Source organism: Schistocerca serialis, chromosome 3 (genome assembly GCF_023864345.2).
Source record: "Schistocerca serialis cubense isolate TAMUIC-IGC-003099 chromosome 3, iqSchSeri2.2, whole genome shotgun sequence".
Lineage (NCBI taxonomy): Eukaryota > Metazoa > Arthropoda > Insecta > Orthoptera > Acrididae > Schistocerca > Schistocerca serialis.
The window spans coordinates 621,650,220-621,722,308 of NC_064640.1; positions in this window are offsets into that span (position 1 = coordinate 621,650,220).

The following is a 72,089-nucleotide window of genomic DNA, read 5'->3' on the forward strand; positions in this document are numbered from 1 at the left end:
TATCCTTGCTTTGCATCTGATTTAATTTGACTACAGTCCATCTTATATCCTCCTTTGAAGGCACTGTCCATGCCGTTCAGCTACTCTTCCAGGTCCTTTAGCTACTCTTCCATGTCCTTTGCTGTCTCTGACAGAATTAAAATGTCGTCGGCAAACATCAAAGTTTTTATTTCTTCTCCATGGATTTTATATCTTACTCCAAATTTTTCTTTTGTTTCCTTTACTACTTGCTCAATATACATATTGAATAACATCGGGGACAAGCTACAACCCTCTCTCACTCCCTTCTCAACCACTGCTTCCCTTCCATGCCCCTCGACTCTTATCACTGGCATCTGTTCTCTGTAGAAATTGCAAATAGCCTTTCGCTTCCTGTATTATACCCCTACCATCTTCAGAATCTGAAAGAGAGTATTCCAATCAACATTGTCAAAAGCTTTCTCTAAGTCTACAAATTCTAGAAATGTAGATTTACCTGTCTTCTAAGATAAGTCTACGGAATCCAAACGGATCTTGCCCGAGGTCAGCTTCTACTAGTTCTTCCATTCGTCTGTAAAGAATTCGTGTTAGTATTTTGCAACCGTGATTTATTAAACTGATAGTTCGGTATTTTTCACATCTGTCAACACCTGCTTTCTTTGGGATTGGAATTATTATATTCTTCTTGAAGTCTGAAGGTGTTCCACCTGTCTCGTACATTTTGCTCGCCAGATGTAAGAGTTTTGTCATAACTGACTCTCCCAAGGCTGTCAGTAGTTGTAATGGAATGTTGTCTACTTCCGGGGTCTTGTTTCGACTTAGGTCTTTCAATGCTGTGTCAAATTCTTCACGCAGTATCGTATCTCCCGTTTCATCTTCATTTTCGTCCTCTTCCATTTCCATAATATTGTTCTCAAGAACCTCGCCCTTGTATAGACCCTCTATATACTCCTTCCACCTTTCTGCTTTCCCTCCTTTGCTGAGGACGGGATTTCTATCTGAGTTCTTGATATTCATACAGGTCGTTCCCTTTTCTTCAAAAGTCCTTGCATTATATATCTTACCTTTAGTGACACATGCTTCTATATCCTTACATTTATCCTCTAGCCATCCCCGCTTAGCCATTTTGCACTTCCTGTCGATCTCATTTTTGAGACTTTTGTGTTCCTTTTCGCCTGCTTCATTTACTGCATTTTTATATTTTCTCCTTGCATCAATTAAATTCAATATCTCTTCTGTTACCCAAGGATTTCTACTAGCTCTCTTCTTTTTACCTACTTAATCCTCTGTTGCCTTCACTTTTTCATCTCTCAAAGCTACCCATTCTTCTTCTACTGTATTTCTCTTCCCCGTTCTTGCCAATCGTTCCCTAATACTCTCTCTGAAACACTCTATAACCTCTTGTTCTTTCAGTTTATCCAAGTCACATCTTCTTAAATTCCTACCTTTTTGCAGTTTCTTCACCTTCGATATACAGTTCATAACTAATAAGTTGTGGTCAGAGTCCACATCTGCACCTGGAAATGTCTTACAATTTAAAACCTGGTTCCTAAATGTTGTGACTAATCACGACAGCCAAGTCACAACGAGAGGAAGCCGAAAGGCACGCGTTAAGCTCTCGCAGATTGGCGTGAGGTCTGGAACATTTAAAAGGAAATGAGAACTTAGAAAATGGACGCAGTTGCTGTAATACTTAACTTTAATCCACATTTGTAGAACATCGCTCTTGATGATACATTCTTCACAATATTACTTATCAAAGCTATGGCGCCTTGTTAGGTCGTAGCCAATGACTTAGCTGAAGGCTATGCTAACTATCGTCTCGGCAAATGAGAGCGTATTTGTCAGTGTGGCTTCGCTAGCAAAGTCTGCTGTCTAACTGGGGCGAGTGCCAGGACGTCTCTCTAGACCTGCCGTGTGGTGGCGCTCGGTCTGCTATCACTGACAGTGGCGACACGCGGGTCCGACGTATACTAACGGACCGCGGCCGATTTAAAGGCTACCACCTAGCAAGTGTGGTGTCTGGCGGTGACACCACACTAAATCTCTGTCTTACCATTATATAATGTATCCGAAACCCTCCAATGTCTCCAAACCTCTTCCATGTACCACAATCTTCTTTCATGATTCTTAAACCAAATGTTAGCTATGGTTAAATTATGCTCCGTGCAAAATTCTACCCTATCATTCATTTCGCCGAGCCTATATCCACCTACTACTTTTCCTTCTCTTCCTTTTCCTACAATCGCACTCTAGTCCCCAATGACTACTAAATTTTTGTCTCCCTTAACTATCTGAATAATTTCTTTCATGACATCATACATTTCTTCAATCTCTTCATCATCTGCGGAGCTAGTTGGCATAAAAACTTGTACTACTGTGATAGGCGTGGGCTTCGTGTCTATCTTGACTTCAATAATATGTTCAGTATACTGTACATAGTAGCTTATCCGCGTTCCTATTATTTTTATTCATTATTAAAACCACTCCTGTACTATCGTTATTTGATTTTGTATTTAAAACCCTGTATTCACCCGACCAGAAGTCTTGTTCCTCCTGCCACCGAACTTCACTAATTCTCACTATATCTAATTTTAACCTATCCATTTAAAAAAAAAAAAAGTGTGTGAAATCTTATGGGACTTAACTGTTAAGCTCATCAGTCCCTAAGCTTACACACTACTTAGCCTAAATTATCCTAAGGACAAACACGCACACCCATGCCCGAGGGAGGACTCGAACCTCCGTCTGGACCAGCCGCGCAGTCTATGACTGCAGCGGCTTCAGACCACTCGGCTAATCCCGCGCGGCTATCCATTTCCCTTTTTTTATTTTCTAACCTACCTGCCTCATTAAGGGATCTGACATTCCACTCTCCGATCCGCAGACGTATGGAGTATTACGGACAGAAAGTTCACCGTCAAGGAGAACACGGCAAGTGCCGTCACCAGACTTCCCAGGAACTTCACTCATTGGAAGAGGAGTCAAAAGAAGCGAACCAGTGTCTCAGGTTATCCCTAGACACTCGACTGTTTCTGAAAAAGCGGCAGTCAAAGTTTTGGAGGTACTTTATGTGCCTTTTACGGTGCGATATCATCAGACGAAATGGTGGCTCACTGGCTTTTTAATTTTGTGCCCCGTGTCGAAACTCGATAATTGTTTTTATTTTATTTTTCTTGTTTTCACTCATCTACTCAGTCCATGTAATGTTACTACACGAATGTTTCTAATCAAATTAGGGGATACAATGGCGTTATATTCATTGAAAAATTACAACTGAATTTCAAAGTAAGCGTCACACATTTATTATATTATATATGTATGTATGGTATGTTGAGGGGTTACAATCTCTTTAAATTCTCATGTTATGATATTTCATTCCCATATCAATTCTTACATTAATTATTATATTTTACTCGTATGTTTATTCTTCAGGAACATTTGGTGTATTCGCTTGGAGGATATCGATCGTAGAAACATTCGAAACACAGATACTCCGAACATTCGTATGAATCTCACTCGGAAAAGAAATGTTGTTAACACTGGTGAAGATTTATCGCGTTCGCAATAATTTCGCGACAAACCATGGCTACTGGATCACTTTTCCGAAACCTGGCACTTGCAACCGATTATGAATCACACTACAGTAATTTCACTGAAAACAATTTCAAATAATTTTCTCATTCTTTCTTTTTTATAATTCATTCACTCGACATACAGTTAGTAAACGAATAAGGACAACGTTATACCAATATGCACCGGAAAAAAATATCTCGAAAACTATGACCGCCGTTTTTTTCAGAAACGGTAGAGCATCTACGGACAAGAAAAGACACGTGTTGGCTTATTCTGACCCCTCTTCCACTGGACGAAGTTCCTGGGAAATCGGATTATGGCACTAGCTAAGTGAAATTTGTTTACATGTTACTCGAGAAGTGCTTCTGGAATTTGGATTCACCCTTACTAGATACGGACTTCGGATTGCTCTACAAACTGATATGACTGTACTCCTCATCGCTTTACCAACACATACAAACTTTCTGGTATTTGCCGGCCGCGGTGGCCGTGCGGTTCTGGCGCTGCAGTCCGGAACCGCGGGACTGCTGCGGTCGCAGGTTCGAATCCTGCCTCGGGCTTGGGTGAGTATGATGTCCTTAGGTTAGTTAGGTTTAAGTAGTTCTAAGTTCTAGGGGACTTATGACCTAAGATGTTGAGTCCCATAGTGCTCAGAGCCATTTTTTTTCTGGTATTCTTCTTCCACAGTACAGTTTGCTAGCTCACGCTGATTCAGCACGGTCAGGTTTTGTGATGTTTTACTGTGTTATGTGGTTGCTTTAATTTCGACGTTTATAAAGGTTGTGTATGTTGGTTCACAGAAACCTTCCTACCGGGTGCAAACCGGCGACCAGGACTCCGGCAACATTCCATGGTACAGGATTAAAATCCAGTGAACATTTAGTGAAGGAAAAGGTGGGCTCAGAGTTTCTCGAAATTGGGCAGCATTAACTAACACTGCAACAGCAACAGCAACATCAATTAAAAATGGTTCAAATGGCTCTGAGCACTATGGGTCTTAACATCTATGGTCATCAGTCCCCTAGAACTTAGAACTACTTAAACCTAACTAACCTAAGGACATCACACAACACTCAGTCACCCAGCAACATCAGCACCGCCATAATGAACAGCGACAGGACTGCTTGGAGCAGTGGATGGAGACGGAAACCAAGGTGACTCTGTAACTTCTGCTAGGAGCAGCGAGCCCAGTACGACTGCCACCGCCACTTCCGTCTTTACATCCACATGCAGAGAACAGGGACAGCTAAAACTGGCGCCTCGTCACTTCTTCCACTTCTAGGCATGTAGAATTTCTTACTTTCTTCGTATTGTGAACAAAAGTGCCGTACAGTGGCAGATAGACAGAAATTTTCTAAGGGGTACAGGATACATTTCTCGCCCCCCCCCCCCCCATAACTTTCATAATTTTTGTATGTTTCATGAATAATTATGGTACGATCTTGTTGCACTCCATTTTTTTGCTTATTTCAAACGTTTGCCAACATTTGAGGAAAGACTAAGAGAGGATGTGTTGCTTTATTTCATTCTTTACTTGAAACCACCAGTGCCTTCCCCATAGCCAGAGTAGTTTCCATTGCCATAAACATAGTTGTAGCAACCTTCGAATTCATGCCTTTTTCTTTTAGTTTGAGCTACAAAGAGGCTTGGTAAAAGTAACCTGTAGCGAATCATGGGCTTTCGCTGTTCTTCCTGTCTGTCAAAAAAGGAAACATGCAACGAATAGTACACTCGTCCGGTTTTTTTATCCCTCGCGATCGGTTGGTTGAGCCGATGGCGCCCCCTTTCTGTTAAAAGAGTCAGGCGCCATTCCTAACGGCAAGGAGAGGAGAACTCTAGTGGAGGAGTCGTGCAGCAGATCTTGAAGGGTTATTAAGCTGGTTCCTTGGGAACATGAAGTTAGACTGCGTCTAATGGTTTAGAGTTGTTCTTAACATAAAACTGTGAGCAGTGCTGTATCTTGTGAGCAAGCTTTGTCCGTTAATAATGATTGTGACGATATGGGGATTCCATGAAATACATTTTACTCATCACGCTTTTATTCAGCCTTTTTATCGCATTGCATTTAGGATGACGTAATGTGAACGTAGTTTTCAATTGGAAGTGAGACTTAGCTGCAAAGTAAAATCTGAAAGCGTAATGGCTGCCAGCTACACGTGTGTGTCTTTGTAATCTAGATTTCGCCCGTTTATTGTTTACCCATCCCCTTCAGCGAATCTTTTCTCATTAGTTCTAACTTCGATGGCCTCATTTTCTCCGTGTAACCGGTAAAGGTGTAACATCTCCTTGATAGTTCTGTCCGGATTGTTTTTGCTTTTCTTCCGAAGTGTTTGCTACTCTAGATTTCGCCCGTTTATTGTTTACCCATCCCCTTCAGCGAATCTTTTCTCATTAGTTCTAACTTCGATGGCCTCATTTTCTCCGTGTAACCGGTAAAGGTGTAACATCTCCTTGATAGTTCTGTCCGGATTGTTTTTGCTTTTCTTCCGAAGTGTTCGCTACTCTTTCACATGTTCTACTCAAAGACAATGCTGCTGGTTCAACCTTTTACACGTAATTTCATTATCCATGTGCTTACGTCGTATGAGAATTTATTTCCTATTTCAATCCATTTCCCCCAAATGATAAAGAATATAACAAAATTGTGTGAAAGATAATGTGGAGACAGACGAGTCTGGATATGCTAGGAAAATTATATCCTCCGTATTGTCACCGTGAATCGATGGCGTTTCCGTTTCGTTTTCTTTCTTTCGTTTTCATTCATTAAAGATCAATTGTTAGAGCTTAAAGTTTCATTCAGTTAAGGTGCGGTTCGGCTTCTGCACATGCGGCGAGCACCAAGCTTATACAAGGGCGTCAGGGCAGTAGATGCACGCTATTTATTACATTAAATTGTTTGGATTGTTTCTAAAATCCAATGTATGTGATGAGAAAGGAAGTGCTTCCATTAACAGGTTGCATTCAACTGTTATATTTGCAGAGACCTAATGCCAAAATGGTTCTCCAAACTCTAATGAAGAGGTATGGGGAATGGAGGGGGATAACTTTGAAATTTTCAATTAGAAACCCTGTTTTTTTATTGCACATTAAAATTCTACGGGAAAAATCTACATATGTTTTTTCTGAAGTATTTTCTTCGTTTCGCCATAGATGACTCTGTAATATGAGGAATAGAAATGGGTACACAACCATAATTTATGACTTGCTACTTAATGGCCCTAGAATATGCAGTAGCACGTGGGATCCCACCTCCATGCTGCGAGGATAGGACAGGCCAGTATTTTATAATGAAACCCCATTCGCAACGTTTTATTCCTCCGACATATCGTCGGCCGGTGTGGCCGTGCTGTTAAAGGCGCTTCAGTCTGGAACCGCGTGACCGCTACGGTCGCAGGTTCGAATCCTGCCTCGGGCATGGATGTGATGGATGTCCTTAGGTTAGTTAGGTTTAATTAGTTCTAAGTTCTAGGCGACTGATGACCTCAGAAGTTAAGTCGCATGGTGCTCAGAACCATTTTGAACCGACATATCGAATAGGAAACTACTGTGGCCGTGGCTCAAGGCGAACGCTACCCTACTCTACCAATTGGAGTACAGGTTCAAACGTAATACCGCCAACTGCAATACACTTAGTGGTCCGCTTTTCAAATGACCGTGCTTAGGACAGAAGTACACTCCTGGAAATTGAAATAAGAACACCGTGAATTCATTGTCCCAGGAAGGGGAAACTTTATTGACACATTCCTGGGGTCAGATACATCACATGATCACACTGACAGAACCACAGGCACATAGACACAGGCAACAGAGCATGCACAATGTCGGCACTAGTACAGTGTATATCCACCTTTCGCAGCAATGCAGGCTGCTATTCTCCCATGGAGACGATCGTAGAGATGCTGGATGTAGTCCTGTGGAACGGCTTGCCCTGCCATTTCCACCTGGCGCCTCAGTTGGACCAGCGTTCGTGCTGGACGTGCAGACCGCGTGAGACGACACTTCATCCAGTCCCAAACAAGCTCAATGGGGGACAGATCCGGAGATTTTGCTGGCCAGGGTAGTTGACTTACACCTTCTAGAGCACGTTGGGTGGCACGGGATACATGCGGACGTGCATTGTCCTGTTGGAACAGCAAGTTACCTTGCCGGTCTAGGAATGGTAGAACGATGGGTTCGATGACGGTTTGGATATACCGTGCACTATTCAGTGTCCCCTCGACGATCACCAGTGGTGTACGGCCAGTGTAGGAGATCGCTCCCCACACCATGATGCCGGGTGTTGGCCCTGTGTGCCTCGGTCGTATGCAGTCCTGATTGTGGCGCTCACCTGCACGGCGCCAAACACGCATACGACCATCATTGGCATCAAGGCACAAGCGACTCTCATCGCTGAAGACGACACGTCTCCATTCGTCCCTCCATTCACGCCTGTCGCGACACCACTGGAGGCGGGCTGCACGATATTGGGGCGTGAGCGGGAGACGGCCTAACGGTGTGCGGGACCGTAGCCCAGCTTCATCGAAACGGTTGCGAATGGTCCTCGCCGATACCCCAGGAGCAACAGTGTCCCTAATTTGCTGGGAAGTGGCGGTGCGGTCCCCTACGGCACTGCGTAGGATCCTACGGTCTTGGCGTGCATCCGTGCGTCGCTGCGGTCCGGTCCCAGGTCGACGGGCACGTGCACCTTCCGCCGACCACTGGCGACAACATCGATGTACTATGGAGACCTCACGCCCCACGTGTTGAGCAATTCGGCGGTACGTCCACCCGGCCTCCCGCATGCCCACTATACGCCCTCGCTCAAAGTCCGTCAGCTGCACATACGGTTCACGTTCACGCTGTCGCGGCATGCTACCAGTGTTAAAGACTGCGAAGGAGCTCCGTATGCCACGGCAAACTGGCTGACACTGACGGCGGCGGTGCACAAATGCTGCGCAGCTAGCGCCATTCGACGGCCAACAACGCGGTTCCTGGTGTGTCCGCTGTGCCGTGCGTGTGATCATTGCTTGTACAGCCCTCTCGCAGTGTCCGGAGCAAGTATGGTGGGTCTGACACACCGGTGTCAATGTGTTCTGTTTTCCATTTCCAGGAGTGTATATCTCCGGGAATTTCAGCACAGGCGTTTCTGATGCGGCCGACCATGTCTTCACGGGCGGTAGGCACTTGCTGGTACACCTTATCTTTTAAGTATTCCCACGGAAGGAAATCCCGCGACGTAAAATCTGGTGACCTAGAGGGCCAATTATTAGGGCCACCTCAGCCGATACACCGACCACTGTAAACACGGTCTAATACCTCCCGTGCTTCAACTGCATAATGCGCTGGGCAACTTCTTTTTCTGGCACATTATTTTGTGAAACACACCATGCATTAATTACAGCAATAGCAAATTCATCTCGAACATCCTTTGAGCGACGAAAAATTCTCCGTTCTCCATTTATCTGTCAGAGTGTATCCTATAAACGCCTAGTTCGAGACAGCCGGTATTTACAGGTTCTTTTATTGTTTGGTAAGCTCCTTCCTCTACAAGGACGCATTAAATTTTCAGATATACCACATGCTTCGTCTCCGACAATGACGCACGGCATCGGTACTTCCTTGTTTTCTCCGATATTTATGAATTTTTACTAACAAGATTTTCATGCAAAACTAATTCTATAAGAACAGTCACTATATTTTCCGTATGCTCCAACATCTAAGTAAGAGAATTTAGAATCCGCACGGCATAAAGCAAGTAAAACGACGGAAAAATGATTTTTATAGTTATAGTAAAGTACGTTTGTTATGAGAAAAAAATGTGTGTGACATCTTATGGGACTTAAATGCTAAGGTCATCAGTCCATAAGCTTACACAATAATTAACCTAAATTATCCTAAGGACAAACACACACACCCATGCCCGAGGGAGGACTCGAACCTCCGCCGGGACCAGCCGCACAGTCCATGACTGCAGCGCCTAAGACCGCTCGGCTAATCCCGCGCGACAAAGGCGTAACATATTCCACGTCATCTCGCTTGGCTGATCGGTCACGACTAACCTTCAGACGGCTGACTAAATTGACTGCTTAACATTGCGACTGCCTAGTGCGTTATAGCCCAAACTGCTGAGGCCGCTCGCCTATAAACACTTTTACGTTTCATTTGTTACGCTGTAAACCAAGTTGAGCTGTTCTCTGCTTGAAGGATGGTTTCAACACTGCAGTGCATTACTAAGCATGCTGGTGTGCCCTTTACTTCCTCGCACCGCTGAACAGATAACACTTGGTGGATTGTAGGTGCACAGCAGGCACCTCCTCCATAGAAAGCATGGAAAATCGACAGTTAAAAAGAAGTTCCAATTCTGAATGCATTCGAATGCTTGCCAAGGCCATTAGGGCCGCTACGTTGTGTCAAAGTTGTATAGGTAGAGTCTGTTTGCTTACCCGCATGGCAAGGCCACGCAGCTGTTGACCGTCATTCAGTTGAGGGGGCGCCGGGTGATAGTGAGTGTGCGAACAGCCAGCCGCGTGTTTCCGCTTGCGCGTGCATAGCGCTATTCATGCAGAGTGGGGACTCGGCTGCAGTGCTCTGTCAACAACAGCTTCATTCAGTCTGTGTTAAGCACTGCAGTAACACTCAGAGTGGTGTGTCTAAGGTGTGGAGAAAGTGCAGAGATACGGGAAATGGGAACGATAGATCTCGCAGTGGTCGTCCTCATATGACAACGCCAATGCAGAATTGTTTCCTATAACTATCGGGTCGCAGGCGCTCAACATCATCTGTCAGAAATGATTCCTCCCAGGAACAGAGTTTCGTATCTCAGACCAAATAGTGCGTAAAAGACTGCATGAGGGTAGTCTTCATTTCAACAGACCAATGAGAAGTTTTTCACTGAATCAACGGAACCCGTCATCGAAGGACCTGGGCTCTTGCACATTAGTGTTGGACCATTGCAGAATGGAGTTATTTCATGTTTACTGACGAGACCAGGATTGGTTTGCGACCGGACACTAGACGTGTTAGGGTTTGGAGAAGCGCTAGACGACACCAGGAACACCGATACGTTCAGGAAGTCCATCCGTTTGCAGGTGGAAGTGTAATGTTCTGGGCGGCAATAATGACGAGGCGGCAGACCTCTCTAATTCTCATCTACGGCAATTTGACTGGTCCCCGATAGCTCCAAGAGGTCGAAAAACCAACGGTAAGGCCCTACAGTCGTGAAATCGGTGGCAACTTCATCCTAGTCGATGACAACGCAAGACTGCACCGTAATCTAGCAGTGTCTCGGTATCTTCAAAGATGTGGCATCAACCGCATGCATTGGTCAGCACAGTCCCACGACATGAACGCAACTGCACATGCATGGGACCTGTTGAAGGTGGCCATTGCGCAGCGCCCGAATCCACCTGACAATCTTCAGCATCTCACTGAAGCTGCCATTGGCGAGTGGGATCTCATACCAAAATATAAACTTGATGGTCTCATCCAGAGCATGCCTCGTAGAGTGAAAGAACTCATCCGTGAGTGGGGAGGACATACTCCCTACTGAAGACTGATAATCGTGAGATAAAGATTTTCGCTGATTTTGTTTTGTAATGATTTTTTGTAACTAATCAAAATCGTTCTTGTTTTCAGAAGGAATTGTGTTTATTTTGTTAATATGATACTGTACAAACCTCAGTGTGTGTACTACAACAAGTCATTGCAGTAAACTCTATGATATTCCAAACATTTGTTGTGGTATATATATATACAGGGCTATTACAAATGATTGAAGCGATTTCATAAATTCACTGTAGCTCCATTCATTGACATATGGTCACGACACACTACAGATACGTAGAAAAACTCGTAAAGTTTTGTTCGGCTGAAGCCGCACTTCAGGTTTCTGCCACCAGAGCCCTCGAGAGCGCAGTGAGACAAAATGGCGACAGGAGCCGAGAAAGCGTATGTCGTGCTTGAAATGCACTCACATCAGTCAGTCATAACAGTGCAACGACACTTCAGGACGAAGTTCAACAAAGATCCACCATCTGCTAACTCCATTTGGCGATGGTATGCGCAGTTTAAAGCTTCTGGATGCCTCTGTAAGGGGAAATCAACGGGTCGGCCTGCAGTGAGCGAAGAAACGGTTGAACGCGTGTGGGCAAGTTTCACGCGTAGCCCGCGGAAGTCGACGAATAAAGCAAGCAGGGAGCCAAACGTACCACAGCCGACGGTTTGGATAATCTTACGGAAAAGGCTAAAGCAGAAGCCTTACCGTTTACAATTGCTACAAGCCCTGACACCCGATGACAAAGTCAAACGCTTTGAATTTTCGGCGCGGTTGCAACAGCTCATGGAAGAGGATGCGTTCAGTGCGAAACTTGTTTTCAGTGATGAAGCAACATTTTTTCTTAATGGTGAAGTGAACAGACACAATGTGCGAATCTGGGCGGTGGAGAATCCTCACGCATTCGTGCAGCTAATTCGCAATTCACCAAAAGTTAACGTGTTTTGTGCAACCTCACGGTTTAAAGTTTAGGGCCCCTTTTTCTTCTGCGAAAAAAACGTTACAGGACACGTGTATATGGACATGCTGGAAAATTGGCTCATGCCACAACTGGACACCGACACTCCGACTTCATCTTTCAACAGGATGATGCTCCACCGCACTTCCATCATGATGTTCGGCACTTCTTAAACAGGAGATTGGAAAACCGATGGATCGGTCGTGGTGGAGATCATGATCAGCAATTTATGTCATGGCCTCCACGCTCTCCCGACTTAACCCCATGCGATTTCTTTCTGTGGGGTTATGTGGAAGATTCAGTGTTTACACCTCCTCTACCAAGAAACGTGCCAGAACTGCGAGCTCGCATCAACGATGCTTTCGAACTCATTGATGGGGACATGCTGCGCCGAGTGTGGGAAGAACTTGATTATCGGCTTGATGTCTGCCGAATCACTAAAGGGGCACATATCGAACATTTGTGAATACCTAAAAAAACTTTTTGAGTTTTTGTATGTGTGTGCAAAGCATTGTGAAAATATCTCAAATAATAAAGTTATTGTAGAGCTGTGAAATCGCTTCAATCATTTGTAATATCCCTGTATATATATATATATATATATATATATATATATATATATATATATATATATATATATATATATACTCCCGCAGTTACTTTTGGGCCGGCCGGAGTGGCCGAGCGGTTCTAGGCGCTACAGTCTGGAACCGCGCGACCGCTACGGTCGCAGGTTCGAATCCTGCCTCGGGCATGGATGTGTGTGATGTCCTTAGGTTAGTTAGGTTTAAGTAGTTCTAAGTTCTAGGGGACTGATGGCCGCAGCTGTTAAGTCCCATAGTGCTCAGAGCCATTTTTGAGTTACTTTTGTATTGACGCTTTTGTCCCATTAAGAGCGACGTGTTTAGTGGAATCTGTATCGAATGCCTTCCGGAAGTCAAGAAACGCTTCATCTTAACCACTGTGGCTTGCCGGTCTTGCACAGTAACTCCGAACTTTTCTTTCTCTGGATGTTTTTGACGCTCTGCTACTTTATGGTGGGTGAGAGTCGAACCTACAGCCTTGCGCCGCTAGTCCAGGCCAGAGCACGCGCCGGCTGGTGCGTGCCGACTGACAGCCCTGGTGTTATCTGTTTGAACGCGACGTTACCGTCTCGTTCATTGCCCTCCGGACCTTGCACCAGGTCGCGGACCTTGAGAACCTCCAAGTTAAATGCATTTCTGAGTTCGTAATCTGTGTGTTAAATGAACTCTACATTCTCATTAAAACTTATCATTTATTCTTGTGTAACTTCGCATGCATTTGATTATACCAGTGTGTGCTGACATATACAAGTTTTGAGTACTTTTTTATTAACAAGCCCCACTATACAGAGTAATATTTCATGTGCTGATTTACTCGATTTCCATCGTTTTCTGGTTTCAGAATAGATATGTTGAATACTGCACTGTTTTTGTTACAGTTGTCGTTGCCTTAAAAATATTTCGGAGTTAATTTTGTATCTGCTTAGTGAAGTTCATCATTTGTTGTGGTCTTCATTCTGAAGACTGGTTTGATGCAGCTCGTCACGCTAGTGTATTCTGTTGAAGTTTCGTCATCTTTATATAACTACTATAACACACAAGGATTGGACTAAAATATGGAGACACCGCGAGAAATGCATCCTTCAACATAAATGTAGATGTTAACCAAGCCCGCTGGTTGTGCCGCTGTATTTGAACACGAGCGGCATCGGTGCAATGTTCTCAATACGGGTTGCAAGTGTCAGTCGTGGTTAGAAATGTGTTCTGTGTAGTTGTGAATGCATTATGTCGGAGCTAAGTGATTCAAACTTGTGAAAATTGGTTAGTTAGGTTTAAGTAGTTCTAAGTTCTAGAGGACTGATGACCTCAGCAGTTGAGTCCCATAGTGCTCAGAGCCATTTGAACCATTTGAGCTACAGGAGTGCAGGTGTCAACAAAAACGATACAAAATAGGCGCCATGAGCTGGGATTACGTGCCAGAACACTGCCCAATGCTCCTCCTCTAAATTGAGTTCGCAGAGGGGCTCGTGTCGCATACACACGAAACCACTCTTTGTTGGCTGGGCAGCAGTAGGAGACAATGCTCTTTTCTAATGAGACCCGTGTCAGTCTCCACCGTGAAAATACTGAAATTGTGTGTGGAGGCAACGAGGACAACGTTTACACGTTAACTATGCCGTATACCGCCGTCCTCTTCAACGTGGTTCAGACGTGTTTTGTAGTGAAATCATGTATGGCTGCAGGACACCACTTGTGCCAGTATATCGGAGGATAACTGGTGTGAAATATTGAGACAACATCCTTGTACGCCTTGTGACTCCATTTGGTGGAATACCGGAGCGACATTCACGCTGTTGAACGACAATGCACGCTCCCATCATCACAATTTTGTGAACACCTTCCTAGCGGTGCATAAAATCAGTTGCCTCCATATGCTCTAAGAATGCATGTGCCACGCTAAAACGAGCGGTTTGCAATCGCACCAGAAACATAAAGAGAATCATAGAGGCAGCCGTGGAGAAATGATAAAATCTCTCATAGCCTTATCTGGACACTTTGCTAAAGAGTACACCTAATCGCATTCAAAAGTATCTCCAATTACAAGGAGGACTAATTGGTTCATAAACAATGTGTTACGAAAGATGACAGTGCGAAGAAACTGTAGTGCTTGCATTGGAATCTTTGTAAGGTTTTGTTTTTGACTTTCTGTTCGTGTTTATCAAGTGGAAATGTGTTTATCTTCTTAATTTTTGTTTTCTTATGACTGTGCTTGATAGAACAAAATCAGTTTTATTTCCTATTATGTCCAGTATTGACAATAAAGTAATGCGCAACATTTATTTTGACCGATGTATCACCTTCTAAGTTACTATGCGGACGAAAGTGCGTGTTGAGTGATCGTGACAGACGGTCACTGTAGAGGATTTAGATGAAAAATAAGAGGAAGAAAGCTGCAAAAGTCAGTGCAGAAATGAATTTCGCTTCCGACAACCACGTCAGCACCAAAACAACACGAAAGGGGCTCCATAAGCAGGAAATTGCAGGGCGAGTTAGAATTTCTAAAGCACTCATAAATGGAGAGCTTGGGGTCGAAGCCATAATACCTGGACTATGGAGCAATGAAAGAAAGTCATTTCATCGAAAGAATCTTGTTTCACACTCTTTCGAATATTGTGGCCGAGGTTATGTCCCAAGAGTGAACATGGCTGGGGTTGGTGCTGATTTGGGGCAGGCATATCATGGTATTCGATGGGCCCCATGCTCACTCTGCAAGGTAACATTACTGGCAGGGATTATGTGACCATTCTGGCTGATCAGGTCCTTCCCATGGTTGTATGCTTGTTCTCCAATAATGATACTGTGTTCTAAGACGACAGGGCCCCACTTCACACACCTCACATTGTCCAAGACCGGTTTTGTTAGCTCGAGGATGAACTGCAGCAAATTTTCTGGCCATCACAGCCAGCAGATCTCAATATTATTGAACCCTTGAGGTCTACTTTGGAGAGAATGGTGCTTGATCGCCATCCACCTCCAACATCGTTACCTGAACTTGCCACTATTTTGCAGGAAGAATGGTATAATATACCCTTGAAAACCATACAGGATCTGCATTTAGTCATTCCGAGAGACTGGAGGCTGTTTTGAATGTCAACTGCTTTCCCACACTGTACTGGGCATGATAAAGTGTTGTATTTTGGTGTTTACATATTTTCCTCCACCCTCTATACATCTACTTGAACCTGCATACTGTGGTCATGCCTTGGTCTCTCTCTACAAGTTCTACCCTAAACATTTCTTTCCATTACCAAGATTATTCTCTGAGCCCTGGAGGCAAGTTCTTATTGTCTGGTAAGAAGTTGACTGTCATTTTGCCCCATTATTATTTTCTTGTTATTACTATGACATTAGATCCTTGTCCATTTAAACAATTTTCATAATTTTTTGCCCATTCATTGAATTTTCGTAATTATTATGAATATTGTATTTCCCAGTTATGAATAACTTCTGATATTCGGTCAACTTCAGCTTTTAATTCAATTAGTAGATACAAACAGCGTGTGTGTTTTAGGATAATATAGGCTTTTGATTATGAAGTTAAAAAAAACGCAGCAAGTGACAAAATAATTTCCACAGTAGCTATAGAACTTGTTTTGTATTTACATGACGGTCAAAATAAAACTGGGCCGGATATTGCTCAACAAACATGTCTTAACATTACGCAACGGCTGTTCAATGCAGCTAGGATTTTTTTATGCTCGGTGGCACGTTCAGTGGAGTTCATGTACGAGAACAGGCTAAATTGGAATTGTCCGAGGAAATGAACAAATGAGGATTCAAATGTCCCGGTACCACTTATATTAGAATCCAAAGGTAGATCTGAACATTCGCAGACTGGTCTAAGACCTTTAGCACATAGCTAATCCACAACACAAAATTTGATAGAATAAATATTTAGGTCCTTTTTTATAATGTTCTGACAGAACGAATTTTTTATTCCCACTTACACACTTACGCAGATAATCGGCGTTGTAAATTTGTAGGACACTTCTCCAGGCTATCTTCCATTAGAGCAATGTTTCCTGGTGTTAGAATTCGTTTCGGATAATTGTGTAATGATCTCTTCGCTTTATTGATTATGTTGTCATTATATTCCGAAAACACTTTTCGGGAGTCCAACAGCTGGGTCTGTGATCAGTTTTATAAGTGGACAATACTTTGTTTACGAGAATTTCATTAACTGCATGTCGATTAAAGTGGATAGCACTTTCAAGTACCTGCTTGAATCACGCAACAGAACATGTTGTTTTGTATTGACCACAATTCATATGATTTGCCGTAAACCTTTAAGGGGTAAAACAATACAGATTACGGATGTTCTTAAACTAAATTTTTGAGAGAGGGAACAACGGCGATACGACGTTCGAATTGAACAAGATAAACTAACAAAAATGGCTCTGAGCACTATGGGACTTAACATCTATGGTCATCAGTCCCCTAGAACTTAGAACTACTTAAACCTAACTAACCTAAGGACATCACACAACAGCCAGTCATCACGAGGCAGAGAAAATTCCTGACCCCGCCGGGAATCGAACCCGGGAACCCGGGCGTGGGAAGCGAGAACGCTACCGCACGACCACGAGCTGCGGAGTAGATAAACTAACAAAGCCTTCAGTCAATAAAATACTTCTGAGTATGTAACCGCATTGTCAGCGTGTAAAATTCTTCGACGTTTCGGCCACTGTTATAAATGACCTTCCTCAGGGTGTTTTCGCTAACTGGCGTTTGCTTAATTGCTTGCCATCAGTGGAAATAGGCGAATCAGATACGGGCGGCAGTGACGACGTATCGCTGTTTACTTGCTGCCTAGTGCCGGCTCAGGCGTGCCAGCGCTCTGTGACCTGCGGCGGTGCGGTTCGCAGGAGACCAGAACGGCCGCAGGTACACATAGCTTACTGGCAAGCCTCTTCGCTGTGGTGTAGAGCAACCTTCCGCTCCGCATGCGCATCTCTGACGTCACAGGCATAGATATTAGTGTTCGCAAAACAACACAGCCATTTGACACTCAAATAATGGAAAAATGTCGTGTAGCGACATATGTCGCGATTTCTGTTGGTATAGGACGCCTACAGGAGATGAGTACGCCGAAAACCGCATGAAGAGTAAGTATTGAAACATTCCACCGCACTTTCTTCACAAATCGCGTTTTCATTGTTATTGTCTTCTTGACACTCTGCTGCATATTCGTAGACTTGATCCAGGTGCCAAGCCGTGGAGAAAGTCTTTCAGTCAAGCGTTAGAAGACGGCGCATGGTCTTTGTGCATCTGGCGTCCCAAAGTTTAAAAGATATGAGAAGTGGTTTTTATTGATTACAGTTCTACATGTTAAAAACATAATGCTGTATTTTTGTAGTTGTATTACGACAAATAAAAAGTAGTACCCTCGTAATTAATGGCATTCCAAACAAAAACTGACATTTTCGAGACTTTGGCTGTATATAAAATAAACATTCAATCTTGCAAAGTAGAAAAAAGCGCCCAGGAATGTTAATAATTCCGTTTATTTACACAAATAGCTAAGTTCAAAAAATGGCTCTGAGCACTATGGGACTTAACATCTATGGTCATCAGTCCCCTAGAACTTAGAACTACTTAAACCTAACTAACCTAAGGACAGCACACAACACCCAGCCATCACGAGGCAGAGAAAATCCCTGACCCCGCCGGGAATCGAACCCGGGAACCCGGGCGTGGGAAGCGAGAACGCTACCGCACGACCACGAGATGCGGGCAAATAGCTAAGTTGCCGGATTATAACCGAAAGGTTCATCTTCAGACGACTGACAACGTTTATATTATATTTCTTGGTGTTTACGTTAGTTGTTGCAAAAACATGCCAACAACTAATGTAAACAAAGGCAAATGTGGTATAAACGTGACGGCGTTTGAATATGAACATGTCGGTTCGAAACCGGTAACGGCTTTATTTATGTGTACAGCATTAATAGCAATGGATGTTTGCTATTTTCGCCGGTCGGAGTGGCCGTGCGGTTCTAGGCGCTACAGTCCTGAGCCGAGCGACCACTACGGTCGCTGGTTCGAATCCTGCCTCGGGCATGGATGTGTGTGATGTCCTTAGGTTAGTTAGGTTTAATTAGTTCTAAGTTCTAGGCGACTGATGACCTCAGGCGTTAAGTCGCATAGTGCTCAGAGCCATTTGAACCTTTTTTTGCTATTTTCTTCTTTGCAAGAAGTTAAAATTTTCTTACTCTGGCAGTTAGAATCAGTTTACTGGTATGGCACTTAGAACGCACTTAATATAGTATTTATTTTCTAATATGTCTGATTATTTGTGATGCGGTGACCAGCATAATCCTGTGTTATCTAAATACCTTCTCAATTATTTTTTATAGAAATCATTTTTGTACCAAAAGATATACACTGTTTCTTTATTCTCCATACAGATGTCAGATTCGGACTTGAAACGTTTTCTGTTTCCACCCTTCTTATGGAGCGAGGCATCCCGCCTTTCAGATAGGTGGTAGGGATATTGCCGTGTCAGGGATTATGTCTCTCATCAGCGAGTGACACAGGAATCATCTGTTGTGTAACGTGCGTCATTTTGTTCACCTACAGTTCTTTGCAGGCTACCTTTGTCTTCATCAACACAGTGCACCACTTTATCAGCCCAGAATTATGTTACTTTGTTGAGACAGCTCACCGGCATGAAGGTGTTTGTGTGGTCACCCCTCGATTGCATTGAGCACATCTGGAAAGCCACAGAGCCCGATCTACTTCAGTTGTAGGTGGTGGTTGAGAAGTCATGGAACAGTTTGTAACTCCGACGATATTGAGTAGAATTTGAAATGAAATGACCATTTGGAGAGCGATCATATGATGTAGTAATGTTTATTTAACTGTGTTGAACAAAATTACCTTTAGGATCTACAACAGAACTAAAAGAAGAAAGCATTAATGTTGCTATCTTAAGAGGTTAAAAAACAAAACAGAACTTATAATATATAGATGATATACCTCTCATTTTGATGCACCCCAAAAAGTCATAACCATTTAAAAATAACACGAGTCAAAGCTTCCATGAATGCTCAACCAGTAATTCCAGAGGTATGGGATAGCATTTGCATCCTATATACAGGTTGAGGCAGCTAGAACAGGCCACTCCAAATACACTCTAAACAAAAAAATAAATAAATAAAAATAAAAAATAGAAACCATTCACAACGAAGGAATTATCCGTATGGACGGAAATCAGTAGATGTGGTGTACATGTAAAGGCCAACAAATGATTACAATTTCAGAATAATTCAGAGAAACAGGATGATTTATTCAAGAGAAAGAGCTTCACAAATTCAGCAGGTCAGTAAAGCCTTAGTTCACCTCTGGCCCTCACGCTGGCAGTAACTCGGTTTTGCATTGATTGATAGAGTTGTTGGATGTTCTCATGAGGGATATGCTGCCAGATTCTTTCCAATTGACGGGTTACATTGTCAAAATCCCGAGATGGTTTGAGGGTCCTGCCCATAATGCTCCAAACGTTGTCAATAGGGGAGATATCCGGCGACCTTGCTGGCCAAGGTATAGTTTGGCAAGCACGAAAACAAGCAATAGAAACTCTCGCCATATGCGGACGGAATTTATCTTGCTAAAGTGTAAGCCCAGGATGGCTTGCCATGAAGGACGACAAAATAGGGCGTAGAATATAGTCGGTGAATGTCCCGTAATAGTGCCGCGGATGGCAATCAATGGGGTCCTTTTATGAAATGAAATGGCACCCTTGACCATTACTGCGTGCTCGCGAGGGTCCTACAGTATATTAGGTAGGTGTACCAGTTTATTTGGCTCTTCAGTGTAAAAGCAGTCTGGGAGTGGCGGCCACGGTAGATGGTCGAACTTCCTGCAGCTGTCGTCAGTTGGTGATAATTATCATTAAAAATATTATTTATGATTGCATAGTCGCGGGCCAGTCCATAGTGCAGTCGCGTATGTGCGTTGAAAGTAATTAAAAGGTAATCTGCCCACAATGGCAGAATTATATTGATGACACATATCTTGTGCAACGTATTTAGGGCACAGTGAAATGTGATGTAATTGAAAACACTGAAATCATTAAATGGCATCCCTTAAAAAAGTTAAACTGTGTGCTCTTTACCGCAAGCCAGCCATGTAGTTAAGGATTTCCTCCAGTTATCACCATTACAGCACCACATGGATTTGCACATCTCCAATGACAACTTCACTTGTAAGGTTGCTCTGTCACAGCTAGGGGCCAGCACACGTCTTGCCAACGCAAGGAGAACCTTATATACGGCATCCCTTGATGAGATGAATATGGATGGATGTAGGCTGTAACACTGATTAATTGAAATGAACGGTGAATATATGACAGTAGCAATCTCTAGAATAGTGTCAAGGATCGAATGTACAGTGACAATTAGTAGTAGTCGTAAAGACCACAGTGTAGGATATATAACAGTGAACAGTAAAGAAAAAAACTGTGATAATGGCTTTTGGAAAAATTTACACAACATTCCGCGACAATGAGCGATAGTTTATGCCATCGTAACGGCAGATAAGGCTTGTAAAATGCAAGAACTGTCAAGTGGGATGTCGAATAAGAAACTGACACTGGACAACAGACAGGCCCTCGCTCCGTAGCAGATACCTGCAGTTGCAGCTTCATCGGCGTAAGTATGTACGACAGGAGCGCGACACTCCACTCACAATAAGACAGAAATGCATGTCTGAAGGACAGTGCTGTGAAGATACAGACACGATATTAACACAGACATTGTAACCATCAATGATGTGTCTGCACCTCAACAGGCCAGAATTACCATACAATATTTGTCTCTCTGTGCGGTAATCACGAATAGTGCTATCATGAGTGTTGTAACTACGAGACATATGGAATTTGGTATCGCTCCTGGAGGCGTGCTGGGACAGCCGAAGTGGTTAGGCCGACTGCTCGCGAGAAGCAGATCTGGATTCGAGTCCCAGTCCGGCACAAATTTTCATATGTCGCAAACAGCTGACATCTGTTTCGTAATGTTTACCAAAGCACTAATCGTCTAGGACAGTGTCCGTTCCTTCAGACACGCAAGCATATATGAAGGATATTGTATTGTGATGATGCAAACAAGGTATAAACGCGGATATTGTAACCATCAGTGTTATTACTTAAAGGTTGCTCGGTAACGACTGTTGTGCCTCAACAGCCATCTATACCATCAATACCATCCATACCACTGGCGCTCAGCACACCTTGAGACAGTTTTTGTTTTGTATATAAAAGTTTATGGCATCCTTGCTATCGGGAGAGATAAATCAGAACTCCCATTCTCAGAAACACACATCGTCACGCCTCACAGTGACCACTGAAGCGCAGAATATCGGCGGCGTTACCAGGCCACAGCTCAGGAATCCCTGCTTAGCTATGCCCGAATAAATCCGGTCTTGATATGCTCTCGAAGGGTTCACTGATCGCGCCCTCGGAGGGGACGGGGGACAATATTATTATTGTTATTTTGCCATTGAATATGTAAATCTTATGTTGTAGTTGTCTAACATATTCCGCGATCTTCTTTCAAATATGTAGTGTCGGCTTTGAAAATTTCATATGAACATACTCTAATGTAAATACATGAGGAACATCAGGAAGATACGTCATTACAGAGACATGTGCAAGATAAACCAGTAAGATACGCAAATGCACTACAAGTTTTAACGATGTCTAAATGTATTCTACAGTGATTTTCTTATATTCCTTATAAATAAGGTTCTTCGGTAGTCAACTGAAGCCCCAAAAATGAAGCTGTGCTTTGACATGTAAATTCGCAAACACTTTCTTGAAATAAAATCAGCAGATGTATTTTATTATTAAGATTTCCAAAAATGCGTATTTCGGAAATCGAGATGGAAAGATAAATTATACCAACATTTGAAAACAAAAGCTTCGGTAAGTATACGAGTGGGGCTTAATGCAGAAGCGAAATTACTCTAGTGGGAATAACATTCCCTACTGAATGGTTTAAATGCGTTTATTAGTAAAAAGTTACTAAATGTATGAGTGTGTGGACCATCTATATGTTTACAAGAGTATATTGTGTCTTCAAATCAGATATACCGACTTGAAGTGCTACGCTGTCCTGAACTAAATCCACAATTTCCTCCAACATTATGGAAGAGCTTCGCAAGGGTAATTTTTGTGATCTGAATAAGTATTTGAAATCACATAATCCTCTATTTCCCATAACATCTCTGGATGTGCTTGAGACACGGAGATCCAACTGTGGTTCTAAACTTACTTGTGCCACGTTCCTTATCGCTCTCTTCAAACGATTACGCTAGAACAAACGAGCAGGTATTGTGTCACACTGTAGCACAGCAATTTAGTTGAGATACAGGATGTCACAAAGACAAAGCACGTGTGTCTTGTACTTGTTTTCGTTGGACCGTTTGTTTGTGCACGAGTGTTTTCAGTCGCATTTCCGTAAACGTCTTCCAGCATATTAGGTTACCCTCTAGATTAGATAAACGGCTGAAATGCTATCGAAATCCGAACTAAGTCGTCCCACTGGGTTTCCTCATTATGTTGATGTCCGTGTACTGTCACGCCCATGTTTGATGTGTAAGTGGTGTTTCATAATCAGCCTAGAACATCACTGGCAATTCCTTGTGCAACCACAATGGAAACAGTTTCCGTCACAGATTTGAGACTGGCTCCGAGGTGATGACCCGTGAGATGTTCCGACCTGATACTTTGGGTTCAAAATGAATAGTAATTTTTGCTGCTTTGTCAAAGCAATTATCAAAGAATGCTCGTCTGATGCCGCGGGTCCAGCCAATGTCTAGAATCAGGATGATGAGTGTGTGTAAGAGCTGATCGTGAAGAGGATTTTGCAGAGTCGGAGACTTCACGTCGTCACAGTCGGAGTCACCGACTTCCTTCGGTTGGGAAGAAAGAGCGGGAAGTTTGCAATAGCTTGGCTGAGCTGACTGTATACAAGAAAAAGGCACGCTTTACATACCCCATTTCTGCTATACAATGAAGGTATTGCTTGGACTGGTTCCGCCAAATATCTTGGAGTTCTCCTCGGCAAATATTTTACCTTTAATAAATATATAACCGACTTCGCGAACAAAGTACACAGTGTATTAGCTACCTCGTATCCCTTAATAAACAAAGACGTGCCAGTACATGCATACCAACTTAATGATGAAATCCAGTGGGACGACTTAGTTCCTACGACGACTTAGTCACCTACTTCATAAATCTGTAATACGACCACTCATGTTGTATGCTTGCCCCACATGGTGACATGCCCCATCTTCGCATCTCTACAAACATCAGGTATGGCCTCAATAGCGAGCACAACATAAACGTCCTACACTAGTGCTGTTACCGCGTCAATAATCAAAACTGAGATTGACATTCAGCATGCAATGTCCTAACCATTGTTCTCACATATTTATATATGTACAGGTGACACATCATTGTCAATAATGTTTTACAATACTGTAAACTGTAATGTTGTAATTGTAATATTATATATACATTGCAAATTACGTTTTCCTCTTTTATTTCTCAATGTATGTTGTCAAATAGTTATGCATAAGGCTATTTGTAAATCTTCCATTATCTATAGTTTACTAATGACCTAGTGCTTGTAACGCGAAACGTGAATACGTGTTCTATACTCAATTGTATTTTCTCATGTTGTGGGGTTTTTATTGCTTCCGTGGCAGATGTTTTGTCTTATTAAATGGCTCTGAGCACTATGGGACTCAACTGCTGAGGTCATTAGTCCCCTAGAACTTAGAACTAGTTAAACCTAACTAACCTAAGAACATCACAAACATCCATGCCCGAGGCAGGATTCGAACCTGCGACCGTAGCGGTCTTGCGGTTCCAGACTGCAGCGCCTTTAACCGCACGGCCACTTCGGCCGGCCGTTTTGTCTTATTACTCCCGTGTGTTGGTAGATATACGAAATGTTATGTAATTTGGTGTAAGGACCCTCGGGTTCCGAACCCTATTAAATAAAAAGAAAAAAAAAAAACGAACTGACTGCTTTCGGTTAGAGTTGTTCCACCGAGTTGGAAATATAAATCTTCAGAAATTTTCATCTTTGTGTATGGTTAAGAGGGGTTAAAATGAAGAGATGACTAAAATTATCTAAAATCTACTGCTATCTTTTGACTGCATTGGAATACAACGTCCAGATTCACATTAGTGTATGAAACTGACATTTTGTTTAGTAGCGTATTAGCGGATTTTGTTTTCTAAGAGGACGAAACTGTTAAAAGGGTATGGGAAGCCATGAAGAATGCAACTGAATTTAAAACATTTAAAACATTACCTGACAACACAAAGCGAACTGACGAGGATGGCAGCGCCGTCTTGTTTGCGCCCGGAAAAAAAGGAGGGGGGGGGGGGGGGGAGGGAGACATAGTAATGTCGTGTACTGCAGTATTCTTACAAGTGGAGCACTGTCACACGCCACATCTTCATTGCAATACGCCCTGCAGCACAACATTTTAGCACTGACAATCACTATTATTTGACATACATTTTAAAGCATGCAAGAAGAACTTGGGTGCGTGTCGAAAGTCCGGTAAGATTAGAGGAGTAATTTATCCACCAGTCGATGTCAGACTGCTGACGATGACGATTACGATAATAACGAATATCGTTCTACTTTCATTTGTATTTCAGTCACACTTACAGGATGTATCGTGAAGTCATATAAAAAGGATGACCCTTTAGAGCTGTCATATCGCTTACGGAGACAGATGGAGGCGTATAACGTTCCTTTTAAAGAACGACTGTGAATGAAAACATTGTAACTGAAGTCACAACCTGACTCGCGTTCTTTTCTGAATTTTCCTCTAGCCCCTTATCGTGAAGAGACCTAACACTCCTTTGACCAACTTGAAGCAACTGATTTATTTGTATCTGACTGGTTTTCCTTTCGCCTGGAAGAGAGTTTCCTGCTATCGAAAGGCACGTTCGGCGTTTATCTTATCTTTTCACATCTCGATACAAGTACTTTCAGTTGAAAGCATTATTCTGCTGCTCCGGTCACAAGTATCACTTGTTATTTGACTTCTGTGATTTCATATGTAACACTTTTTCCTGGCAATATCCCGGGCTGCTAAGAATGTCGTCATTTATTTCTCGGTATAAGCCTTCTGTAGTTAATGAGCAGAAACTTCTCCAGGCGTTCTGATCAAAATAACACACTCTGAAGCAAGAGCGACGTTTCATTGAGTGGTGCTTAATTCGACGTATGATCTATCTATACATGGTGTTTCTAAATTCTCATTGCACACTTTGACAGCCTTTGGCAGGTACAAGTGGGCATAATTCTAAATGGAAACTCACGTTAGGAAAAGCACCGTTTCCATGCCATAGAAACACACTTGCAAAACAACAGTTGTCAGTGGAACAGATGGGGCGGCAGGCTATTGTCAACATACACGACTGTACAGCCTAACTTCCAGCTGGAGAGACACGTAGTACTAAGTGCAGGAGGAAGAAGGGCTACAAGAAACAAATTTAAGCAACGTAGTGACTCTTTTTTATTTCTGAAGTCCTCAGTTGCGACTGGAGTAATAGTGCGTGACGCAAAGAGCGCAGAGCTGAAGTCAAAGTTTTTTTAGTAGTATGGGTGATGTTCATGTTGTGGTTGGCGTCTGAAGGAGACGCTTTATTTTGGTGGGATTCTCTAATTGCAGGGATTCCTCGCGATTGGATGGCAGTGCTTGTTAATTTTGGAATTGGCACTTAGCACTGTTTGGCTGAAAGGAATTGGGAGGGCGTAAGTGAGCGTCATGTGAGAGGTACTTTGGGTTTGGTAGCGGAAGTGTCCGCATAAACTTGCGGTTCAGTTATGGAGGTCGCGGAAGCGTCCAGATCGAATTCGGGGACGGCAGCAATAAATGACGGATAGACAGCGTTGCATTGTGGTTGAGATCGCAACATCTTTGAGTTGCGAGTGGATGCTGACAACATCGTTTTTACGAAGGAGCCAGCACTTCTGCAGATTACAGCTCGGCGGAACAATATAATATTTATGGCTAGCATAATTCGGAGAACTGGCAGAGTAGTTCAATTCGATTTCACACTTGTGAAATTCAGAATGTTCGCCTGTCTCAAGTTCATCGTTCTTGTACTGAATGTGTGAACATCGGGATAGTAACCAACTTCCAATCATTGTTCGGGTCAGGAATTTGTAGGATTACATAGATCGTAATTACCGTTACACTTTATGAAAGTGTAAATTCTCAAGTAAGTAAGTAGTAAATTCATAATGGGCAAGTAACACTGGTATCCTCTTAACCTTACACCTGAGTTTGGAAACATAAATGTCACGGTTTTCATAGTAGAATTTATATATTGTTTAATAAACATTTTTGAGATTAAATTTGAGTGTTTAAGTAATCATTGTTTATATTTGATACCTTCACTGTATCAAGTTAGATGCAGTCGACTAGTGTTCAGGGAGACACTTTCAGTCACAGTAAATCATATACAAATAAATATTGTTCCAGTCAGATAGCATCAATCACATTCAGATTTACGCAAATTCCTCATTTTCTACATCTACATCTACATCCATTCTCCGCAAGCCACCTGACGGTGTGTGGCGGAGGGTACCTTGAGTACCTCTATCGGTTCTCCCTTCTATTCCAGTCTCGTATTGTTCGTGGAAAGAAGGATTGTCGGTATGCCTCTGTGTGGGCTCTAATCTCTCTGATTTTATTCTCATGGTCTCTTCGCGAGATATACGTAGGAGGGAGCAATATACTGCTTGACTCTTCGGTGAAGGTATGTTCACGAAACTTCAACAAATGCCCGTACCGAGCTACTGAGCGTCTCTCCTGCAGAGTCTTCCACTGGAGTTAATCTATCATCTCCATAACGCTTTCGCGATTACTAAATGATCCTGTAACGAAGCGCGCTGCTTTCCGTTGGATCTTCTCTATCTCTTCTATCAACCCTATCTGGTACGGATCCCACACTGCTGAGCAGTATTCAAGCAGCGGACGAACAAGCGTACTGTATTTGTTTTCGGATTGCATTTCCTTAGGATTCTTCCAATGAATCTGTCTGGCATCTGCTTTACCGACGAGCAACTTTACATGATCATTCCATTTTAAATCACTCCTAATGCGTACTCCCAGATAATTTATGGCATTAACTGCTTTTAGTTGGTGACCTCCTATATTGTAGCTAAATGATAAGGGATCTTTCTTTCTATGTATTCGCAGCACACTACACTTGTCTATATTGAGATTCAATTGCCATTCCCTGCACCATGCGTCAATTCTCTGCAGATCCTCCTGCATTTCAGTACAATTTTCCGTTGTTACAACCTCTCGATATACCACAGGATCATCTGCAAAAAGCCTCAGTGAACTTCCGATGTCATCCACAAGGTCATTTATGTATATTGTGAATAGCAACGGTCCTACGACACTCCCCTGCGACACACCTGAAATCACTCTTACTTCGGAAGACTTCTCTCCATTGAGAATGACATGCTGCGTTCTGTTATCTAGGAACTCTTCAATCCAATCACACAATTGGTCTGATAGTCCATATGCTCTTACTTTGTTCATTAAACGACTGTGGGGAACTGTACAGAACGCCTTGCGGAAGTCAAGAAACATGGCATCTACCTGTGAACCCGTGTCTATGGCCCTCTGAGTCTCGTGGACGAATAGCGCGAGCTGGGTTTCGCACGAACGTCTTTTTCGAAACCCATGCTGATTCCTACAGAGTAGATTTCTAGTCTCCAGAAAAGTCATTATACTCGAACATAATACGTGTTCCAAAATTCTACAACTGATCGACGTTAGAGATATAGGTCTATAGTTCTGCACATCTGTTTGACGTCCCTTCTTGAAAATGGGATTGACCTGTGCCCTTTCCCAATCTTTTGGAACGTTACGCTCTTCTAGAGACCTACGGTACACCGCTGCAAGAAGGGGGCCAAGTTCCTTTGCGTACTCTGTGTAAAATCGAACTGGTATCCCATCAGGTCCAGCGGCCTTTCCTCTTTTGATCGATTTTAATTGTTTTACTATCCATCTATTTCGATATCTACCATTTTGTCATCTGTGCGACAATCTAGAGAAGGAACTACAGTGCACTCTTCCTCTGTGAAACAGCTTTGGAAAAAGACATTTAGTATTTCGGCCTTTGGTCTGACATCCTCTGTTTCAGTACCATTTCGGTCACAGAGTGTCTGGACATTTTGTTTTGATCCACCTACCGCTTTGACATAAGACCAAAATTTCTTAGGATTTTCTGCCAAGTCAGTACATAGAACTTTACTTTCGAATTCATTGAACGCCTCTCGCATAGCCCTCCTCATACTACATTTCGCTTCGTGTAATTTTTGTTTGTCCGCAAGGCTTTGGCTATGTTTATGTTTGCTGTGAAGTTTCCTTTGCTTCCGCAGCAGTTTTCTAACTCGGTTGTTGTACCACGGTGGCTCTTTCCCATCTCTTACAATCCTGCTTGGCACATACTCATCTAATGCGTATTGTACGATGGTTTTGAACTTTGTCCACTGATCCTCAACACTATCTGTACTTGAGACAAAACTTTTGTGTTGAGCTGTCAGGTACTCTGAAATATGCTTTTTGTCACTTTTGCTAAACAGAAAAACCTTCCCACCTTTTTTAATATTTCTATTTACTGCTGAAATCATCGATGCAGTAACCGCTTTATGATCGCTGATTCCCTGTTCTGCGTTAACTGTTTCAAATAGTTCGGGTCTGTTTGTCACCAGAAGGTCTAATATGTTATCGCCACGAGTCGGTTCTCTGTTTAACTGCTCAAGGTAGTTTTCAGATAAAGCACTTAAAAAAAATTCACTGGATTCTTTGTCCCTGCCACCCGTTATGAACGTTTGAGTCTCCCAATCTATATCCGGCAAATTAAGATCTCCACCCAGAACATAACATGGTGGGGAAATCTACTCGAAATATTTTCCAAATTATCCTTCAGGTGCTCAGCCACAACAGCTGCTGAGCCAGGGGGCCTATAGAGACATCTAATTACCATGTCTGAGCCTGCTTTAACCGTGACCTTCACCCAAATTATTTCACATTTCGGATCTCCGTCAATTTCCTTCGATACTATTGCACTTCTTATCGCTATAAACACGCCTCCCACTTCACTGTCCAGCCTGTCTCTGCGGTATACATTCCAATCTCAGTTTAGGATTTCATTACTGTTTACGTCCGGTTTCAGCCAATTTTCTGTCCCTAGTACTATGTGGGCATTGTGACCGTTTATTAATGAGAGCAGTTCTGGGACCTTTCTGTAGACGCTCCTGCAGTTTACTATTAGCACATTAGTATTGTTATTCCCTGTTGCATTTTGCCTACTCCTACCTTGCCGCGTCTCAGGAGACGTCTTGTCGGGCCTATGGAGGGAATTCTCTAACCTAAAAAATCGACATGTGCACTTCACACGTACTCCGCTACCCTTGTAGCCGCTTCCTATTCAGGGGGACCCTACATTTCTCCACCCGATAGCGGAGGTCGAGAAATTTGCACCCCAGATCTCCGCAGAATCGTTTGAGCCTCTGGTTTAAGCCTTCTACTCGGTTCCAAACCAGAGGACCGCGATCGGTTCTGGGAATGATACTACAAATAGTTAGCTCAGATTCCACCCCGCGAGCGAAGCATTCCGCCTTCACCAACTCCGCCAACCGCCTGTACGAATTGAGGATGACCTTTGAACCCAGACGGCAGGAGTCATTGGTGCCGACATGAGCAACAATTTGCAGTGAGGTGCACCCAGTGCTCTCTATCGCCGCCGGCAGGGCCTCCTCCACATCTCGCATGAGACCCCCCCGGCAAGCAGACAGAGTGAACACTGGCCTTCTTCCCCGACCTTTCCGCTATTTCCCTAAGGGGCTCCATCACCCGCCTAACGTTGGAGCTCCCAATCACTAATAAACCCCTCCCCCCGCGTGCCTGCTCGGACCTTGCTGAAGGAGCGGCCACATGTCCACTCACAGGCGGAGCGGGCGAAGCCACACGGTCAGCCTCCACATTGACCCTCCGCCTCGTGAGCCACGAATTTTAAGGTCAGTCCCGTGACCGAGCACGCTGAGGTACCTTGCCGGCGACCATTCGGCTCGGTGACAGTCTAAGTCAATGCATAACATTGATAGACACAGTCCTAATATACTCCCCTGGGGAACGTCATATGGTACCTCAATGTCTGCAGTTGGCTCTTCATCCGGCATGAAACGTCGAGTCCTACTTGAAAGGAAATCTTCAGTGCAGTTGCAAACGTGGTTAGATATCCGATAAGAACTCATTTTCTGTAGAATTCCTCGGTATAGTACTACGTCATTGCAAACCGGCATTTCTTAGAGACCAGCGTTCTGACTGAGAGAAACGTAGTGTGGTAACTGCATATAAATAATAACTGTGATTATTATCGTGACGAGAAAGTCCGACCCCTGATTTCTGAGGCATCTGCGCTTCTGTAAGCAGAGGAGGAAGCTCGTTGTGCACTCGTTGTTGACTCCCCGAATTCTAGGCGCACCACAAAGTCGAAGTCTAGGCGATGAACTCCGCTTAACAGAAATAGTCGTATAGACTTGTTGGTTGCTAAAACCCGAAGGGTATACTTTGCAACCTAATTGGAAAGTCCTTTCCTCTTTAGCGAAGCGTGGCTTAAATGAATCTGTTCAGTGAAAGTTACTGTTCTACGTGTATATTGCAATGTAGTGTTTGCACTCTTCACGATGAGACAAGGGAGAGGAAGAGCATCAATCTGCGACTGTTAGCTGATGATGCTGCAGTAAATGATGACGAATCTTCGTTAAGAGACTGTAGGAGAATACAGAATGACAGAATTTCTATTTGGTGTGATGAATGGCAGCTTGCTCTAACTGTGTAAAAATGCGAGTTAATGCAGATATGCAAGAAAAACAGTTCTGTAATGTTCGTATACACTATTAATGGTTTGATACTTGACAGATTCATGTAGACTGAATACCTAGACGAAACGTTGCAAAGCGATATGAAATGGTACGAGTTCATAAGGATGGTACTATGGAAGACGAATGATTGACTTCGGTTTATTGAGAGAATTTTAGGAAAGTATGGCTCGTCTACAGAAGAGATCGCATATAGAATACTTGTGCGACCCATTCTTGAATATTGCTCGAGTGTTTGGAATCCCAACCTGGTCGGATCAAAGGAATACACAGAAGCAGATCGGAAGCGCGCTGCTAGATTTGTTACCGGTAGGTTCGATCAACACATCAGTGTTACGGAGATGCCTCGAAAACTCAAATGGGAATCCCTGGAGGGAAGACGACGTTCTTTCGCGATTCACTTTGGAGAAAGCTTAAAGAACGAGCATTTGAGGATGGCTGCAGAATGATTATACAGCCGCTAACGTATACTTCACGAAGGACTACGAAGACAAGAAAAGTCTAGAATAGGAAGGAATTTATTAGTAGTGGTGCATGATGCCATCCGCCATACACCAGGCGGTGGCTTGCGGAGTTTGCATGTAGACGTAGAAACCCAGTTTCGGCACTTACATTACTCCTGTCGACTAGCAGTATGTGGGCCGTCGAGCTCTACGTCCGCATCCGAGAGATGGATCTCCGTCACATGGGGTCACTCCATGATACACTGCGGAAGAGGTTTGGGATTTAAGTTAGGACATTGGCTCGAAGTTTGATTATGAGGAAATTAGCAGCTCTCCTTGCCTTGTCTGCTAAGAACTGGCAGTGAAACATACTACCTCTGGCACGATTCCGGCCGGCTACCTCAGAATGAAGCGCCACCATACAGGCCTGAGTCAGCGACCTGATATTCAGACGTTTCTAACGGTAGACTTCCGGTTGGAATGTGGCGATCTGTAGGATGTGTTTGCGTTGTTTTCCACTCTGACTTGTTTATTATAGACAGATTGTTCCCATTCAGCTACCTCAGTTTCCATTTTTTACATCCACTGCGGTGGCAAAGGGGTCACCGTGGCTGAATGCCAATCGAAGGGACTAGGGTTCGACTTCCAGCCGGGTCGGAGATTTTATCCTCTCGGTGGCTGGGTGTTGTGTTGTCCTCATCAACACCTACTCGTATGTCGATTAAACAGCGTCGCATAGAAAGACTTGAAAGACTTGCACCCGGCGGCGAGCCGCTATGAGTGTGTGTGTGTGTGTGTGTGTGTGTGAGAGAGAGAGAGAGAGAGAGAGAGAGAGAGAAGGGGAGAGAGAGAAAAAGAGACAGAAACAGAGCCAGAGACAGGCATATTTGATACTAGTCTTAAAACGGGCTTCACCCCACATATCCAAAGAACACATTTCGTTTCCAAGGCTGAGCAACCTACGATGTTGTCAGATACTGTTGATAACCATTTCGCTCCTATTTGGTTTGCTTCATTCTAATGAGTGGCGTGGGTGACACTATCGACAACACTAGCTACGTGCGTTTCTGCTTCGCGTATTGCTGCGAAGGTTTATCGTCAAGTACTTTAGTAAAACACTCCCCTAAAATACGAGGGCTATCCACAAAGTACATTACGTTTTCGTTTGTGTCCGTTAGGGGCGGGGCTAGCGCGGCCATCTTGATGTCATGGCATTCCGCCGCTCAGTCGGCATCCTGCCGTGCTAGTGAGAGGTTCATGCTGTACTCCGTTGAGTTACTGTGACAGTTTGAAATGTCACCGTTAATTGAAAATGCCGCGAAGTGTGAAGTGCGTGCAGTAATAAGGTTTCTGACTGCAAAAAACTGTACACCGATAGAAATCTATCGGCAGCTTTGTGAAGTGTATGGGGACAACATAATCACTGAAGGTGGAGTGCGTCAATGGGTCATAAAAATGGCCGAACTAACGTTCACGACGAAGAGCGAAGTGGAAGACCCAGCATAGTGACTGCCGAACTTGTCGAATAAGTCGATGCCGCGGTCCGTGAAAACCGTAATTTCACAATAACGGAACTCTCTATGAGTTTTCCACAAATTTCACGAAGTTTGTTGCACGAAATCATTACCGAAAAGCTTGGTTACCACAAGTTTTGTGCAAGATGGATACCAAAAATCTTGACAGAGATTCACAAAAATCAGCGAATGGCTGCAGCGTTAACGTTTTTGGACGCTTACGAGAAAGATGGCGACTCATTACTCGATCGCATCGTTACTGGTGACGAAACATGGGTTAAGCATGTGAACTACGAGACAAAATTGCAGTCAATGCAGTGGCTGCACACAAATTCCCCCCAAACACCCAAGAAATGCATGCAGACAATGTCGGCAAGGAAGGTGATGGCGACTGTCTTTTGGGACAGAAAAGGTGTGATTTTTGTGGATTTCCTGGAAAGAGACACTACAATAAACTCTCAAAGGTATTGCCAAACTCTGCACAACCTCAGAAGAGCAATACAAAACAAGCGCAGGGGAAATTTGGGCTCAAAGATCTTGCTGATTCACGACAACGCCCGGGCCCACACGGCAAATGCCACTCGTGAGGTTCTCGAATCTTTTAAGTGGGAGTTGTTTCCTCATCCGCCGTACAGTCCCGACCTGGCACCGAGCGACTTCCACTTATTCCCAGCAATGAAGAAGTGGTTGGCTATGCAGCGTTTTGATGACGACGCACAGCTTCAAGAAGAGGTAACCACGTGGTTGAAGGCGCAGGCGGCCGAATTTTACGACGAAGGAATTTCCGAGCTCGTCCATCGCTACGATAAGTGCCTTAATTTAAATGGCAACTATGTAGAAAAGTAGTATTTAAGTGTGGCTCTCATCTGTATATAATAAAAAAAATTTCCAATACTTTATTTATTTTTAATTCCAAAACGTAATGTACTTTGTGGATAGCCCCCGTAACATGGCTAATGACATGCAGTTTTCTAGAATGTAAACATTATTTTTTTTATCCTGTTCTGCCGAAGGACAACAATGAAAATTATCGTTTATTGGACGATAATTTCAAAACAGAAAAAAGTTATAAACAGTGAGTGCATTGCAATATCTTATTACGTTTATGATTTTATTTGTTTCTGTATCAGTGAATCCTTCTATTACACATTTTCATGGAACATGTTGTTACACATCCCGAACTGTTTTAAGGAGATGAGTTAGTGGTTTAAAACATGCTTTTCACAACCCGTACATTTAGATTCCCTTGTAAGGGAATGGCGAAGCAATTATTAATAACCGAAGTTTCCTGTTTCTCAAACTATCCTTTCAAACAATATTTAGGAAACTGCGAGGGCGTGCTGGAAAGTAAAGCCCCCGAATTTTTTAATGTGAAAACTATTAAAGCCTGTACATCTTTAATCTTCATGTCTACATAATTATTTCTCAGAATAGCTACCCTGGCGACGAACACATCTCTCCTAACCAGAGACCAGTCTCTTGATATCGTCACAGTAGAGTGTTTGACCTTGTTGATGGAATCAAAAATTCACATCTGCTTGCACCGCTTCATCACTACCAAAATGAAGTCCTCAGAGATATGCTTTAAATTCTGGAAACATATGAAAATTGGATATGGTGAAGTCGGGACTGTAAGGAGGATTACCGACGACAGTGAACCTAAGGCGCGGGCTGTTGCAGATGTCGCAGCGCTCGTGTGTGGTCTGGCATTGTCATGCTGAAGTGGACAGTGCTCTATGTGTAAACGAACTCTTCGATTTCGGAACTAGATTACAGCACACTGTTTCTCACACACTGCCATAGTTAACATTACACACCGCCATGTTACAAGCTACAATTCGGTTCCCTCTAGCAGAAATGGTGTGCAAATATATAGACATCAAGAATAAATAGGTAGAATGTTAATAACGTTTGTTTTATTTAAAAAGCTTTAAATTCGGAGACATTACTTTTCACAATCCTCTCCTACATCTGCAACCTCCATCTTAATATTCTCGTATACAAAGGGTCTTATCATAAAATGAGATCTCGAGGATCAAATATGCATACGATAACACTTTTATTACAAGACTCATATTTGTAATATATAAACATATAATAAATTATTATGCCATCTGCAGATATGAAAACAGCGTAGTAATTAGCCCTAAAAACTTATTATGGTTTTACAATAACGTAATTGTTAAAACTGACTGGTTGGTAGATTTTTCTCCAGTAATCAAATACCTGTTTTATGTATTTGATAAGACTACATTCTGCAGCTTGGCTCACGAAACCTTCCAGTTGCTGGGTCAGTTATACTGAGATGAAAAGCTGAATTATAAAGTAAAATGAGTAAAATTTTATTTATTACATAAAGACATCTCGAAATGCGATGAAAAAATAAAGAAAAAATCTTTTTGATGATATTTAATGACCCATAATTATTAAACGATGTTAAAAATGTAAAAAAGGAAAAATAAAATTAGATTACATATTTCTTCCTCTTTATATGAGAACGATGAATTCTCATATTCGAGAACCATTGTGCCTTAACGGATGTAGGAAGCACACTTCATTCTTTTCGGATAAAACACATATAAAACTTCACTATTTGTTTATGTCTTAGTTGTATCCACAATCAAATTTGTTGGTGACCTGCTTCTAATAAAATGTTCAATTTCAAATAATTACGTGAGTTTTAATCATGTGAATCCTCATGAAGTAATCTAGTAGTAGAGTTAGGAACAGTTCTTATTTTGTATGCTTAGCTTTATGAGCTGCTGTTCACTGAGCCGTCTCACAAAAGACATTAGGCTGGTTTTGCTATATCTGGGCTGTTGGCTGAGTAAAGAGCAGATCATAAAAGTATATGCATAATATTCCATGTCAGCACTAACCAAAGTGAAGTCACCCCTCAGTAGTATCATATGGTACAAGTATTTCTGTTCTATCGAACCTAAGCTGTGAATTGTTCTACGGTCTATGTCTGTGCAGGTGGACGAGAGAAACATCCAGTTACAAGGACACCAAAATTAGTGATCGAAATATTGTGTAGAAGATTGGAGTGGTTAATTTAGATGGACACTTAAAAAAACGAATGTATCTTCTTGTACAGCATTATCTGCTGCGCAGACAGGGGCTTCCTGTCAAATTCTATCTTGACTGCGCACCACTGACCTCTGTCAGCACGCATTCAACAGCGCATCACGTCGTACTTGATATGTACACCCGTAGACGATGTTAAACAATCATTATTTATTGTTAATTAACCATTTAATGAACGTGAGGACTTACTGTTCTCGTGTTGGCAGTCCTCCTATGCTGCAAGAAGCGGGTTTCCGCACGCTGTGATGATAAGTTCCAGTTTCTTCTCCTTCTTCTTAAAATTTGAATGTCACGCCTCTCAGAGTTGAGCAACACACAAACATTGGAACAGCACTGAGAGCTCTGGTCCACGTGCACTCAACCTGCTCGACATCCATCGACCTCGGAATTCCGGAGGATACTGCTCCCGCTTGTAGACACGTAATAAGTGGAATGAGAACCGGTTTAGTCAGTAGCTTTACCATGAGACAAAATTAGTGCCATTGGTTTTTATTCGCTAAGAACAAAAAGGTATTCTGTCAATATACCCAATGCTAAATTATCTACTTTCAAAGTTGGTGTGCACTCATGAAGTAAGTTGCTAGAAAGAGAATTTCACTGAGGGACAAGTTACGTCCGCTATTTGTGTTCTTTTTTTTACTTCCGTGGGAGGCGGTTCTGCCGGTCAAGCAAGTACCTCTTAGTTGCAGACGAGTTCGAACTTTTAAGCGTTAGGAAAGGCTGTTCGCTGCCAATGACATTAACTTTGCACACTGTTTCCATCCAACCCATAATAACTCCGAGATATAACATTCTACCATACTAACTGCTTATATATCCCTTTATTTGGTTTCATTACTGCGGGCTTTCGGCTGTAAAGCCATTTTGAAATGCTTATGTAGGATAACCCATCAAAATGAATCTACTTGTGTTATAGTCGAAGATCTCGTCAAACCACACAGTGGTAAAATCATAGGAGACTGGACGGAGTTCACAATTAAAGATACGATAGTAAGCGTATCTAGAACCGTAATAATGTAGCGTAAGCGTAGAGGAGGTCGTCGGGCGTGTGTGTGTGTGTGTGTGTGTGTGTGTGTGTGTGTGTGGAGAGAGAGAGAGAGAGAGAGATTACAAATGTGATGGAATCAGTAAATATAATTGAGACTTGACATCTATGAACTCACTTGAAGAGTGCATAACCAAAGAAGAATAAAATATTGTGCATGTATTGTTTTCTGCAGCAAGTATGACTGTTTGTTTTTCAGTGTTATTAATCAGAATAGATGCCTGCGAAGGCGTCTGGAATATAATCCGGAATGTTGGACGGGAAAAGATGACCAGTTCTTAATTTTTCACTGTAATAGCAGAAACACATTCGTATAGTGACTTGAGCGGAGCAGCGAAGCTGCGGAAGTCACAACCTAAAGCGATGCAAATACAGTAGCACGAGATGCCATAGTTGGAGGCATTCCACTCAACAGTAGATCAGTAAAACAACCGAAAACCAGAAAGAAGCCGAAATTGTAGCGAACTAAGTCTGAAGCACCATGAGAGATTTCCGAAAGCGTCTGGTAGTTATGATGCGTGATCAGCTAAAGGTTCTTTCTACAAGTTATTAGCGGCACTGTAAGATACTAAAACTTAGACACTAGACCCGCATTCAGGCGGACGGTGGTTCGATTCAGGTTTAGGTATTCTGTAATTTCCCTAAATCGTCTATGGCAAATGACGGGATGACTCCTCTTGAAAAGGGCATGACCATTTCCCCATGTATCCTTTGCCAGTAGGAGATTGTGATCCTTCTCTAGTAACCTTATTTTCGATGGGTAGTTAGACACCAATTGTACTTCCGAAACATTGGTACACAGAACGACGAACGGGAGCCGGAAATCACATAGGCTGATATTATTTATTTTTCTTGATAACATAACTTTTAAAATAAAATATCTTATAACATCAGGTTTTCAGCTCCCTACACCTCTGGTAGTTATCACAGATACTTTGTAAAATGAACCATTTTCATTTAAGAATTGCCGCACGTATGCCAGTGCACGGTCAGAGTTCTGCAGAACATAAATCTCATTGACAGCATAGCAAAAGTTAAATCGCTGTGACGCTTTACGTACTCTTTTTGTTTATTTGTAATTTCTGTGTCTCGCCAAGCGTTTCTCAAGTTGATTATGTCTTACTCCTATTCATATTCCATACTGTACGAAAATGGATGCTAATTGTAAAAGTTTCCAGAAAAAGAAACGAAAGAATTCAATAGCGGCGGGATTGTGGCTGATGGAGACTACGGTTTATCATTCCATGATATTGCGGCTCGCGCTATCGGGATCGCACGACTGTCATGCGAATATGGAGTCGATGAGGGCAGGAGGACAATACTCCACAATATGCTATGTAGGATGTCAATGACCCTACGCGGCTCGCAGTCTAGAGGACAGACATATTGTTCTTAGCCGAGCGGGCTAAGGCGCTGCAGTCATAGACTGTGCGGCTGGTCCCGACGGAGATTCGAGTCCTCCCTCGGGCATGGGTGTGTGTGTTTGTCCTTAGGATAATTTTCATTAAGTAGTGTGTAAGCTTAGGGACTGATGACGTTAGCAGTTAAGTCCCATAAGATTTAACACATTTTTGAACATACTGTTCGTTTGGCAACATTGGGTCATAAGGCCATGTCAGGTCGCTTGAGCCAAGAAATGGGTTTGTTTGCTGTAAGACAAATGTCCCCATGAAGAGGGTGGTGATGTCCTATGCGACTATTTTTCGCTCGGTAATGTGGAGTCGTACAGCAACGTCATGTCCCTTGAGTGAAGAACTGTGTTTCTTTGTAGTAAGACAAATATCCACATGAACAGGGGGATGATGCCCTACGCGACTAGCACCCGATAGAACAAACATATTGTTCACTTGGCAGTGTGGGGTCGCACAGATACACCATGTCCCTTGCGTCAAGAAATGGGTTTGCTCGCAATGGGACAAATATCCACATGGACAGGACGATGACGTCTTGAGCATCATGCACTGTCAACATGGCGACCAGTGTTGTTGCTTCCCCTGACGCGGCGTCAGAAAGAGACGTTCCACCAGTGGTACGCCCAGCGACAACACTGTACACAGGAATGGAACTACGTCGTCTTTTCTGACGAGTCTTGGATCTGCATCCAGTATCACAGTATCCTACGGCAACAGTGCTTGACGTAATGGTACAGGGTGCCTATGGGTACACAACTCGCTTATTGTGCTGCCGATGATAATGTCATCATAAAAGGAACGTCTCTGCGTTCATTTTCAGTGATTTAAGGAAGCTAGAATAAATACATGTTTGTATGTACAGACGGGAATTTGAAGCCCACTTGTGAGGTATCAAACGTAATTGTGTGCCAGAATGAGAAGTATTTAGTCGTTTCCAGCGACAGCAGGGGAGCCGGGCGTACGTCAGTCTCCCCAGCAGCAGTTAGATATATCGTTTTTTAAGTGTGTAGTACGTGCAAGGAGCGCAATTTTCCCATCGGGGTGATTACTAGCCTCCTCCATAGCACAGACGCCGTGTTCAAATACAATGGCCATGGATGATGTAGGCATGTACAGGACATTGCAGCCATTGCAACACTATAAATTATGTGTATATGAAGAAATTGAATGATTTTTTTATTTCGTCCGACAGAATTGCATTGATATATAATTTTTGCTGTAGTGGTTACAAGTTTCGGGCTGACACGTTCATTCTCAAACCACACACCATGTTATCAATGGTAACTAGTCATAAAATATGGTGCCAAAAGCCACGAATAGCCTTAGTACAGAAAGATAAACTGTGGGCAACAAGTACTCTCATTGATAGCAGCCTAATGTGTCTAATCTTGCACCTGACTGACACCACCAAATAAAAAAAAATATTATCCCTTTTCCTCAGTACCGAACAGCTCGGACCTTCCGACCCGTGGCATCATACCACGAATCAGCAAGTAATGTGTACATAAAATTAGATTACGACTTTTGAAAAAACGATTCTCGCATGTGTCGATCGACTGTATACTATTGTAAAATCAGTTTAGTTAAATTATGGATTAACTAGGAAAAAAATGTAATGAAAGGAAAAAGCAAGTAAGGGGGAGTGACCGCTGATTGGCCAGTTACGACTGCCTTTCTGTGGTGCTGGAAGGAAGACTTTTCGACTCACGAATTTGGCCATTTAATTGTCAAACTCTAGAGGGTGAAAACGTGTTGTCGATACAGCAGATGCATTCGATCCTTTGGCTGTAAAATTACTTTTAGAAATTTGCTCTTAATGTTTCTTGAGTAATGAGTTGCCTAAAGCATTTGATTCTTAAGAAGTTGCAGTTACAAAAGCGGTGATGTATATTACTGAGGTTTAACAAAGTTTTCCGATTCATATTCGAGTAGTACCGACTAAGGTCCAAAGCGAGGGGAAAGATCCACCGTGGTATAACAATCATGTACGAAAGGTACTACGGAAACAAAGAAAGCTTCATCATAGGTTTAAGAGTAGTCGAATCATAGCTGATAAGGAAAAGCTGAACGAAGCGAAAAAGAGCGTAAAGAGAGCAATGAGAGAAGCATTCAACGAATTCGAACACAAAACATTGGCAAACAATTTAAACAAGAACCCTAAAAAGTTTTGGTCATATGTAAAATCGGTAAGCGGATCTAAATCCCCTATTCAGTCACTCGTTGACCACGATGGCACCGAAACAGAGGACGACCGAAGAAAGGCAGAAATACTGAATTCAGTGTTCCGAAACTGTTTCACTGCGGAAAATCGTAACACGGTCCCTGACTTCAGCCGTCGTACGGACGCCAAAATGGAAAATATTGAAATAAACGATATCGGAATTGAAAAACAACTGCTATCACTTAGTAGCGGAAAAGCATCCGGACCAGACGAGATACCCTTAAGATTCTACAGTGATTATGCTAAAGAACTTGCCCCCTTTCTATCAGCAATTTATCGTAGATCGCTGGAAGAACGTAAAGTACCTAGCGACTGGAAGAAAGCGCAGGTCGTTCCCATTTTCAAGAAGGGTCATAAATCAGATGCGAATAATTATAGGCCTATTTCGCTTACGTCAATCTGTTGTAGAATAATGGAACATGTTTTGTGTTCTCGTATTATGAAGTTCTTAGATAATACAAATCTCCTTCATCATAACCAACATGGATTCCGCAAACAGAGATCATGTGAAACTCAGCTCGCCCTATTTGCCCAAGAAATTCACAGTGCCGTAGACACTGGCGAGCAGATTGATGCCGTATTCCTGGACTTCAGGAAGGCATTTGATACGGTTCCGCACTTACGTTTAGTGAAAAAAATACGAGCTTACGGAATATCGGACCAGGTTTGTGATTGGATTCAGGATTTCCTAGAAGAAAGAACACAACATGTCATTCTTAACGGTTCAAAATCTGCAGATGTAGAGGTAATTTCGGGAGTACCGCAGGGAAGCGTGATAGGACCTTTATTGTTTACAATATACATAAATGACTTAGTTGACAACATCGGTAGCTCCGTGAGGCTATTTGCAGATGACACGGTTGTCTACAAGAAAGTAGCAACATCAGAAGACTCGTACGTACTCCAGGAGGACCTGCAGAGGATTAATGCATGGTGCGACAGCTGGCAGCTTTCCCTAAACGTAGATAAATGTAATATAATGCGCATACATAGGGGCAGAAATCCATTCCAGTACGATTATGCCATAGGTGGTAAATCATTGGAAGCGGTAACGACCGTAAAATACTTAGGAGTTACTATCCGGAGCGATCTGACGTGGAATGATCACATAAAACAAATAGTGGGAAAAGCAGGCGCCAGGTTGAGATTCATAGGAAGAATTCTAAGAAAATGTGACTCATCGACGAAAGAAGTAGCTTACAAAACGCTTGTTCGTCCGATTCTTGAGTATTGCTCATCAGTATGGGACCCTTACCAGGTTGGATTAATAGAAGAGATAGACATGATCCAGCGAAAAGCAGCGCGATTCGTCATGGGGACATTTAGTCAGCGCGAGAGCGTTACGGAGATGCTGAACAAGCTCCAGTGGCGGACACTTCAAGAAAAGCGTTACGCAATACGGAGAGGTTTATTATCGAAATTACGAGAGAGCACATTCCGGGAAGAGATGGGCAACATATTACTACCGCCCACATATATCTCGCGTAATGATCACAACGAAAAGATCCGAGAAATTAGAGCAAATACGGAGACTTACAAGCAGTCGTTCGCACAATTCGTGAATGGAACAGGGAAGGGGGGATCAGATAGTGGTACAATAAGTACCCTCCGCCACACACCGTAAGGTGGCTCGCGGAGTATAGATGTAGATGTAGATGTAGTTTAGCTAGGATTTCAAATAAATGTTGCTCATTTGCATTGGAGATCGAAATGTTCTTACTGTGGGACACTATGAGCTATTTTGACTCTTGTTTGTCTGTGACGAAAATATGCAGCGGGTGGATAAAACTATGAAAACACCGGAATCACAACAAATTCTTGCACAGTAAAATAGTAATATACCGAAGAATAAAATATTTGATCAGTAGTGCTTTGTATGGTATGCAATGGTCGCGTTACGGGTATAAACAGTCGGGGGCACCGGAACACTAACAAGCAAGTAGTATACTGACACACACTGTGTATGTGTGTGTGTGTGTGTGTGTGTGTGTGTGTGTGTGTGTGTGTGTGTATGTGTGTGTGTGTGTGTGTGTGTGTGTGTGTGTGTGCACCTGAGAGAGAGAGAGAGAGAGAGAGAGCGTTAGGGCACCTTATTCAACACCATGCCATCATTCCATAGAACACGCAATGATATACTATTAAGGGGGTAGCGTGAAGTAACTGAATCTAGACTACGCCAGAACGCCTTTCAGGCTGCAAACTTGGCATAAAAAACCGCTCTGAAGATCTGAAACTAAACATTAGTCCAGAAAATAATACTTAGAGGTTCGGAAACCTGGAGCACATTCGGTCACCAGTACGGTGGAATCACTTCATCGACCACCGTATGAAACATCCTTCCTTCCACTCAGCGCACAGAGTGGTCATTCCGTCTGCGTCACTGATACCGATGCATGATGACCTGGTGACGTAAGGTGAAGTGTTGCCAGCCACTGACAGTTTGGAGACTGCTTCTACGAGACCGCAGCCATCCAATTGCTGGGGGAACTTGAACACTCCGAGCTGCCATACCCGCCGGCCAGGAGGCTGACGGGCTGAAGATGAGTGGCGGGCTGATCTTCCGTGAATCAAGATCTGTAAAGCTGCAAGCTGTTCGACTTAGAAGCAGGGCGCCTGGTGCCGACAATCGTTGGCAATGCGTGTACAGCCATACAGGCTGTACGCGGGGACCGCCTCTCGGGCTGTCCGTGTTGCTGTTGGCATTTCCGCCTTCTCGCCATCACGACAACCGTCGTAAGGGATATGCGGATTACTGGGGACAAGCCTAAGTGAAACTACGCTGAGTCACGCAAGGCTGAGCGGATGCGCTGACCGCTGTTCCGCCCTGAACGAGGCGCGAGACTGACCGCGGGCAATATCAGGTCCTTCGACTGCAGATTCCAAGGCAGGCACTGACGCGCCACTCAGTGCGTTCCTGCGACGCGGACGCAGCATGGCTGCTACCAGGCCGCATTGAGGAGAACACTGAATTACTGTAATATTCTCAGTAATAAATGGATGTCAGTTTAATGCTGTCTCATTGGCAACTTAGGCGTGACACAGATCCACACCACCGTCTCGCCTGTATCCGTGTAGGGGGACACATGCAGTGAACGCCTATAACTTGAAGCCAGAAGTGCTTATGTCGGCTTCCGCCAGACAGGGGAAGCACACTTGCACATCAGCAGCCATCATCGACATCTGGCATTATGCGGTGCGGTGCGTGACCAATTTTTGTTGACCTGTTTTCTTTATCCTTTTGTTTTGACGTCATGCCGAGTCGAAAAGGTATTCATACAAACTTACGACTGACATATAGAGAGGACTATTTACGGCCGACTCGGTGCCAGTGTTGTAATTTGTCTGGATATGAATTACCTTGGACTAGGGCAGTACCGGTAACTTGTTATATTTGTAGGGAGTTCGGCCACGAAGCATAGTAGTCCAGTGAGTACGATAGCGCCAAGATGCGGAGGAAAGATCAGTGTCAATGTTTTGTTTACTGATATAATGTCAGTGTACTAGGTTCTCATTTGTTCCATAGTACTAGGGGCGTTCAGTAAGTAATGCAACACTTTTGCCGCTGTGTCCCTCGTCACCTAACAGAGGACCTTATACAACAACGAAGGACCATCCGTACAGAATCGCTTGCAACGCAAGGCTGCGCACCCGAGAGGAGCTCACAAAGCTTCATTGGACTATTCTTCCTCATCCGCCGTACAGCCCGGATTTCGCACCTTCCGACTGCCATCTGTTTGGCCCAGTGAAGAACGCACTCCGCAGGAAGCAGTATGTGGTTGATGAGGAGGTTATTGATGGAGCAAGACGTTGGCTCCGACGTCGACCAATAGACTGCTTACCTTGCGGGCATACAGGCTCTCCCAGTAAGGTGGCGTAAGGCCATCACACTGAACGACTGAACGGAGATAAATGTCGATGGGGATGAAATGATGATGATTAGGACAACACAACACCCAGTCTCTGAGCGGAGAAAATCTTCGACCCAGCCGGGAATCGAACTCGGGCCCTTTGGATTGACATTCTGTCGCGCTGACCACTCAGCTACTGGGGGTGACACTGAAAGGAGAATATGCTGAAAAATGGGATTTTGTAGCCAAAGGAGTGGAGAATAATATGGTGTATTGTAATTCTGCAAAAAAAACCTGCTTTTAGAAAAGAATGTGTTGAATTACTGAGTGAACGCCCCTTGTATCATTCAGAACGGAGGTTACACAATTATCAGAAACGCGTGCAGCAAGTGTAAGCGAAGCCGTTGAAGTTTTGAAGAGTCAGTCTACTCGAGGACAAAACTGGGTTAATGAGAAGTTGCAGAAGGAACTGGAAGCGTTACAAGTCTTGAGTCGAAGGACGCAATCCCAGCGGGGGGATAGCAAGACATTAGTGAACATATCTGTTCCGTCCATTGATTCTATGGCACCTAGTCCCATTCCGCCTTTTTCTGGAAAGATATCTGAGGGTATGTTGGTCTTTGTTGATGACAGCTGTTCGGGCGTAAAGTCAAGCGCCAGCTTGCCAGTTGGGAACGACAGAGAAGGGAAGGCTGTGAGAAGAAGTCAGCCAATCTTATGCTGACCGGACCTCCCTCCAGGACGACAACGCGACAGCAGTGGCTCCTATGTGAAGAGGACATAAGCACCTCGACCGACTGGTGACGGCCCAGTTCAATAGCAGCTTCAAAATTAGAGACTTAGAGAGCAGCGTCAACTCTAGTCACTTCGCTTGTACTCTCTAAGGCGCTGCAGACATGGACTGTGCGGCTGGTCCCGGCGGAGGTTCGAGTCCTCCCTCGGGCATGGGTGTGTGTGTTTGTCCTTAGGATAATTTAGGTTAAGTAGTGTGTAAGCTTAGGGACTGATGACCTTAGCAGTTAAGTCCCATAAGATTTCACACACATATGAACATATATGTACTCTCTATGTAGCATAGACTTGGGATTGTCTATACGGAAGAAGATTGTTTATTTTGTATGTCGCCCTTTGCTTGCGACACATCAGTGTAACTCCCCAAGTTAAATGTTGTAACTGCTCTTATTGTAATAAAACGCATTAATACGACTGGTCTGATTGTTTGTCTGGCGATCCGAGTATGCAGGCTGCTTCGATACTATAACAGCAGCTAACTTAGGGAATTGGTCTGAGGAAACGTGTGTCTATACAATTACGCTAAGGTTAGTGGGTGCCACGAAAACGTATGTCACGTTAACATGAAACACTTAGTATTTGACCATCTGGCTAAAGGGCTGGTCCAGCGATATCGTAAGCAAAATAGTGCCAGACTTTTCAGGGAAAAACTCATTTGATAAACACAGGAGAACATTCAGTCGGGAGAGGCATTCTCTGACAAAATTCGTAAAGTGAACTCGCAGACATACAAATTGACGCACAACGGAGAGGCAGATCGAGTCCTCTTGCGGTAAGCAGAGAATATGGCCTTGGATGTATTTGTAAGGGGTATTTCGGTGGATATGTCATGAGGAGTGAGGATGGAAAATCCTTGTGATTTGTCTTCGGTTACCAGGATTGACGCAAAGCTGGAAGAGATCGATATTGCACAAAAGGAGTGAGCGTGGTGTCGTCTCCTCTGAAGTCAAGTGTTATATATGTGGACAGCTGGGCCACGTGAGAAAGCGATGCCGCCAGCAGCAATGTTTTGAGTGTGATGAGGTTGGATTCCCAATTAAATGGTGTACTGCAAGGACTTGTGCAGAGACGCACTGCTGCTGGCTTGGCACATTGAATTATAAGGAACAGGTGCACAGAGGAGCACGTGTGTCAGTTGTTCGTAAGGACCCCCTGGGTGGAAAGAGACTTTAGTCTCAACGGTATAGAGTGCGTGGAGTGGGCAACAGTGAGGTGAAATCATTGGGAACAACATTGCTCAGCTTTAGCAGTGGGGCTAAAAGTTTTAAGAAGCATATGGAATTGTCGCACGTTGGCGAGGGATACTGCGCAATTCTTGGATGACATATGATCGAGCTCGGTGGAACGTAGTTTCCATTGGAGGAGAGAGCTTCTAGTAAGATAATATCACAAGGTGTGTCTGTCATGAAGGAGTTACCACCTAAACTGCTTGCAAGTACATTAAAGGTTAATTTGTGAGATAACATACCAGCAGGTACTGGAAAACAGATCTGTGTTAGCGTAAGTATGGACTTACCAAGGGAACTGTTGTGCATGGTAGAACCATTGGACTACACTGAGAAATTAGGTAAGTTGCATTGTATGATGCTCTGGAGCATATTACTCGTTGTGGGTAAAGAGGGACAATTTATGGTTCCCATAAATTTGGACAATTTTTGGGATAAACCAGGTTAGTCTACCGAAGGGCCTAATGGTTACCAGTTTGAGTGCCTAGAGGAAGACTATATTGATAGGTCGAGTGACGACTATTGCCACAAGCGAACCTTTAGCAGTTCTTCACTATGTGAGAAAGTTAAACATTTGGCAAGGGAAAGATAAAGAAGGCATGGGTGAAGTGGTGCACAAACAAGGGAAAAAACACACAAATGTGGACACGCTAAGCAGAAGATTAGAGCTCTGCAAACAAAAGGCAGAAGCTTGTCAGAGTGGCAGAATGCACAAGCAGTAGACACAGACTGTCGGGCCTTTTGGTTGCGGCCACAGTTTGAAACGCACGACAGCTTGCTGTACAGAAGAACGAAATGTGGACAGCGTGTCGTGGTTCCCGCATCGTTTGGGAACAAAGTACTACGATAGGCAGACGACCATCTGTTGGCAGTTCAGGGTGGGCGTAGAACAGCAGATAGGTCCGTAGCTGAGAAATTTTGGTGGAGGACCAGAAAACAAGGTGTTGAGCAGTATGCGATAGACTGCGCGTCTTCTGCGCAAAGAGTGCTGGAAGCATCGAATCTCAGTTTATATATCCTTGGACCATTTAATAGGACAGCAGCTGGAAATAGATATATTCTGACAATTATACGCCATTATTCTCGGTTCGTAGCAATGGTAGTGATTCCGGACCAGCGAGCAAGAACAGTGGCAAATGCGACGATTAAAAATTTGGTGTTTTTGATACTATAATTACAGATCAGGGACATGTCAGATCCGTTGAAGCAGTTGTGCCGCCTGCTTCGTATCCGAAAAAATCGTGCTAGCCTCTTCCACCCACAAGTGAATGAACGTACCAAGAGGGTTCATCGAACAATTTCTAATACTCTGAGTCATTACCTAAATAGTCAGCATGATAATTGGGACACACATCTTCTATACGTTGTCTTGGTTTGAAATTCTAAAGCACACATGTGTACAAGTGGTGTATGGTAGAACTATGCCATTTTCTTTCAAGGTTTTGAAGACTAAATTAGGTGGTAATGAGGAATCGGTGAAGAAGTTCGCGAAATGCTCAAGAGAGGCTTGGCAGAAGGTCAAACGGACGAATATGGAGGCACTAGAATATCAGGAAAAGACGGAGTAGCGTACGGGAAATATTCGCTATATTTACTAGGCCCGTTGGTTTTAGCGCCAAAACCTTATACACCGAAAGGCAGAACAAATAAATTTTTAACTAAGTATCGGGGTCCATATCAAATGATAGAGATGAAATCACCGATAAATGGGTAGGTGCAGCTTCCAGCGAAGGGATCTGTTGTTATTCACGTTGGACTGGTCAAACCCTTCAGTGGAATGGTAGAAGGTTTGCCACAAATTCCATCATCACAGGTGGTACAGAATAAAGTGGCTCAAATGGCTCTGAGCACTATGGGACTTAACATCTGTGGTCATCAGTCCCCTAGAACTTAGAACTACTTAAACGTAACTAACCTAAGGACATCACACACATCCATGCCCGAGGCAGGATTCAAACCTGCGACCGTAGCGGTCACGCGGTTCCAGACTGAAGCGCCTAGAACCGCACGGCCACACCGGCCGGCCAGAATAAAGTGTCTACGAAGGCAAAGAAGACAGTAGTTAAGAATGATCAGGACACGCAGCCTGTCGTATGCACTAAGACCAAGTGGTAGATAAACAGTATTTAGTTTCATTTGCGTCTGTGTGTATTTCAGTCTTGTTGCTTCTGAACCATTGAGTTTTGCACTATTGTATTGTGGGGAGCTTGTTACTTGTTTTGTATTGAGTGAGTTAGGAGTTGGCATTATTATATTGTTCAGTAGTGCTTTTCTTATGCATCTTGTTTTACGAATGAGGGAGGGGAAGTGACAAGAAACTCCTTTCTCTGAGGTGTCATGCCATACACGAGCAACTGAATTCTACACTATTGCCGCTGCAGTAGTTCCTAGCCTGACTGTGGAGAGTACAAAAGGACTTTATGACAGAGTTATAACGGAACCAACTGAAGGCAGCCTGGAGCAGTTTTATCACATGTCCGTTGTCGAAGTTAATGCGGATGGTGAAAGTATTGATATATCAGTACGTTTTCTAGTAGTAGGTATGAATGCCTAGTACCAATGTTTGATGGTACAATCTTAAGCGGTGAAGTAGCGCACAGTAGAAAAGTGAGCACGAGTACGAACCAGCGAACTGGTAATAGTCTCGGGAAACAGGGAAACATATACTCTAATGTCACCGGAAGAGCTACAGGATTGCCAGCAAGAGACTATCACAGTCTGTTCAACCACGGTGATCTGGAATGATACACAAGCGTGTGAGGTGCAGTTGTTCCTGGGGAAATCTGAAGCAACAGAGTATCAAATGGAACTGCTAACTCCCTATCCACATTTTCAGAGAATGGGTGCACATTGTATTTTTTTCAACATTCACTTCAGAAGTTATAATGCTCAGCTGTTACGAGAAGGGGTAGCCGTAAGGTAGTACTAAGATGGAAATCAGGGACAATTGTATCCTAATAAACCTTTCGCCTTCCAGCCACGATTACAGGTACAGCAATGACTGAATTGGCATATCCTTTGCTGTTTTGGCCAGACAAACCACTGGAAATACTACCAGTTCAGAACCTGATATTTTTGAATGATGCCTTATACCAAGATATCTTTCACTCGTTAGATAAATTTATAGCCTGAATAAGGGGCAGATTTCCGCAGAAGAGGTGTTGCAAGACATCCAGCCGTACCGGGGGGAGCAGGGTAACCATAATACAAATGTAAGAATTTCAGCTGCAGTACTGTTACTGTAGCGATTCTGGTCGCCATTTGCATATTTAGCATCTTTTGCTATCGAAAGTCTGAACGGCACCCAGAATTACCTGTACATGGATTACGTGTTGCCCCATTTACTAATGTGACAAGAAGTAATACGTAGTAAATAACTACCGTCATACATCCACGCATTATTAAATAACGGGTAAGATTAAGGAATTACATAAAAGGGATCATGTTTTGTGGAATTAGCTTTACTTAGAAGGAAAAGTTTCAAATAATGGGCAGAATAATTATGAAGATAAGGGAGGATCTGAATGCAAAAACTCGGGACGAATTTAATAAAGAATAGGGGAATGTTTCACAGCAGAATAGTATTAGGGTGAAAAATAAAACTTTTTGAGCTGTAGCGCACCTGCACAATACTCAGTGGTTGCGTAGCAAGTACAAACACTCAGGGGGCACCAAAATGGTTCAAATGGCTCTGAGCACTATGGGACTTAACTTCTGAGGTCATCAGTCCCCTAGAACTTAGAACTACTTAAACCTAACGAACCTAAGGACATCACACACATCCATGCCCGAGGCAGGATTCGAACCTGCGACCTAGCGGTCACGCGGTTTCAGACTGTAGCGCCTAGAACCGCTCGGCCAACCCGGCCGGCAGGGGGCACCGGAACATAAACAAGCGCAGAGTACATTTCCACACACTGTGCGAGAGACAGCGCCAAGAACACCTGTTTCAGCGTCATGACGTCATTCCAAAGGAGTTGTGACGTATTCTGTTAGCGGGGCAGCGTTGAGTAACACCAGAACGCCTATCATACAAGAACGCTCTGAAACCAAACATCAGTCCAGCACAGAAAGCTGACAGCCTTGAAAATCTGGAGCACACCGGTTCGGGAGGGGGGTAGAGGGATGAAATCACATCATCCACCACTATATAACATTTCTTTTCTTTCACTCAGAGCACACCACGTTAGGTCAGCATCACTGATACCAAAGGAAAGTCAGCTCTATTAGTTGCAGGATGACCTGGTGACGCCATTCCCGTCTGTCACAACATTGACTGACTGAAGATGAGGGCTGGGCAAATGTTCGTGGATGAAAAACTGATCTGCCTCACTACAAGCTGTTAGACGTGGGAGCATGGCGCCTGGTGCTGCCACTGCTTGGCCGTGAGTGTAACACTTACGAGCTGTGCTCTGGGACTGCCCCTTGGGTTGTCCTCCGTCTAGCTTTCGCGACTTCCGTCTTCTCGTCATCACAGCCGTCATCGGGGGTATGCAGATTACTGGGGAATGTCTAAGTGAAATTATACTCAACGAGGGTACTGAGGTTTCGGCGGACGTCCACAGTCACTCCAGGCTGTGCGGACGCGCCGACCGCAACTCCTCCTGCTGGAATCTGTCTAACAGACAGCGGGCAACATCAGGTGTTTCGACTGCAGATTACAAGGCAGGCACCTAGGCGCCGCTCAGCGCGTTCCTACAAGGCCGGCGTAGCACGGCTGCTACCACGCCGGGCCGAGGAGGAGATTGAATCCCTCTAAAATTTTCAACAGTAAACGAATATTAATATAATGATCTTTCAATAACGCCACGTGGATGACACAGATCCTCACCACCGCCTCGCAGCCCGCCCGTCCTGAACCCACTTGGGGATCACAGCCAGTGAATCCCTATAATACTACCATCCTGAATACGGCGTAGGAAACCCGTTGGTATTCCAAACAGGTTACAATCGTATCGTCTCGGAATGCATAAAAACAGTTCTTTCATGGTTTCCAAGGGAATATTTTACCATTCTTCCTGCAAAATAGTGGTAAGTTTGGGTAACGATGATTGAGATGGATAGCGATCACTCACCCTTCTCTCCAAAGTTGACAACAAAGATTTAATAATACTGGTGATCGTGGCTGTCATGGAAGTTGCGAAAACTCATCCTGCCGGCCGGTGTGGCCGAGCGGTTCTAGGCGCTTCAGTCTGGAACCGCGCGACCGCTACGGTCGCAGGTTCGAATCCTGCCTCGGGCATGTATGTGTGTGATGTCCTTAGGTTAGTTAGGTTCAAAAATGGCTCTGAGCACTATAGGACTTAACTACTGTGGTCATGAGTCCCCTATAACTTAGAACTACTGAAACCTAACTAACCTAAGGACATCACACACATCCATGCCCGAGGCAGGATTCGAACCTGCGACCGTAGCGGTCGCGCGGTTCCAAACTGTAGCGCCTAGAACCGCTCGGCCACTTCGGCCGGCATGTTAGTTAGGTTTAAGTAGTTCTGAGTTCTAGGGGACTGATGACCTCAGGTGTTAAGTCCCATAGTGCTCAGAGCCATTTGAACCAAAATTCATCCTCGTGCTCACAAAACCAGTCCTGGACGATGTAAGCTGTGTGGATAAGGGTCCTGGTGCTTTGGAACACAGCATCACCATTGAGGAACAAACATACTACCATGGAATAAGCCAAAATGGTCACATACTCCTTGGCATTAATGTGGCGTTGTTGAGTAACGATGGAGCCCGTAGAATACCACGATCTGACTCCCCAAATCGCCCTTGAACTACGCCATAATTCTCTCTTGGGACGGATATTAGTTAGGAAGTGGGAAACAATGTGAAACAAGATTTATCTAACCAAATGAATTTCTTCCATTGCTTTAAACACCAGGTTTTATGGCTTTAGTACCATGTTTTCCTGGTAAATGCATTTGTATCACTGACATGTGATTTTGTAGTTCCAGCTCGTGCTGAAATTTCCAGCTTAAGGAGATGCTTTCGTGTTGTTTTCCTGCGGACGGATTCGCGAGTGTGACATTCAAATCTGCTGTGACTTTTGCAGCTATCGTTCTCATATTTTGAGTAGCACTCCTTTTCAATGACCGTCTGTCACGAAAACTCCACCCACACTTTCGTGCATTGTGGCTTAGCGGATGATATTTATCCCTGTGTACGGTTTTTATTTATTGGTATGGCTCACATTCAGTTTAAAATTACAGGTATATAACATTGGTAATAGTATACATAACAGGAATATGAAAATGCAAAACTACGCATAAAACTATCTAAATGTCAATATCTAGATTCCTAATCCATATAAAAGCCGTATCATCAGCTTTCATGAGGTCACTCCAACTCCCCTAGTAGGAACGAGCCCCACAGTCACAAACCGGAGATTCTGTAGCACCCCATTTGTAAAGAGAGTCTGCGCATCGTCCATGCCCAGTGGGAGCTCTGTTCAATTTGACCCACAGTTTCCTGTCGAGTTCCGTGCCAGCAGTATCACATTATACTTTTGTAACCACTCACGCTCTTCAGGATTTTCAATAAGTTGACAGCTCTGGTTCCACAGGTGTTTCACCCCAGTATCACTGGCATCTAGCTCTTGTGCTTGCCGTAAAGGTGGATTTCTTGAACGGAGTCCATTTCGTCGTAAACTCGGTATGTCTTCCTGTATGGGTAATTCGAGGTTCTTCTGTAGCTTGCGGTATTCCCTAATCAAGGCCTCGTTTCTGCGGATTGCTAGTGGATAGATGTTGCTCAGTAGAAGAAATCAATAAGTCGGTGTTGGTGGGATTGCCGCAGTTATGAACCGCATAGTGCGGTTCAACTGAACGTCGATCGAGTTGGTGTGGCAGCTGTTTAGCCACACCGGATCACAATACTCGGCTGCTGAGAAGACCAGCGCAATGGATGATGCGCGCAGGGTTTCTGCTGAAGCTCCCCATGTCGTTCCACTCAATTTTTAAATAAAATTGTTACGAGTTTTTATCTTGGCAACAGTATTTTCAAGATGTTTTCTATATGAAAGGGTGCGGACAAGGGTGACACCAAGGTACTTTGGGAACTTGTTGTGGCAAACAGTGTTTCCGTTAAGTTTCACTCTGAGCTCCGCGTTAGCTTGTTTGTTTGTCAGATGGAATTTAAATACTTCAGTTTCACTTGTACTGGGTTTAATTCGCCACTTTCTAAAATAGGCCCTCATAATGGCTAGATCTTCTATGAGAACTGTCTCCGCTCCTCCAAGATCCTTGGTTCTACAAGCAAGAGCGATGTTGCCCGCGTAGCAGAAATTTGTGGACCTGGTGTTGGGTAGATCAGAGCTACATAGGTTGAAAAATAGGGGGGCTAAGACGGAGCCCTGAGGTAAACCATTACTTTATTTCATCTCCTTACTCACATTTTCTCCCAAGTGAACACGGAAATATCTATTGTTTATCATGGTGTTCATGAGAGTTACAGTTTTTCGGCATCTGATTGTTTTTAGTAATTTGTGTATTATCCCTTCTCCCTAGACTGTGTCATATGCCGCTGTTAGGTCTACGAACGCGACAGAAGTCTTCACGTTTTCTTGGAAGCCAGCCTATATGAAAGTTGTTAGGGCCAGTACCTGGTCGCAGCAACTTCTCTGTGGCCTGAAACCCGCTTGCTCAGCTATGTTCCAGAACGAAACCGCTAATTCTATTATAGATGAGCCTCTCCAAGAGTTTTTAAGTACAGCTCAAAAGGGAAATTGGTCTGAAACTTTGAGGGTGGTCAGCTAGTTTACCTGGTTTCAAATTTGCCACTACTTTTGTTCTCTTAAGCTCGTTGGGTAGTGATCCACTATCTAGGATGTTGGAGAAGAAGCGGATGAGACATTTTTTTCCACCATTACACATGTTTAACAGAAATTTCGGGTGCATATTATCCAGATCAGGTGCTTTATCATGTTAATTTGTTTCAGGGTCTCATCCAACTCAGTCAGTGTAAATGGTGAAGAAAAACTGGATTCATTTGGGCAGTGAGCTTTTAGAGAGGTGAGTTCTTGTTTCATTTTAGAAGTATGTTGTTTGTCACTGGATGATCTAGGTGTTCCAATTATATGCTTAGCGATTTGGTTACCTGAAATACCAGGTTTATTGGAGGCTACTCCAAGCTTACGCAGAAGGCTCCATCCCTTTCTATTTTAATGCCTGAAGTTTACGGTTTCTACCATCTGACAACGTACGCTTCTAGCTGCGTCAAGACTTTGGATGAGGTGGTCTGCAATATCTTTGTCACCAGTTTCTCTATACTGTTCATAAAGTTCTTCACAATGTTCTTTCCAGCCTGGTATATATTCCTTTCTGTACCCACGAGGGATAAACTTCTTAGAAGCAGTAAGTACAGCCCCGACGAAGCGAGGGTAGTTTCTATGTTCCGGTGGAATAAAACAGATATATTTATCTAGATAGTCAACAAAGCTCCGCCAATCAGCCCTGCTGAAATTCCGTCTGGGTCGCGGTACAGATCTCGCTATTGGGACAGAGAGCTGGCTGTGTGGGAAATTAGGTATGACCTCTCTGGATATAGGTACTGGGTGCCCTCTGCAGTCCCAGGACACAAGGCAGAGATCTGAAAGTTCCCAAATCCTTTGCATCATAAGCCAGGTATATATTTTCATTTTCAGCTCAGTCGTTGAGTGCGATACCACACTCATTGTCACGTGCATAGTTCCAGTGCCCGTGGTGACTATTAAAATCTCCAGCATAAATCGATGGATGGGCAGTAATTGACAGAACATCCAGTGGCCATGGCACATTTGGTGGCTTATAAATATAATTTATAATGGTCTCCTCCACTTGCGTAGAGACATAATAGATCTCATTTTCTGTATTTGTTGAAATGAGACGAGCATGCTCGATATTGCTCCTTACATAGGTGGTAACACCACACACACTATGATACGTAGCACCAATAAGATCGTAGCCATGAATCCTACCTCTTCTACATAGGTCTTCTATAGTTGGAGCATGTGTTTCCTGGATTAGAACTTTGTCACTATCGTTATCTACAAGGAGTTTATATAGGTACTCGCTTTTAGCTCTATGTTTAGATGGCATACTCGGACTGAAGGGCCAAGTCTTTTAATCAGTTTGTCCTGAAAAGGTCCATTTTTTAAAGCTTTTTGATTTTGATTTGTCTGCATGTTTGTAGCCAGGAAATCCAATATCTGGTCTAGCTGCCTATTCGTTCTAGCTCATTTAGCGTTACCCGGGGTGCACGGGTAGTACTCCCCTGCGGACGCGAACTAGTTTGCAGTATAACTGTTCGATACGCTAACTCTTGAAACACCAAACACGTCTCTAGCATCTTGTAGTGAAATTGAAGTAGATAGTTCCTGTGTTTAGTATGGTTATAGGTTATACTTGACTGCCGAATTGAATTAAAAATTGATTCCTTTTACCGACCTCCCGAGTCAGATGATACTGTGACTGAACAGTTCAACTCAGACTTTAGTCTCATTTCAAATAGGCACCCAACTCATACAATTACATTTGTTGGTGGCTTTAATCTAACATCGATAAGTTGGCGAATATACGTATTCAGTGTCGGTAGTCGGTATAAAACATCATCCGCAATGGCACATAATGCTTTCTACGAAAATTATTTTGGATACTTAGTTCAGAAGCCTACTCTACATGTTGCGGAAACAAACTCGACCTCTTATCAACAAATAATCTCGAATAAATAGGGACCATTATGACGATACAGGGATTAGTGGCCACAAAGTCGTTGTAGCGACACTGAACACCATAACTTCTAAGCCCACTAAATACAAACGCAAAATACATGTATTGAAAAAGGCAGTAAAAAATTCGCTTGACGCCTTCCCAAGAGGTGGCCACCATTCGTTCCGAACTAACTATGTAAGCCTAGACCAGATGTGAGTTAAATTCAGAGAAACAGTATCGACAGCAATGGAGAGATTTATACCACATAAATTAATCAAATACGGAATGGGCCACCATGGGACACAAAACAGATCGTAACACTGCTGCAAAAGTAACGAAAACAGCATGCAAAATTTAAAACAACACAAAATCCCCAAATTGCGAAATTTTACAGAAGCTCGAAATTTAGTGCGATCTTCAATGCGACTTGCTTGTAATTGTTTCCACAACCAAACTCCGTCTCGAAATCTGGCAGAAAATCAAGACATTCTGGTCATATGTGAAGGACGCTGAAGACAATACACAATCAGTTCCTTCATGTGCGATAAAAATGGTAATGTTACGGATGATAGTGCCACTAAAGCGGAGTTGCTAACTATAGTTTCCCGAAATTCTTTGCCCAAAGAACACGAAGTAAATATTCCAGAATTCGAATCAAGAACTGCTGCCAACATGAGTAAGTTAGAAGTAAATATCCTTGGTGAAGCACAGTAGCGCAAGTCAATTAATAAAACAAGTCCTCCAGTCCAAATTGTATACCAATGAGATTTCTTTCAGGGTATGCTGATATAATATTTCGTACTTACCAATCATGTACAACCGCTCACTCGAGGCAAGATTCATAACTAAAGAGTGACATGTTGCGCTGGTCACACTAAGACTCAAAGAAGGAAGTAGGAGTAATTCGGTGAATTACAGGCCCATATCACACATGGTTCACATGGCTTTGAGCACTATGGAACTTAACTACTGAGGTCATCAGGCCCCTAGAACTTAGAACTACTTAAACCTAACTAACCTAAGGACATCACACACATCCATGCTCGAGGCGGGATTCGAACCTGCCACCGTAGCGGTCGCACGGTTCCAGACTGTAGCGCCTAGAACCGCTCGGCCACTCCGGCCGGCTGTGGCAGAATAGAGCAGTAATGTAAAAGTGGTTCGATAAACCTTTTGCTAGGCATTTAAGCTTGAATTGCAGAGCAGTCGCGTAGATATACACTCCTGTAAATGGAAAAAAGAACACATTGACACCGGTGTGTCAGACCCACCATACTTGCTCCGGACACGGCGAGAGGGCTGTACAAGCAATGATCACACGCACGGCACAGCGGACACACCAGGAACCGCGGTGTTGGCCGTCGAATGGCGCTAGCTGCGCAGCATTTGTGCACCGCCGCCGTCAGTGTCAGCCAGTTTGCCGTGGCATACGGAGCTCCATCGCAGTCTTTAACACTGGTAGCATGCCGCGACAGCGTGGACGTGAACCGTATGTGCAGTTGACGGATTTTGAGCGAGGGCGTATAGTGGGCATGCGGGAGGCCGGGTGGACGTACCGCCGAATTGCTCAACACGTGGGGCGTGAGGTCTCCACAGTACATCGATGTTGTCGCCAGTGGTCGGCGGAAGGTGCACGTGCCCGTCGACCTGGGACCGTACCGCAGCGACGCACGGATGCACGCCAAGACCGTAAGATCCTACGCAGTGCCGTAGGGGACCGCACCGCCACTTCCCAGCAAATTAGGGACACTGTTGCTCCTGGGGTATCGGCGAGGACCATTCGCAACCGTCTCCATGAAGCTGGGCTACGGTCCCGCACACCGTTAGGCCGTCTTCCGCTCACGCCCCAACATCGTGCATCCCGCCTCCAGTGGTGTCGCGACAGGCGTGAATGGAGGGACGAATGGAGACGTGTCGTCTTCAGCGATGAGAGTCGCTTCTGCCTTGGTGCCAATGATGGTCGTATGCGTGTTTGGCGCCGTGCAGGTGAGCGCCACAATCAGGACTGCATACGACCAAGGCACACAGGGCCAACACCCGGCATCATGGTGTGGGGAGCGATCTCCTACACTGGCCGTACACCACTGGTGATCGTCGAGGGGACACTGAATAGTGCACGGTACATCCAAACCGTCCTGGAAATGGAAAAAAGAACACATTGACACCGGTGTGTCAGACCCACCATACTTGCTCCGGACACTGCGAGAGGGCTGTACAAGCAATGATCACACGCACGGCACAGCAGACACACCAGGAACCGCGGTGTTGGCCGTCGAATGGCGCTAGCTGCGCAGCATTTGTGCACCGCCGCCGTCAGTGTCAGCCAGTTTGCCGTGGCATACGGAGCTCCATCGCAGTCTTTAACACTGGTAGCATGCCGCGACAGCGTGGACGTGAACCGTATGTGCAGTTGACGGACTTTGAGCGAGGGCGTATAGTGGGCATGCGGGAGGCCGGGTGGACGTACCGCCGAATTGCTCAACACGTGGGGCGTGAGGTCTCCACAGTACATCGATGTTGTCGCCAGTGGTCGGCGGAAGGTGCACGTGCCCGTCGACCTGGGACCGGACCGCAGCGACGCACGGATGCACGCCAAGACCGTAGGATCCTACGCAGTGCCGTAGGGGACCGCACCGCCACTTCCCAGCAAATTAGGGACACTGTTGCTCCTGGGGTATCGGCGAGGACCATTCGCAACCGTCTCCATGAAGCTGGGCTACGGTCCCACACACCGTGAGGCCGTCTTCCGCTCACGCCCCAACATCGTGCAGCCCGCCTCCAGTGGTGTCGTGACAGGCGTGAATAGAGGGACGAATGGAGACGTGTCGTCTTCAGCAATGAGAGTCGCTTCTGCCTTGGTGCCAATGATGGTCGTATGCGTGTTTGGCGCCGTGCAGGTGAGCGCCACAATCAGGACTGCATACGACCGAGGCACACAGGGCCAACACCCGGCATCATGGTGTGGGGAGCGATCTCCTACACTGGCCGTACACCACTGGTGATCGTCGAGGGGACACTGAATAGTGCACGGTACATCCAAACCGTCATCGAACCGATCGTTCTACCATTCTTAGACCGGCAAGGGAACTTGCTGTTCCAACAGGACAATGCACGTCCGCATGTATCCCGTGCCACCCAACGTGCTCTAGAAGGTGTAAGTCAACTACCCTGGCCAGCAAGATCTCCGGATCTGTCCCCCATTGAGCATGTTTGGGACTGGATGAAGCGTCGTCTCACGCTGTCTGCACGTCCAGCACGAACGCTGGTCCAACTGAGGCGCCAGGTGGAAATGGCATGGCAAGCCGTTCCACAGGACTACATTCAGCATCTCTACGATCGTCTCCATGGGAGATTAGCAGCCTGTATTGCTGCGAAAGGTGGATATACACTGTACTAGTGCCGACATTGTGCATGCTCTGTTGCCTGTGTCTATGTGCCTGTGGTTCTGTCAGTGTGATCATGTGATGTATCTGACCCCAGGAATGTGTCAATAAAGTTTCCCCTTCCTGGGACAATGAATTCACGGTGTTCTTATTTCAATTTCCAGGAGTGTATTTAAACGAAGTGATTGTGCCAAACAGCACACTGCTATTGCTGTTTTAGAACATTACGTGTTTGTTTTTCCTACTCATCTGCATTAACTTACAGTTTTCTACATTGACAGCCAGCTACAGCTCATTGCACAGATTAGAAATTTTGTCTAAGTCATCTTGTATCCTTCTCCGATCACTCAACGACGACACCTTCCCATACACCACAGCATCATCAGCAAACAGTCCCGCAGGTTGCTGCCCACCCTGCCCGTCAGACAATTTATGTGTACAGAAAGTAATGGCGGTCCTGTCACACTTCTCTGGGGCACTCCTGGCAATACCCTTATCTATGATGAGCAATCGCCTTCGAGAACAACGTACCGGGTTCTTCGGGCCACTCACATATCTGGGAACCTTTTCCATATGCTTGTGTCTTTGTTAGTAGTCTGCACTGGGGCACCACTGCTTTTTCATTGTTAACTGTCTGCACTGGGGCACCACTGCTTTTCAGAAGTCTAGAAATATGGAATCTGCCTATTACCTTTCATCCATAGTTCGCTGCATGTAATGTGAGAAAAGGGCAGGCTGACTATCGCAGGAGTGATGCGTTCGAAACACGTGTTGATTCGTGGACAGAAGCTTTTCCGTATCAAGGAATTTATGAGAATATGTTCAAGAATTTTCCAGCAAGTCGATGTTAAGAATATTGGTCTGTAATTTTGCGAGTCCGTTCTTTTACCGTTCTTATAGAAGGTGTCTCTCCTGAGAGTCTTCAGGCGCATTTTCTGTAGTTCCGAGCAAGGTGGCACAGTGGTTAGCACAATGGACTCTCATTCGGGATGACGACGGTTCAAACCCGCGTCCGGCCATCCTGATTTAAGTTTCCTCTGATTTCCCTAAATCGCTTCAGGCAATTGCTGGGATGGTTCCTTTAAAAGGGCAAGGCCGATTTTCTTCCCCATCCTTCCCTAATCCGAGCTCGTGCTCCATCTCTAATGACCTCGTTGTCGACGGGACGTTAAACACTCTTCTCCTCCTCCTCCTCTTCCTCCTCCTCCATTTTCTCTGGTTTTTCGACAGATATTTGCAAGTTATTTTTGGCAACGTTTAGTCAGAGTCAGTCAAAACAAATACTACTCATCACGTCTTTCGTGCGATGCCCAACGTCGATGGAAAGCGTCGGTTTATTTCCCACTGTAACAAAATGATTTCTAAAGTGGAATTTCAGATGTCCGCGGTCCCAAATTAATCTAGTGTGAAATTTACTTAATCGAGGAACAGTAAAACATGAAGAATAACTTGTACTCCAGCAACGACAGCACCACCCTGGCCTACACCAGCCATGCAGAAGCGCTGCTCAGTCGCTTCTAGAGTAATGATTATTCTTCGGGTTTTACTGTTCCTGTTAACACATATCAATAAAACAAATAAAGCACTGGACTAATTCCCCGCTATATCGAAAGGGGACGTAGAATTCCGATTTAAAAATCATCATCGTATCGCACTAATGGCCGGTAGTCCCACCAGGGCAAGTTCGGCCACCGAGTTGTGTGTCGATGATAATAAAATCATTATGAGGATAACACAACACTCAGTCCCCTAGCGGAGAAAATCACCGACCCGGCCGGCAATCGAACCCAGGTCACATGTGCTGACCACTCCGATAATGAGGCGGACCAATGGGAATCCTACCGACGCTTTCCGCCGACGCTGGACGTCTTGTGAAAGACGTGATGAGCCGTATTTGTTTGGGCTGATTCCAGTTACACGCTGCAAAAACACATTTCAAATATCTGCCAAAACATCAAAGAAAATGTGCTTGACGATCCATAAGAAAGACAATTAGTATACAGGTGTCACCTGCGCTTTTTTCTAGTCTCTGGAGACTTTGCACTGGGAATGAGATTCCCGATAAGTAAGGGCCAATGCGAAAGAGTACTGTTTGTAAAACCGAACTGGGATTCCATCCGGATCTGGTGACGTATTTGTTTCCAACTCTTTCCGTTTGATCCTCTATTCCAGGAATTCCTATGACTATGTCGTCCATACGGAGGTCTGTGCGATGGTCTAGCGACGGTATGTTTGTATGATTCTCCGGCGTAAATTATCTCTTAAACGCGGAATTGAAGACTTCGACTTTCCTTTTGCTTTCACCTACTGTCACACCAGACTAGTCAACGAGTGACTGGATAGAAGATATGGAAAATCAGTTTGAACTGCAGAGAAATGTAGGAACACATGAGGAAACATTAAGCCTACGACATAGCTAGAAGAGTGACTGGAATTAGCAAACTTATGTTTATAGCATTCGTAGATTTAAAGAAATTTTTGATAAAATTGACTCGAATGTGCTGTGCATCGGACAAACAGCCTTGAAAATAGATTTCAAAATGAATATCAAAGAAAGCAAAAGAGGGTTAAGCGAATGCAAATGAATGAAATACGGCAACATTGAAGGAATTAGATTAGGAAATAAGACATTTTACATAGGAGACCATTTATACTACAATAGTGTTTGCCAATATTGCTACGCCCAGAAGGAATGGTTTCAGTCACTCAAAATCCGGAGGACTTATAGAACAGCGAAACAATAATGAGTGATCAACATTTTAGAGAGACAGCGTGCACGTAGACCCACCTGTGCCCGGCTTTGTATGCCCGGACAGGTCAGTGTTACACCACACCCAGTAGGTGCAGAACCGACAAACGAAGAGGAAAAGTACAAGAAAGTGCCGGTATGCTTCGCTAACACCAATGAGAGCAATATTATCATGTGAGTGAGTTCGAACGGGGCAGAATTATTTGTCTCATGGTAACACTTTTGTTGTGCAGTGACATAGCGGCTCATACAGGGTAAGCTGCTATGATAGCGAATCGTTTGTGGAACCAGTTGATAGAAGAGGGTTGCACACAGAGACGAGCATGGACTGGACCATGCAATATGATCACAGCTCAGGATGACCGTCTCTTGTCCACCTAATCTGTGAAATTAACACCATCGTAATAACATATCTCCTTCTTGTATAATTAATACACAGCCAGTCAGTTGCCGAATGGACGGTTCATTTAAACCACATGACCATGGTTCCAATGTTTAAAAAAACGTCTTCTTCGGAATGTAATAGTGACAACTGGGCTACATATTGTGCAGGAGGTACGTTAAAATGTAGCCGAAAGGCGTCAGTCATATATAAAATTTCTCCTCCATAATAATTAAAATATGCACAACATGGTGGTTGTCATTTAGTATCGCCTCACCAATGCACAGCTAGCACATTAGCTTGTGTTCAGCTATGGACTGCGGTTCTGCACTAAGCTGGATAACCATCAATGGCGAGTATGACAGCGACCTGAGGAGAGGTCCGATTCTTCCAATATTTTGCTAAGCACAGCGGTGTTACTGCTGGAAAATTGGAAATTTGTGGTGAGGACTATGGGACCAAACTGCTGAGGTCTTCGGTCCCTAGGCTTACGCACTACTTAATCTAACTTAAACTAACTTATGCTAAGGACAACACACACACCCATGCCCGAGGGAAGACTCGAGCCTCCGAAGGGCGGGCAACCGAGCGAACCGTGACAAGACGCCATAGACCGCACGGGTACCCCGCGCGGCGTGTTACTCCTGGCATCAAGATGTGTGTGTGGGGGGAGGGGGAGGACATAGAGTATGACTTCTGGTCATGGCTTGTAGTGACTGAGGGAACTCTGATGGCACGACGGGATGTCTCGGAAATCCTGCGCCCTCATTTGTTTGTTACCTAGCATGCGACATAACCATAATACTATTTTCCAACTGTGTAATTCTCGTCCACACATGGCACGTATTACTAGGAGCTGTTTGGTGATGCTGATTCCCGTGGCCAGCACGATCTTCAGATCCGTCCCCAATATAACGTGTGTGCGACTAGCTCGGACGTAAAATCTGTCCCAGCGCCATTACTTCGGATATCAAAGACCAGGTACAACAATTGTCGGCCAACTCGGTTCAGGAGAGAATACCACGACTTTATGACACCATTCCCAGCCGACTCGATGCAGGCAACCAGGCCTGAGCGTACGCAACGTCATACTTAAAAGTGGTGGTCTAAAGCGCTGCAATCATGGACTGTTCGGCTGATCCCGGCGGAGGTTCGAGTCCTCCCTCGGGCATGGGTGTGTGTGTTTGTCCTTAGGATAATTTAGGTTAAGTAGTGTGTAAGCTTAGTGACTGATGACGTTAGCAGTTAAGTCCCATAAGAGTTTACACACATTTGAACACACACTTAAAGTGGGTTCATACTGCCAAATTCTTATTGCTTTTGACTCTATATTGTACTCACGGAAATAACATCAGATGCCCTCTTAACCGCGAAGTTTCGTTTCGTTTCTTCTTCCCCTTCTGCGTGGTTAACTTTTATGCCAGATACTGTAACTCTAACTAGAAAGTTATGCGTCCTACTTCTGCAGCCACATTATTTTTAGGCGCTGGCGATTTGCCATACTTGGTTACCATAAACCGTTAACTAGCTCAAATTGGTGTTTTCAGAATATAGCCTCAGTTTTACCCGTACACGACGAGATAGTGAAGCTGTCCACATTCATCAAGCCACCTTATAGTGTGTCGAGGAGTGTACCTCTGGTACCGCAATAATATCCCCAACTTTTCTGTTAGTTATTCCTCCACGCGAGCACCGAAAAAAGAATGCCAAATTTAAAAGAACGCAAAATCCCCAAGAGTGGCAAAGTTTTGCAGAAGTTCTAAATATAGCAAATACTTCAATACGAGATGCTTTTAATAATTTCCACAACGAAATTCTATCTCGAAATCTGGCAGAAAACACAAAGAGATTCTGGTCAAACTTAAAACACACAAGTGGCAAGATGTAATAAATACTTTCACTGCGCGATAACAACGGTGAAGTCACTGATGACAGTGCCACTAAAGCAGAGTTATTAAACACGGTTTTCCGAAACTCCTTCACCAAAGAAGACGAAGTAAATATTCCTGAATTCCAATCAAGAACAACTGCCAAGATGAGAAACGGCCTCCGGTCCAGTTTGTATACCAGTCAGGTTCCTCTCAGAGTACGCTGATGCAATGGCTCCATGTTTATCAATTATACACAACCGGCACTGACAGATAGATCATTACCTAAAGACTTGAAAATTTCTCAAGTCACACCAATACCCAAAAAGGGAAGTAGGAGTAATCCGTTAAACTACAGGCCCATATCACCAACGTGGATTTGCAGTAGAGTTTTGGAACATATACTGTATTCGAACATTATGAAGTACCTCGAAGAAAACGATTTATTGACACATAGTCAGCACGGATTCAGAAAATATCGTCCTTGCGAAACACAACTAGCTCTTTATACTCATGAGGTAATGAGTGCTATCGAGAGGGGATGTCAAATTGATTCCATATATTTCAATTTCCAGAAGGCTTTCGACACCGTTCCTCACAAGCGTCTTCTAACCAAACTGCGTGCCTGTGGAATATCGCCTGAGTTGTGCGACTGGATTCGTGATTTCCCGTCAGAAAGGTCACGGTTCGTAGTAATAGACGGAATGTCATCGAGTAAAACAGAAGTAATATCCGGCGTTCTCCAAGGAAGTGTTATAGGCCCTCTATTGTTCCTGATCTACATTAACGACATAGGAGACAATCTGAGTAGCCGCCTTAGATCGTTTGCAGATGATGCTGTCATTTACCGTCTTGTAAAGTCATCAGATGACCAAAAGAATTGCAAAATGATTTAGATAAGATATCTGTATGGTGCGAAAAGTGGCAATTGACCCTGAATAAAGAAATGTGTGAAGTTATTTACATGAGTACTAAAAGAAATGCTCTAAATTTCGATTACGTGATAAGTCACACAAATCTGAAGGCTGTAAATTCAACTAAGTACTGAGGGATTACAATTACAAATAACATAAATTGGAACGATCACATAGATAATGTTGTGAGTAGAGCAAACCAAAGACTGCGATTCATTGGCAGAACACTTAAAAGGTGCACCAGGTCTACTAAAGAGACTGGTTACACTACGCTTGTCCGCCCGATTGTGGAGTATTACCGTGCGGTATGGGATCTGCATCAAGTGGAACTGACGGATGACATCAAAAAAGTACAATAAAGGGCCGCTCGTTTTTTATTATCTCTAAATAGGAGAGATAGTGCCACAGACATGATACGTGAATTGGAGTCACAATCATTAAAACAAAGGTGTTTTTGTAGCGACGGGATCTTCTCATGAAATTTCAATCACCGGTTTTCTCCTCCGAATGCAAAAACATTATGTTGGCACCCACCTACATAGGGAGAAATGATCTTCACGATAAAATAAGAGAAATCAGGAACCGCACAGAAAAATTTAAGTGCTCGTTTTTCCCACACGTCGTTCGAGTGTGGAACGGTAAAGTGAGAGCTTGAAGGTGGTTCATTGAGCCCTCTACCAGGCACTTTATTGAGAATAGCAGTGTAATCACGTTGATGTAAATGTAGATGTAGATGTAGAGGTCACGAATGGACGGACTAGTACAAAACGTAGCGACCTGGTCCACGTCCCAGCGGACCACAATGAATATAGCATTGACGTATTTCCTCTTTTATGTGATGCAGCACCTCTTCCCGAGTCTTCTTAGTGAGGGTCCCTATCTCGTTACGTTTCCCCCAATATTGACTACTGCTTCCTGGCGAAGTCACTCTTGGGTTTTCTAGATATACACTCTAAGACAAAAAAAAGACGCACCACGAAGAAATTATCCGAATGGGACGGAAATCGGTATATGTGATGCACAACTTTAGAAAAATTTTATGATTTATTCAAGAGGAAGAGCTTCACAATGAGCAAGTCAATAACGCGTTGGTCCACCCCTGGCACTTATACAGGTGGTTACTCGACTGGCACTGATTTAAAGAATTTTTGAATGTGCTATGAGGAATATCACGCCAAATTCTATCCAAATGGCGCGTTAGATTGTCAAAATCCCGAACTGGTTACAGGACCCTGCCATAATACTCCAAATGCTCTCAGTTGGGGAGATCCAGCGACCTTCCTGGCCAAGGTGTGGTTTGCAAGCAGGAAGACAAGCAGTAGAAACTTTCGCGGCGTGCTGGTGGGCGTTGTCTTGCTTAAATGTAAGCCCAGGCTGGCTTGCTATGAAGGGCAACAAAACGGGGCGTAGTAGAACGTCCACAACAGCTGCCCTGTACGGGCGCCGGGGATGATAAACAAAGGATGCTGCTGTGGAATGAAATGGCAGCCCAGGCCATCACCCCTGGTTGTCGGACTGTATGACAGGCGACAGTCAGGTTGCTATCCCACCGCCGTCTAGGGCGACTTCAGACATGTCTTCGCCGGTTATCGGGGCTCTTTCCGAAGCGAGACTCATCACTGAAGACAGTTCTACTCCATTCTATGAGATTCTAGGCCGAAGTCGTGTCTGGAGATGCCCCAGATGTCGGTGTGAAACCAACCTGATTGTCACCCACCATACGCCACGACATCCAGGAGTGAGGGTGGGATGTGCCATTTCTTTTTATAGCAGGATCCCTTTGGTTGTCATCCTCGTCATCCTTACAACATAGTGGTACGTTGATAATATTCTATGCCCCTTTTTGGTACCCTTCACAGCAAGCCATTTTGGGCTTACGTTTCGACAAGGTAATGTCCGAGAGCTCACGGCGAGTCTTTCTAACGCTTGTCTTCGTGCTTGCCAAACCCTACATCGGCCACTAGTGTCGCCGGATCTCTTCCCAATTGAGAGCGTTTGGAGCATTATGGGCAGGCCCCTCCAACCAGCTCGGGATTTTCACGATCTAATGCGGTAGTCAGACAGAATTTGGCGCGCTATCTGTTAGGAGTTCATCCAACAGCTCTATCAATCGACTTCAAGCGGAGTAACTGCATGCAAAAGGGTCAGAAGTTGACCAACGCGTTACTGAATTGCTTACTTTGTGAAGCTCTTCCTCTGTAATTGTAGTCAGCTGTTTTTCTATATATGTATAACCCACCTCTCGATGCCCGTCCCATACGGATGATTGCTTCGCGTGGTGAATTACTTTCTTCTTTTTTTTCTTCCTTACGGTATATGTCAGTTAATTTGTTAACTCTTTCATATCTGCAGCGCAATCAGATGTATTTTGTGATCTTAGGACTCTTCTACATTCATAAGAAATCTCTTCATATTAGAAGCACTTAGTAATCGTCTCTGTCATTTCGCATATTATAACTTGCACTCGTGCTTCAGAATGATTGTAGATCTCTTCATCTACATCTGCGTCTATACTATGCAGTACATTTTATGTTGCGGTAATTGGTACTCGTGGTACCACTACCACTCCCCTGTTTCTAAATCCATCTGCGAAGGTGTGCAATACGTTAAAGATATTTACGTTGAAAGTTAGCTCCTAGTTCCTGCGACAATAGTCTAGCCTTGTATGATTGGTGTGATAATACAATATCTTACCTATTATGATGTTGATGGCACTCAGCGCTCAGGGCACCGTTCACAGCTACGTGAGAGATGAAACTTTTAAATCTCCAACCAACGTTCCGCCGGGTGAGTATCGCTCTTCCATCGCTCGCTCTTTTCTGTCGTGTGGCACCACGCCTACAATGCCATCACATGACGCTAAAATCATGCGCGTGACTGTTTGGGCAGCGCGTCCTTTTAAGCAGCCGTACTCAGAGCTTCGCCTCAGATTCAGTGCATCATAGATTAACCAACATTAGTATCGAAGACTGCAGTGAGGTCAATACATTGTTGTAGCACGATGCTACGAAACATTGCTAATATTCAGAGACTTATAAAAGTGTATCAGTATTCAAGACTAATTGGTTCCATCAAGAACATTACCATCGTTGCATATAACTCAGCATCTCAGAAGAACCTACAGCACTTCAAAGTTATGTACGAGGGTTTTTCGGAAAGTAAGGTCCGATAGATCGCGAAATGGAAATCACAGCGAAAATCAAAAACGTTTCTTTTGCAACAGGTAGTACACCTTACAGCTACTTCTCTATATAGTCGTCGCTCTTGCTTAGACATTTGTCGTAGCGTTGTACTAACTTTCCAATCCCTCGTAACAAAATGCGCAACAGAATTCGTTGTACCTACTTTCTAATACCCTCGTTATACATTGCGCTAGAGAATTAAATGGTTCAAATGGCTCCGAGCACTATGGGACTTAACTTCTGATGTCATCAGTCCCCTAGAACTTAGAACTACTTAAACCTAACCAACCTAAGAACATCACACACATCCATGCCAGAGGCAGGATTCGAACCTGTAGCGCCTAGAACCGATCGGCCACTCCGGCCGGCACAGAATTAAAGAATCACTTCTGCGAAACACCGTATTTGCCTACCACTGCTGTGTATAAGTATGAAATTTGGTTCAATGGTGCCTACAACATTTCTCTGTAGTGGTGCAAAACGAGGCACCCTGCGGCGTCACCCTCGGGCTTGGCGAGGTTTCAACAGTAAGATATCGAAACATGCGAAGAAAAGGCTACAGCTCAGAAGTTCGTGTGAGTTGTAATGCTGGTTAACGGTGTCATATTGACACCATATTCCACCAAAATTCTGCCCAAAGCCACCGCGGACGTGTCACTCGATGCGAAGGTCGTTACGGCCCATGTTACGCATATTTCACCTTTCCGTTTGACATCTCTGCGGTGGAGGTCAGAACCGTGACACCCAGCGTTGAAATCACGCGGTTTTCTTATGCGTAGCCGATGAAAACATTTAAGACGCACCGTCGCTCAGAATCGACTCAAAAAGGGCTCATGGGGTAGCAAAGGACGCCAATGAAAACACCCCTTTCCTTGTTGGATGATTCCCACACATTTTGCAGTCGAAACCGACAGTTCGCAGTGATATCAGCAACAGGAAGATGTTATTGCCAACCTGTGATACTGTTGACACCCTCGGACGTTTCAACCCTTCTCTGCGGACTTTGTGGGTTTGCATCACTATTGAACATGATCTTTTTGCAACGTTAACATGTGCATGAATAATGTGACAAAAGTTCTGTCTAAGACCCTCCCCCCCCCCCTCTCCCAGTTCGTCAACACCCTCGAGGCCACCCACGCACCTTTGTTGAGCACGTTAGAAACGCATCTTCTGAAATTTCGACACCAAAGCAGCCTGGTGCCTGCTCTAGCGCCTGAGGGTTAGGCAACTCCTTCGACAGCCCTTGGGAGGGTGCACTGTCGTCATAGTTTTTGACAGGTACATTTGTAACGTGCTCACTGAAGTTGCGAGGGTGGCACCGAGGTTGTTGCTGAACTGGAGGAGGGGGAGACGGTCTTAGAGGGTCCGATTGCCGTTTTATTCAGACACATGTTAATCTCACACTCCCGCGCGAACACGCCACAGCAAAAGGCGGAAGACAGGAGAGCCGAAAAAGCGTAAGTACCATTTGCTGTTTCGGATCATGTTCAAATTTCGTTGAATGGTTTTCAACAATCTCTAGTGGTTCCATACTGTACTCTAGAGCAAAATCTGCGGTCGGACTGCACTCCAAAGACATACGATCAGGTTCAATGGGGATGCAGTCCCACGATGTCCTTGGAGAAGGTCTGAAACGTTCGAGGGTGTCAGAAATGTTACTGGTTATCAAGAACATCCTCCTGTTGCTCATCACACTGTGAACTGTCGTTTTCGACTGCGAAATGTGCTGGAATCAGCGTACCAGGGAAATGGGTCGTTCCATTGGCGTTCTTTGTCACACCATGAGTGCTTCCCGAGCCATTCTGAGCGACGGTCTGTCTGAAACGTTTTCCTCGGCCACCTATAAGAAAACCACGTGATTTCAACGCTGGGTGTCACGATTCTGACCTCCACCTCAGAGACGTCAAAGGAAGGGGTGAAACGTGGGTGAGGATGACTGTGACGATCTTCTTATCGCGTGACACATCCACAGCGACATTGCGCAGAATTTTAATAGAATCTGGTGTCAGTGTAACATCATTAACCCGTCCTACAGCTCACATGAACTTCTGAGCTGTAACTTTTCCTTCGCATGTTTCGACATCTTGCTGTTTGAAGTATCGCCGCCCCCGAAGATGTCGTCACAGAGCGCCAGGCTTTTGGTGGATTACAGAGGAAGATTGTAGGCACCTTTGAGCTCAATTTCAAACTTATGCTTCGCAATGGGAGGCAAATACAGGATTTAGAAAAAGTTATCCATTAATTTTGTTGCGCAGTGTAAGGCAATTGCCTGTGTTTTCTGCCAATACTCTACGCTAGTCTGCAGCTCGTTGTCTGTGCCACAATGTTGTGCTCATAGCCAGGAGTTCATGTGAGCAGAGCTTAAAATCAGAGGGAGCCAACTACAGGCTGTGTGGTGCGGCTGAATCGACATCACGAATAAAATGTATGGCAGTTACGTTATGTGGGGTTGCATGAAATCAGGCGAGACACTATTTTCCAGCTATATTTACGTGCTCACTGTGCGCTCAGAATTGAAAAGATCGACGGACGTGACGCTATCGGCGGGCATACTAGAGACACTGCCCAAAACATATCTGCAAAGTAAATTTGGAAATTTGTGGTAAGGTCTTACGGGACCAAACTGCAGAGGTCACCGTTCCCTTAAACTAACTTATGCTAAGGACGACACACACACCCATGCCCGAGGGAGGACTCGAACCTCCGATGGGGTGGGGGGAGCCGCGCGGACCGTGACAAGACGCCCCAGACCACGCGACTACCCAGCGCGG